General features: G+C 45.7%; 1 protein-coding gene and 1 pseudogene across 1 annotated transcript; one reads left to right on the plus strand and one right to left on the minus strand.

Annotated features, from left to right (window-relative positions):
- Positions 1-8,687: 8,687 nt before the first annotated feature.
- Positions 8,688-51,745, minus strand: GYPC (glycophorin C (Gerbich blood group)). Its single transcript, XM_021695842.1, has 3 exons — positions 51,442-51,745; positions 10,252-10,308; positions 8,688-9,392 (listed from the first exon to the last, which is right to left on the minus strand). Exons 1-3 carry the CDS (start codon positions 51,476-51,478, stop codon positions 9,196-9,198), a joined length of 291 nt encoding a protein of 96 aa, XP_021551517.1. The 5' UTR covers positions 51,479-51,745; the 3' UTR covers positions 8,688-9,195.
- On the plus strand, positions 34,809-35,079 carry LOC110585683 (annotated as a pseudogene).
- Positions 51,746-71,885: the final 20,140 nt, after the last annotated feature.

The following is a 71,885-nucleotide window of genomic DNA, read 5'->3' on the forward strand; positions in this document are numbered from 1 at the left end:
GAGTCTCAGAAAAGCTTCCTTGATTCCTGTGGAAACTTCTCTCAATGGTCTTAGCACCCTGAGTGGTTACTGTTAACATGCAGGTGGGCTTTCCAATCTTTTTTGTGCCTTTTTAGCCTGCCTGAGTTTGCACTTGGAATATTGTGTATTTTAATGTTTTTCACTTAACATCATATCACAAGCATTTCCTGAACTTATTAACAATTCTCTGTAACATCATTTTATTGCTTCAGAATATCTAATTGCAAGTCCACATCATAATTTTCTTAACATTCCCCTAATGATAAACACTTCAGCAGTTTTATATTTTTCTTACTGTGAATAGAGCTATTAAGGGACTTTTTAACTGAAATCCTGGTCTGCATTTCAGGGTATTTTCTCAGGATAGACTTCTAGAGATAGAATTTCAGGGTCAAAGAATGTGAACATTTATGACATTCTTGGCACACTGCCAAAGGGACTGCTAAGTCTGCCCCCACCAGCATGTGCCCATTGCACCCTTAGTGGCTTTGGGTAAGCTTCTTTTAGATAAGCTCTGCCTTAATTAATAAAATAAAATGCATATACATATTTCTTTGATTAGTAATTCAGCAGCACATTTTTTCCTCTTAGAATCATTTTCCAATGGCAGGTGATTAATAATAAGTGGGATAAACAAGTTAGAGGACTTCCTTCTACTTCCCTGGGGGGGGAGCTGCTGTTAGCTGCCAAGAATTCCAATTCAGCCTGCTGTTGAAACTCTCTAGCTTTTTTATTTTGAAAATTGAACATGTCTTTGTGTGTGGGAGAACCCTCCATATAAGCAACCCAAAACATTTGGCATGGTACCTTTCAACAGGGTATTGAAAACCAGAGAGAGATTTGTGGAGGCTTTCCAACCATCACACATTAGCACCTCTGTCTCAGCACCAGCTAATTCTGACAGCTCCATGAAGAAGGGAAGCTAGGACTTTTCTCTCCTTTTTACTAATGAGGAAATGAAGGCTCAAAGAGGTGAGCCTCCTGACTCTGTTCCATGTCAATTCCCTAGTCTTCTTCAGCTAGTGAAAAGCAACTGCAAGATGCCAACAATTCACTTCAATTGTCAGACCACATCTGGGTCTGGCTCAAGCTGCCGGAGTGAGGTGTGGGGGCGATGGTAAAGCCCAGGCTGGCTCCAGTGGGAGAGAAATGTAATCAATTAACAATACCTGCCAGGGACATAGGGAGTGGGAGGACTTCACAAGTGCCCACTACTGCCCAGGTGCCTAGAATTGCCCAGGTATCAGTATTGTCAGGTGCCTAGTATTGCCCAGGTATCAGTATTACGCAGATGCTGGGATTGCATATTTGCTAGTATGGCATGGGCACTGGTATTTATAAAATATGTGGAGCCCACCCCCTTTGGAGTCTCCAAGATCCCATTTTTCCTCTCTCAGGGAAATTAGAAGGTTTAACATAAGTACACAGATTGGTTTCTGTGACCTTGTCTGGCACATGTCTACTTATTTTGCCTCTTTTCTGTATCATAGTCCTATGTGGGCCAGAATGGGGTTCTGACCTGAGACAGTTTTCAGAGCTCAGCTTTTGTAAAGTAATGAAGTCAGGAATGTCTTCGTTCTTTGCCCTCCTGTCTCTGTCCCACCCTGCACCACACAAACATGCCTCAGCACTCCATTCTGCTCTCCCACCTCCAGGCTCTCATGCCCTGCATCTCTGGTCAGAGATGGGATGCACAGAGGTTTATGATTCCCTCTGTTTTCCCCATGCCTAGAAGGATGTGTGTGGCAGAGGGCTTTGCAATGCTTCATCCTAAAGAATAAAATTTGAATGGTGAAATTTCTGACTTACTTGGGGTTAAAAGTTTGGGTAGAATGCCTTCCCAGGGGCATCTTAAATGCCATATGGGCAGGATTTAAGAGGTAACCCTTCTGAATCCTTTGTTTTCCCCTCTGAGGTTGTAGTCAGGTATTTTTTGTCCCAGAGGAGCTGCAGATGTGACTATAGGATGCTGAAGGCTTTGGTTCATTCTGTGCAGATTTTAGTGACAAAGGCTGATGAACAGTCTACATCCACAAACCCAACAAATCTAGTATGAACTTCCCCTCCAGGGGCTGTAATGTTCTATATGCATGGCATCCCATAACCAGTGCAGAGTCAGGTGAATTCACAATTGTGTCAAAAGAGGATTTTGCTTCCATCCCAAGGGATCGGTTACAAGGTGCTTTCCCCTATTCAGGCCTCAACAATTTCTAGGCCATCTTTCTCCCCAGAGTACACCTCTAATTCATCTTCAACACTGGATACCAATGTGATTTGCAAAATGGACATCTGTGCCCCATTCCCTCCTGTAAGTCCCTCCAAGGGCTCTCCACCACCTACAAGGCAACATCCAGGCTCCACAGCATGACAACCCGGCCACTCATTACTTGGTTCTTTGCAGTCTGTGGGTCTAGCCTCATCCTTCATAACTTCTGCAAAGACTACATGTCCCAGGAATCATTTAGAAACACTGGGTTTCTGGACTTACCTTTATTTCTCTGCATTTCTCACCCCTGCACCTGGCTGACTCTTTCAGAACCAGGCTCAGAGTTCCTTCTCCAAGAATGCTTCCCTGGCCTCCCTTAGGCTCTTCAGTATTCTTCTACTGTGGACCCTGTGCAACTTGAGCTGTTTTTTTTTTTAAGATTTTTTATTTATTTATTTGAGAGACAGAGAGCATGAGAGGGAGGAGGATCAGAGGGAGAAGCAGACTCCCCGCTGAGCAGGGAGCCCGATGCGGGACTCGATCCCGGAACTCCAGGATCATGACCCGAGCCGAAGGCAGTCGCCTAACCAACTGAGCCACCCAGGCGCCCCGCAACTTGAGCTGTTTTAATACATTTCCTATTGTGATGAGTGTCCTCCAGAGCAGTGGCAGGACCTTGCTCACTCTATCTCTGGCATTGTGCCTACCACTTGGGATAAACTCAGAGAATATTTGTGGATTGAAAGAAGGTCTGTCACTGCCTAGATGCTGAGGTCTAGATGCTCACTATCACTTTGTCCTAATGTCTCTACTTGTCACCCTTAGAAGACAATGTCTGAGGAACAACAGCTATGAACTAAATGGTCTTCCCCTGGAGGAAGGGGTGGTCTGCCCCTGGGGCATCTAAGGGGGCCCACAGTGTGCTTTATCTTCAGAGAGCTGAATGTGGAACTCTTTCTTATTTTTTGACTTGGAGAGAAAAAGAAGAAGAATTTCAGCTATTTGAAAAATAAAAGGTGGCCAAAGTGTTTGGTTTAAAGTTAAAGCCTGGATAGGGGGTCTGCCTATCTTAAGCATCCTTGGAGATCTATAATGTTGGCAAGAGAGACCTCTTGATCACTGGATGACCTTAGAAATAGAAGCTGGAGAATTTCATCTAGCCTCATTGTCAGGGCTCTAGATTTATGAGTTCACCCATGAACTGAGACATTCCCATAGTGTATACCTCTATTTGTTCCTGTGACAGTAAACCAATAAAACCCAGAAAACCTGTAGCCATATCTCTCAGGGATTAGCAAAGGATGGAGAAAAGTTTTCTCCTTTAAATCCTTCATGTGCCCTAGGAAGCAGAATATGCTTTTACTTGGCTGGTGACAAGGTAAAGATACTTTAATGAGCTCCGAGCCCAGCTACTTAGCACATTGCTAAGGTTTAATGTATGTACACACTTAATCAACAAGTATTGAGCACTCACAGGCACCAGGCACTGTTAGGCAGTGCCTACCTTGTTGGGGGACAATGCTCCATGGGTGTCTCAAATTTCTCACATCTTGTGAGGAGTGAACTGGTTGTTCTGGGCTATCTTTGCAAGGATGTTTGTATAGCAAACAGCTTTGGACAGTAGAGATCATGCCTTTCTCCAGAGCAGAGGGGCAAGCATGTTTACCACCCATCAAAGAGGACTCTGGTTCTCTTAGCTCAGGGCTCTTCTTCTGGAACTCAATGTACCTTGTGGGCAAGCGTCCATCGGGGACCATCCACATTGCCTATGTGGGGCTAGGGGACAAAAAGTGCTGACATAAGTATGCTGATGTGAGCCCTAGCATGCCCTAGCTGTGAGCAATAAAGCCCTCTGTCCTGTGTCTTCTGTCAGCATCCATGGAACTGTACAGGCTTGGCTTTCACAAGCAGGTAAAATCTTAGCACCCTCATAGTTCTGGACCAACTTATATCCTCATTGAATTTCATATTCAAAATACCCTAAAATTAAAATACTTTTATCTTCGTTTTGTGGATTAGAACTGAAGCAGAGAAGTTAGCTCTTCCTAGGTCACAGAGCTAGCGAGTGCTAGAGGGGAGATTTCTGTTCAACTCTGTCCAGTTCCAGAACCACATCTTTCCATAACATGTTGGCTTGACTGCAGATATGAAAGTGCCTGTAGTTCTATGTGTGGCCAACCCTTTGGCCCCTAAATCACCTCTGCTGCTATAATGATAAAAAAGCTCAAGCAAGGAGTGGAAAACAATTGAGCAGCATCTCCTCCAAAGGAACATAAACAAGATATCATCAGGAGTGGCTTCCACTGAAGAAATTCTTCTCTGATATTTACATAACAGTTGTCTCTAAGCTCGACCTACTACCCTTTCTTCTGGTGAGCAGATGAGATCCATTTCCCCACAGGCAGGATGGGCTGAGTCATGTGAATTTCAGACAAATCAATGTGTAGCTGGAGTAATGGGCATGCTCCAGGATGACAGATGTCTCCAGCCCCTTGGCAGGGTCCAAAACTTGATAAGCCTCTAGAAGCCCTCTTATACATTCCACAGTGCATTTTCATCTTTGCCCAGTTTAATCTGATCATTTCCTTATTCTTATGATAGTGACCTGTTTCTCCAGTGGCTCCATATGGTCTGTGGCACAAAGCCCCATTTCTTAGCCTGGGGCCCAAGATCCTCTACGGTCCAGCCCTAATCTACAGTGTGGCCAAACCAAGCTTCCCTTCCTGTCTGAAGCCATCCTAATCCATTCCTTAGCTTCGGTGGAACTGGCCTCTCCTTCCATGGTGTCTACAGTTATCAGTATTCCTTCCCTCACAGCATCTGTAACACTTCAGGGCTATATACATTGACATGTTCATCTCCACCAAGCCAGGAGCCCTCAAGGCCAGGCCTGCTATATCTAGCTATGCCACCCATGTTTGTGGATTGTACCTGTGCACACACACACACACACACACACACTCTCTCTCTCTCTCTCTTAGTTTGAAATTTCATCATTAAATACTCTTATTTGGGGGTTAAACACTTTTTAAAAGCACACATCAACCCAGGAGTAGTACAGATGTTTCACAGATGTTTTGACAGGATGTAACTTACCTGATCATTTTCCTCTTTGCTAAGAATGACCTGGGTGGCAAGATTCGTGGGTGCTAGCACATGAATGAGGTGTGCTCAACCTGAAAGCGCTTGCTATCTTTATCTTGCTAATCATTCTGAAGAGGGCCAACAGTTCGGGATTCCACTTGGTCACTGACTCCCACCACTGAGAGCTGCCTCTATCCCAGGCCAGCCCTCACCAGGGATGGGGCTGTTGGTGTAAGAGTCCAGGTCATTGCTGGCAGAGGCCTGGCCTGGGTGCTCTGACCCCGGCACTGGGTCATTTCAGGGTCCCTGAGTCCTGGTGCCACCTGTTCCCATGAAGAGCTCTCGCTGATTCACCTCAGCCTGCAGAAGGAAGGAGCTTCCTCTCTCCAGCCTGCTGGTCAGACCGGCCTGGGTTCAAATGCTCCCATGGCCATTAGAAGCTGTGTGACCTCCAGCCATCACTTCAAGCTTTCTGAGCCTCAGTTGCCACAGGGCTGATGGGTGGATGAGGCCACTGGCCTGCAGACTGTGGTGAGGATAAGAGGAGCACATGCAAAGCAGCTGGCATTGCAAACAGTGTGCTAGCTTCCCTTCCCTCTTCTTCCAGCCCCCCTCTCCACCGCCTGCCTTTCCTCTCCACCTCCCTCCTTCCTCCTTAACAGCTTTTGGAGATGTGGTGTGTGCATATTTGTGCACATTTGCCCCCATCCACATTTGTGGCAGACATGCTATGTGGTGACTCTATGCATTGTTCGTTGGGGGAGGGATCAAATATAAAGAAAGTGTGCTCTCTTACCAGATGGAGCACCATTTATTTGTATACCAGTGTGTACGAGGTGCCTGTGGGAATGTGTGCATGTGTGTGCTCACTGATGTGGTGCTCTTGCCTCTGCAGTTAGCCTGTGACAGCTCCCTCCTTCTGGGGGCATCTGGATAGTCCACCTTGAATGAGCCAGCCTGGCAGCATCCACGTCACCCCTGTGTCTCATTCCGGCTAGGCCTGAGGGCTGGGAGTAGGCCGTGCTTCAGTACAGTTTTCCAGGACATTGGGTGGGGGGCACGGAGGGCAAGGACCAGGGGAAGGAGGGGCCAGTTCTCAGAGAACAGCCAATATAGGTGGCTCTGGGGCTTCTGCGGAGGGAGTGGGGAGGAGCCATCAGAATCTTCTTCCAGTACAGACACCTGTGGCGGCATCAGGGGGCCAAGGTACCCTGGGTTCATCCTTCCCTGAAGACTTTTTAAAGTAAGACATGCCTATGTGTGGGTTCTGGGTGCCTCCTCTATGCCCACTGGGCAGTGATCTGTGCTCACAATCCTTGAAGATGAGGCCACATGCCCACATTTTCTCAAAACCCCAAAGTGATGTCACAACAGGAAGGGATGTTGGTAGTTGTTTAGTTCAGTGTTTCCCAAATGTGTTCCGGGGACTCTTGGCCTACAAGTTTGTAAAAGGTGTTCTGGGAAGAAATGGGGTCTCTGGAAAAATACATTTGAGGAATGCTGCATTCATCCTCCTACCCCCAATACTCCAAGAGTCACTGCACACATTGGAACACTAAGGATGGCTGGAAGCCTCGCACAGCTTTAACTTTGCTTAACACGTCATTTACACATTTATTTGCACAAGGAACACCTTTTTTGTTTGGGCTGTGTATCACCATTTTGCTGGGCTGGTATTTTATAGATCACAGTTTGGGACATACGGATGTAACTAAACCCTTGATTTTATAGATGAGAAGTGGTGGGCCAGCAAACTCGGGTTACTCAGGGGAAGGTCTCACCTTTTGACTATCATCAGCTTCTTTTCTTCTATTTCTTCCCCCACACCCATAACAACCCTATAACTTCCAGCTATTTTGCTTGGTGGCCATTCCTGGCAGAACTTGGCTCCTGCTATTCCCCTAGGGAGAATGATGGGGAACCTTTTTGCTGACTCCCAGGTGTAGATGGTGCAGCCTCAAGAAACCTGAGTCACAAGGAGTTCCTTGCAGCCTGGGCTGCAGTCTTAAACCTGGAAATGCTGGTCTCTGAGTGACTGTGGAGCTGATGGGAATCTTACAAAGACCCTTACAAAAGAGGATGGTTACTAAGTTTATCTTCTCTCCCTGTTATTAATTTTAAATGACAGTTATTTCTCTTCAGGAAATCTTAAGAAGTGGTGCAATGAGGAACTTTCATTAACCAAGACATATGTACTGCATATCTAGCACCAATTATTGACACTGGAAGACTGCCCTGAGCACCTGACACATTTGTTCCTGCCATCAACCCTAAGACTTGGTACCGTATGGGTTCAGAATGAGTCCCTCAGGATGGGCCACTTTGGCATGCAGATTATTTTGAGCTGGAAACAATCAAGGCCCAAAAGGCTCAGGAAGAAACTCTGACCTTCCCCTTAACCGCCTAAAAGAATTGAGACAGAGGACCTACTCTAGGAAGGGAACTATCACCATAGGTAACTACATTGTAATATAACCAGAGGAGGTGGACAGGGAGGAGGTTAGCAAAGTTGGTGTTACAATTTCTCTCTGTGTTCCATTGTTCCTGAGGGGCCCAGCAAACATTTGTTTACCAAGCATTTACTCTTTTTCACATTCCTGTGAATGGACCTTCCTTCCCTTCAAAGTCCCAGACCTCTATCCTCTTCTCCTTAGTCAGGATGATATATATACCTCACTTTGCCTGACTGGTTTTTGGAATCCCGTGTTTATGTGGATTCCCAGGACTTATGAAATTAAGTTTGATTTTTCCAATCTGTTTCATGTCAACTTGATTCTTAGACCAGCTGCAAGGATCTTGAAGAGTAGAATAAAATGTTTCCTCCTCAACACTACCATGGAATCATGTCTACTTGAGGGATGGGAACACTGAAGCCAGAAAGGTCAAGCAAGTTGCCCAAGGTCCCAGGACCAGGGAAGGGGGACCTAGGGCCCAAACCCAGAGGGATGGCACTCTGCAGTCTGTGCTCTAGCCACTGTTATTATGGGAAGGATCAGTTCACTCATAGTTATTTAACAGGTATAATTTTTTTAATATCGTGCATTAAAAAAAATCAATGCTTCAGCCAGTGCCTAGGCAGCTGGGACAGCCTATTATTTCTAGAGGAACATTCCACTCTTACATTTGTTTGATGAAGCTGGTGGCTGCACAGGGAAAAAAAGAAATCTGGTCACTGGTCCCTCCTTCCCTCAGGGTTCCAGGAGTCTGCACTGTCTATGCTGAGGACAGGCCAGTGGGGCTGGAAGTGGATGGTCCCAGCCCCACGCATGCAGACTGTAGCGGAGAACACAAAGTCATACCAGTGAAACGCAAGGCCTGGGTGGTGGTTATCTTTCCCCAGACAATTACAGTAATGCTGTTTGACTCTGAATGCTTGGTTACATTTCAAATTTATTTCCAATCATTTAGAGCTGGATCAATGGGAGACAAAAGTGCCTTTTAGCTCTGGCACCTGCTGTTCCCCCCAAATGTCAAGGACTGACATTTGATGCCATTATCCCCAGTCAGCTTACAGATGACTCACTTCCTTGCTTCCCCAGCCCTCAGGCCCACCCACCCAGCAAGGACTTTCACACCATGCTGATGACAAACTGCACTGTCCAGGAGAACCCAGACTTTCTTCCTCTGGCAGAGCAAAGGCAGGCCTCCTGGGTGGCCACTGCATCCCCTGGTGCCTGGGACAGGCCTCTCACGTCTCAGTCCCTCCTTCTTCCCTCTCTCTCCCCAGGCTGGCACCTAGTGTTCCCAGGCCAAGTGCGTATCTTGGGATGAGGTGGGTGCTCTCATGGTCTGCCTGGTGGTGCAGATAGCAGGTTGGGGTTGTGGGATGTATCTTCTCTTATGGAGTTGAAGGAGGCATTGGGGGAGGTGAGGCCTGGTGCCCCTCAGATAAAGTACTCCTTTCTGCTGTTGTCACCTGTGTCCTGGAGGGAGGGGTCATCCTGCAGGGCTGCGTCCGCGCTTTCAGCAAACTCTGTACCCTTGGCCTCATTGGTGTGGTATGTGCCCTTGTGCCGGTACATGTAGCGTAGCATGACGATGAGGAGGCAGATCAGGACGATGGCTATAGCGGCGATCACGCCTGCAGGAGGGAAGCAATGCATGGCTCAGTCTGGGGCAGGCATCTGGGCCTGAGGGAGGGGGTCAGGATGCACAGGGCTTGTGTCCGGACAGACACTCCGCTATAACAAACACCAACCCCAGACAGGCTTACTCATCCTGCCTAGTGTGTGCTCACCCTTATCTGTACCCCTCTGAGTTACCTCTCTCTCCCCTCCTGTTCCCTATCCCTCCACTCAGAATGGTGCCGACTGAGGCTGGAATAGGATCCCAGAACTGACCCTCACTCAGGGGCGCTCAATCTACTGAGGGAGACAGACCTCTGTGCATGACTTGCAGAATGAACTACATGGGTTTACCTAAAACTGAGGGGTTCATGGGCCTCAGGACTTTCAGTTTTAAAACCAGAACAATCCCAACTGAGAAGTTTCCTGGAGCACAAGTCTTGGTGGTAAAACCAGGAAAGTGCCCAGAAGGCTGGGCCCTGGTGGCTGCCCCCTGTGCACTACTGGGGGAACAAGACAGGGCCATGGGAAGCCCTTGAGACAGGTTGGGTGGAGTGTGGTTCACTGCTCATCACCCGACCTTAGCGCCAGCATGCTCTCCAGAGGTGAGGGCTGCATGAGTCTGGCAGGGGAGCAGGGATCAGCCAAGCAAATGACTGAAGAGGAAGAGGATTCTGGAGGATGCCGTGCAAAGGCACGGGGTGTGGTCAGAAGTCAGTCCTTCATTTCTGTCTGGACTCATGAGTAGTTGGGAGAAGAGGCTTGAAGTCTGAGCAATAGAACCCAAGTCTCTCAGACCCTGGGAGTGATGGCAGGTTCTCTCTCCCCTGGGCATTTCCTCTGACCCTCCTGGCTTGGAGGCCCAGGACAGCTCACCTGCAATGATGGCGATGTTCGCCCCCAACGAGGGGAAAAATGGGCCGGGGTCCAGTTCTGTGAACAGAAGAGAAGAGCCTTAGTGGGGAGAGAAAGTCTTCCCATACTTAGCAGCACCCTGGCCGTGCCTGTACCCCCAGCTCACAGGCGCACAGCTCTTGAATGGGCCGAGTGGACAGGAGGCAGGGTGTGCCTGGACAGGCTTCTGGCTCTGCCTGGCCACTGGCAGGTCTGCGGAGAACGTGTGAACCAGAGTTGAGGCAGCCCCAGTTCTGACATCTCTGCAACCATGCGAGTGGGATGAGGGATGGGCTCCTGCACTGGGCAGACACTGGGTGGACAGGCTCGGTGGTGGCCATGAAAGTGGGCAGTGATATGCCTGGTGCCAGCACCACCTGCCTTTGGACCTCAGCTTTTCTCACCATAATGGTAAAAACAGACCATCTGTGAAGTGTCCCCACATGTGGAGGGTCTGTACATGCCAGGTGTTGGTTTAGTTGCCTTTGACCCATCACATCATGTGGTCTTTGATACCCCGTTCCATGAGGTGTGTGGTATCACTAGCTCATTTCACAGGTGCGACACTGAGTGTCAGAGAGTGACATGCCCAGGGTCACATAGCTCGCTCAATGGTGGCCCGGAATTAGCCCAGACTCTCACCTCTGGGGTGCACTTTCTCTTTTCTCTCTTGAAGATGCCCCTCCCAGAGGGCTCCTGTCTGGAGGCTCCTCCCCGAGTCCCTCTGGGGTCTCTGATCAGCTCTTCTGTGGGAAGGGCCGCCCTCGGGCGCTACGGATTTACTGAGTGCATTTCTCCGAAGTGCTATGGTTTGGCCACAGGGCTAGCATCACAAGGACAGCAGGAACCTGCACATCACCTCCAGCGGCTGCACAGAGTGCCTCCTCTCTCCTCTGGGAGACGAGTGAGAGGAAGGATTTATTAGACCACAGAAATATCAGTGTTAACATGGAAATCCCATGTTCCCATTACAACGGCTATGCACATTAAAACAGAGAAGGCTACTTCATTATAGGCCTTTCTGCTCAGATAATCACTTTAATTATGGTGAGATGAGGTCATTCTCCCCAGTGACAGCTTCCAGATGCCTTTTTCTGATAAGAAACCAGTGGTGGTGCCAGGAAGGAAAGTGTGGGGAGCCAAGCAAAGGCTCCAGGCTGGAGACAGAGGAGGAGAAGAACCAGCCTGGAGCCTGGAGGTGGGGAAGAGGTTAAAAGAAGTCCTCAGGCCTGCAAAGAGACTGAGTGGGCACACAGCAGGAGTCAGGGTAGGGGCGGGAGGGAAGGCAGTAGGAGCAGTGGGGTCAGCTTCTAAGTGCTTCACCGCAGTGAGAACAGAGGCTGGCGGGGCAGGAAGTTCAAGTGGCATCGGACTCCAGGGTGGACAAGAGCTACCTAGAATTTAGCACCTTCTCCACAGTAGGTACTCGATAAACATTTACTGAATAATACTGCATAAATAAATGCATGTATGTGTGTATATACACCTACATGAGTGGATTCAGACACTGGCATTGTAGACCTTCCTCAATCACGAAGCACCAAGTGCTTCAGTAAGAATGAAGAGTGGCCCCTTCCTTAAGTCCATGTGGATGGTCACAGAAGTTCAAATATCCCGGATTGCCACCTGGAATATTCCAGGTGAAGACCAGCATTTCTTATGCCAGTTAGTCCAACCCAGTCAGGGTTAGAAGGGACTGCTGTTACCTTTTCTTTTAAAAACGATTCACAATTGTGTACCATGTGCCTGGTACTGTCCTCAGCATTTACCAGGTTTTAACTCATGTAGCCCCCAGGGCGGTCCCATTCGGAAGCAGTGATTATTATTCCCATCGTACAGATTTGGAAGCTGAGTCCCAGAAAAGTGTTACTGTTTTCCCTGGATCATATAGCTAAAAGAGAGTCAGGAGTCCACCAGCTCAGGCCGAGGCCACCCAGAGTCAGTGTGCTTAACTCTTCGGTCACCGCCCAGTGGGAAGTCTGGGTTGGCTGCTTAAGAACTAGATGAGGTATTTGGCTTGAACCCCTTGGGGTGAATTTCTTAGCTTGTGTTTGGGACCCTGTACCCAAACCTATATACTGGAACACTGGAAGCCCTCCTGGCAGGCCAGCGGACTACAGAGCAGGAGGGACCTCTGGCCTCTGAGGGGTCACCAGTTGAGCCCCTAGCAACGCTCCCTCTGAACTCATGCACACTCAGGAGAATGGTGGGCAGGGATGCTTGATCTCCATGCCCCACCCCTCCAGGTGTGTGGAGCTGAATTGGCACACTGTGAGTGCCTCCAGGGTGGTGACACTTCAGCATGATGGGAACGGCCACAGAGGTCAGAATTGGCACAGAGGAGGAAGCTCAGGCCTGTCTGGGAAGATGGGGATGGCATAAGAAGTGGTTCTCAAAGTATGGTCCTGGGACCAGCAGCCTTTCCTAGGAGTCTGCTAGAAAGGCAAATTCTTGGGCCCCATCTCAGACCTGCTGAATCAGAAACATGGGCTGGGGGCCTGCAATCTGTGGTAACAGGCCTCTAGGTGGTTCTGATGATTGTTCTGTGTTGAGAACTGCTGGTGTATGAGAAAGTTCCCAGAGGGAAGTCATTAGGATTGGCCCTTGAAGGATGAATGAGAGTTTGCTGCACAGACAGGAGTGTAAGCATTCCAAGCAGAGAGCTCAGCACCCACAACAATGCTCACCTCTCCCTAGCTCTTACTTTCTCCCTGAATATCTGCTCACCATTCATGGCACTGAGGCTCCTGAAGCCTGTGTTTTGACCTCTCACCTCTGGAGATGGTGGGGTGAGGACCCTCATCGGTTATACTCCCTTGTCCTGCTTCCCTTTAGCCAGCAGCAATGATAGGGGATATTTGGAAAGGCTAGCTGGAGTGAGCTCCATCCCTCCCAGGAAGTTGACGGGTTAGTGTGCAAGCAGATTGGGACCCTGGAATGAAAACCCACCCCTACCTAGCCGGGGTTGAAGAGTGAGTATGATTGGAGTTAGCATCATTCTGAGCTCAAGAACTGGGGTAGAGGGATTGATGGGCAGCCTTAGGGGGTGCATTTATGGCAGAGCAAGGTATTATTTATGGCTAGGTGTGGGTCTGAGATCAGAAATAAGCCACTGTGTAGCCCTCAGGTTGGACAGGCATGGGAGGCCTCAACCCTTTTGTAGAGATCCAAGGTACCCTGTGATTTTTCTTCTTGGCTCTCCTCAAGATTGCAACACCCCCACCACAGAGAAAGCTCTACAAGCTCCAGAACCATGTTAGCCCTGGTCACAGCTCTATGCCCAACATTCGACTATGCGCCTGGCACCCAAGGACCGTTGTTGAATGGTATTTGAATGCCTGGTCCCTTTGGGGGAACTGAGAATCAAACTGTACTTTGCACTGTCCACCTCGTGAAGACAGCTTTTGGTTCAAGTCTTGGCATGAAATTGCACAGCAGTTATTCAGCAAAATATTTAATATTGACTGGCTTTACTTTCTTTGTATGTAAAACAAGTTTAACAGTATCCTCCCTGTGGTAGGGATTAGAAATGACATACCCACACATGATAAATATTTTATATACGTTATGTAGACAGTACCTACATGGCACATAGCTCAGAATAGGTGTTTACTGAGTTGTCACCACTATTTTTTTTTTTTTTTTAAGAAAGGCAGACTGCCACATATGGCACCTCATTTGGATGTAGCTGGAGTCTTGGAAGCTTGACCACCCCACGTTCTCCTAAAAATGGTCCTAAGTACTAGCAGGGGAATGCAGCTACTTGTATACCCTTGACCAAAGAATGGTCCTCCTCTATCAGGGAAGGCCGTTCTCTTCTACCGAGGGTGTGGCTTTGGGAGGGACGCACATGGAGCCATGAGGGAAGAAGGGGACACCCGCCTCGATAGCCAGATCCGCCGAATCAACCCTGGCGATCAGTGGGGTGACAGATGTCACAGCCAGATCGCCCTCACATCCTGTCACCACTAGTTTGATCTCATTCTTATTATTACTCTGGTTTGCACATAATTCAGTGCCAGCCACCTAAACGACCCGCTAACAGATGTTGTGAGTCCAGGCAGAGGATGGATGCTGGTCATGGATTCCCAGCACAGTCTTGGCTGACAGTAAATCAACATCTGGGTGCTGAGTGTCTCTGAGTTCCCAGCATTACCGTAGGGAAAGAGGAAGTTCCAGGAAACAGAGAATGAGTCTCTAACCTCAGGGGGCTTATGGTTTCCCTGGGAGATGTGACTGTGACACGTAACTTATTTAGGGCAGTGTTTGTCAAACAGTAAATCCCAACCCACTGGTGGGTCCTAACTAGAGGGGAGGGAGAAGGAAAGAAGAAGAGGGAGAGAGAGAGGGAGAGAGAGAGGGAGTGGGAGAGAGAGAGAGAGAGGTGTTCAGAAACCATCAGGCCCTAACAAAGGCAGCCAGGGTAAATAATATTTGGTGGGGCTTTGATTTCATTTGTGCACACACACCAAAAGCATTTACCATACTGTTTGGAGGCCATGGCTTAAGCCACAACACTATAAGGGGGAATAAAACAAATCCCTAGTCCTGCAGTGTTGAGTTCAAGGGAGCCCAACTACGAGCAGGCAGATGGCAAAGAAAGCACGGCTTCACTCTGACAAAAGCTGGTATGGGTCATGGTGGTAAGGTGGCCATGTTGTGTGACAGCTCTGAGCTTCGGAACCCTCACCACAAGGCTAGGGCCTGGGCCATGGGCCAGGTGCAGGGATAACAGATGCTTCCTGTGAGCTGAGCTGATGACTCTCCAGAGGGAGAGGAAAGGGAAGGGCTGTTACTGCCCCAAACTCCTGTTCAGGGAAGCTCCCTTCCCACAGGGGCAGGGGTGAGATGGTGGGTGGGAGGAATGCTCCCTGATTCTGGAGATGAGGCCACATAGCCTGGGGGTTCAGCCTTGTGAGCCTCTGGAGGAGAAGAAGCACTCTGCAGGTTCTCTGTGCATTTACTAGGCACAGGCACTGGGCAAAGTTTCTGTGGAAGCTCCCTCATTAATCCTGCAGCAAGCCTGCAAAAGGGAAGTTTCTTCCTTCCTTTAAGTTACAGATAATGCAATGCATGCCCAAAGAGGTCAAATAACGTGTCAAAATCTCACCACCAAAAAAGGGCAGAACTTGTGTTCAAACCAAGGATAACTTAGCACCAGAGTGTGTGCCTTCCAAAGTGCTGGGAATGGCTTTTCTCCTGTGCAGTCTGCAACCTGGCTGTGGCCACACACCTGCTGATTCTACATACAGTCCACCGGGTGGCCGGCCGTCTGTCCTCCAGTCACAGGCAGCAGGGCACACAAGTGCTGCCCCTCGTTGAAGGTGACATTCCCAGTTCCACTGGCAGCTTGGGCACAGCCAACAGGACCCAGGACTTTAGCAGCAGCTGGACCCTGGGGGTTCTCAGATTTTGACAGAGAGCAGTGGTCAGGCGCTGGCCCCAGAGACACAGGTCGACCCTCTGTGGCCACCAAGAACCTCCCTTCTTCTGTGTTTTCTGATGAAGCTGTCCAGCAGTTCTCTTCTTCCCTGCAAGGTTTTGTTGTCTTTACACCTCTTGCCCACCTCTACTGGTTTTTCCTTGTGCCTCGGGAGTTATGGAGGAAGAGCCTGTTCCCTGCTTCCCATTTCCACTTGGGCCAGCAAAGGGGCAAGAATTCTGGCCAGGGCAGAGGCCTCTGGGGGATTGAGTTCCTTTGAGTCAAGAGGGAGGATGCCTTTGAATCAGGAGGCCTAAGTATGGTGGGAAGAGGAGGATTATTTCAGCTTTAAAACCATGAAGGAGAATAGGGGTTTGTCATGGAGTCCTTGGAGAGTTCTCGCCATGACAACCATGTCGATGACAGCAATGCAGAGGTGTCCACACCATTGCCTGACAATTTGCCAAGCTCTGGCCACTCACCCAGAGCATTCTATTTCAAAGAAACTACAGATCTGGTTAGAAAAGTCACTCTCCCACGGCCATGACTTTGGGTGAGTCTGATTTGGGTTCAGGAGGAGGACAGCTATTGGGGGAGGGACAGGAAACTTCGTGGCCATAGAAAGTGCTCTTTAGCTCCCACTAGAGTTTCTTCTTCCCGTGCTAGATTCTTGCCTCCAAGTTCTTATGCAGGTCAAGCAGAAAGCAGTTGACAACTGAAGTTTATTAACTGACTTTTCTTTTTTTGGTAGGAAGAAGGTCAACCACGTTTCCGTTTCTTTGATGGTTTGTTGTTATCACACCCTGAAAGGATATAGCATTTAAGCTACAGCTAGGGAAGAATTGGTCTCAGGATAGTAGTGCTACACAATAATAAATGGATAGCTTATTATTCACTGTCTATCCATCTCTCTTGCAAGCCAGCGATATTGGCTGAGCAGGTAGCATTACCCAGTCCCAGGGATGTGGAGAGGATGGGGTGTGCCCCTAGGGAGCTTATGACTTGGTGGAGGAGATTTAACATATTTATGGGAAAAGAGACTGCCAACACTGTCTGTGTGGTAAAGTGTCAAAATGAGCAATAAAGATATGCCCAGGGGTGTTGCAGAGGGGACTCACCCATCAGACTCAGCCCCAGGACTCCCAGGTTCTCTGACAATGCGGATGCTCATGATTTTGTTTGTTCTTTCTGTCCTCAGCAACATTTCTCTAGCACCTACTATTTTGCAGCGATGTGCTCTCTGCTTAAGCCAGGGCCCTTACCTTTAAAGGAGCTTACTGTGTAACAGAGACAAATGCACGTGGGTAGTTCTCTGATGTTCTTAGAAAGGGGTTCCTGGAGGAAGAGGGGGGCCCCCAAGACTGACCTACTGAGATGGTGGGGTGGGGAATGCCAGCATGGAGAACTGGGTGCAGTGGTGAGAGGACATGGGGGGCAAGTCCGTAGCAGAGTGGTCATGACTTCTGGGTGGGGCAGGAGGACCTCTTCATGAGCCTGACTGCTGTGGTGCCTGGTCATCATTTGTCAGATACAAGGCCCTATGAGATAGGACTACACCTGTGCTGGAGGGCAGAACCCTCAGGCAAGTTAGCTCACCTCTTGGAGCTTCCTTTTACTTCCTTTTACTCTAAAGTAGAGAGCAAAACCTCCTCCTGAGGGGTTAGCGGGGGCTGATGGCTAGGGCATGGGTTCTCAATCTGAGTGTTCATCAGGATTTCCCGGGGGATTTGTGACACCACAGATCACTGCACCCACCTCAGATTCTGACTCAGCACACCAAGAGTGGGCCTGAGAATTTGCATTGCTAATTACGTTCCCAGGTGCTGCTGATGCTGCTGGTCCAGGAGCCTGTCTTTGAGAACCACTGAGCTCATGACAGTGAGTGGCTTATAGATCACATGCTCAGTTCCAAAGCTATCACACACCTCCTCTTTGCAAGGAGGTGATATAAGGCTTCAGTAAATGGAAGTTGTGGGGGGATGGTCCTTTCTTAGCAACGAAAATAAGAAGTCACACTCCCAGCTGCCCTGGCCACAACTCTGAGCTCAGCGTCCTTTCTTTCAGGAGCCAGCTGATGTAGTTTCAGACCTGGCATAGTGGTTACTGTGAGAATTTGTCACCTGCGCTGGCTCCCTTGGCTGCCCCCATGACTGGAGCTGGGTGAGAGGACAGAGGGCCCTGTGCCAGCATCTGGTAGGTGCACTTGGCCTCTGATCAACGCCTGATCAGGAGACTGTAGTCTTCTTTGCCTTGTTCTTTGGAAACTTTGAAAGTCTCAGCTGCCCCTTGGGTGTCCATTTGCATGCTGAGTGCCTGCAGTGAGACCTCGGGAAGGACAAACAACCTCTGTTGATTTATTTCAGTATCCCTGGGCTCTGATGATGCAGCAGGGAAGTGGTTCTCCAAAGAAAGGTGTCTGGGGAACCAAAGTGGCAAAGGGAATGGATGCTTAGGGATATTTTGAGAAGCCAAGAGGGGACAGTGTATCCCAATCAGCGTTTGCTTGGCGTCCTAGCTCTGAGCTCCAGCAGAAGTGATTGAAGCACAGAAGGCCTTGGATACACTTATTCCAGCCTCAGCTCCATCCAGACTGGGGGACAGTGAGGGCGCAGGAAGCCTCTGCCTGCCAGGCTCACAGCTGGGTGCCTGCTTACCGGCTTACCTGTGCATATTGGCTGTGTCAGCCAGCTCAGGAGTGAACAGGTGAAGGAGTGAGGTCCAGAGCAAGGGGCAGTCCCGCAGCACGTCTGAGCTCCTGCCTAGACCACACCTGGACCATCCTGGGGGGTGCTGTGGCCTTTCTAACCTCAGCTTCCTCACACGTGAAATGTGATGGCACAGCTATGTAGGCTCCTTGTGAGGTGGTGTGTGATGAGCCCCTGGGGCAGTGGCCAGCACAGGTTGGCTGTTGGATTATCACCATTGTCACCATTATCACTGTTGCCAACAACTTCAAAATAGCCTCCAAGTGAGATTTTAAAAACGGCCACCTTTAATTCTCTCGTACACTGTTTGGCAAATGTGTCACCCTGAGAATTAAAAATTCCATTTCTAGTAATTGATCCTAGTGAAATAATCTGAAAAAGAAACAAAAATTCATGCTCAGGAAAGCATACTGCAATTTGGTTTAAAATGGAAAATAAAAGAGAGAGAACAATCTAAATGTTCCACATTAGGGAATTGGTTATGTAAATTCTGATATGCTTATATGATAGAATATTATGCAGTTATTGAAGTGATGCATGGAAATCCTTAGTGACAGGAGGAAATGCTTACAGTATGATTTAAGGGGGGAAAAAAAACAGGATCCTGTAAATATAAATTACATTAAATATTTAAAAAAAACTATGAAAAAGGAATCAAAGGAAATAGCATGTTGGGGTAGTGGCTTTTGGCTGGTGGGTGGGGATTAGGGGTGGAATTATTTTCTCCTAACATACAGTTTTCTGCACTTTCCAAATCATCTACGATAAACATGTTACTTTTAAGGTCAAGAAATGGGAGTGAATCTTCAGAACTGGCTATCATCACAGAATCTTCAAAGCCTCAGACTATAAGGTCCACAAAGTTCCCTCCTAACTCCCCGCACCTGCCTGCCCCGCCCCACACCCCATGGGGTGTCTGCATGCCTCTGCAGTGTTCCCCACAAAAGCCACCATGCGTCGTCACTGGACAGTGGGACTATGGCTGTACTTTCTCAAAGATCTGAGTCCTGTGTTCACATACCCTTTGCCCGACTTGGTAGACATTTTCCCTTCCAATAAAGAGGTGCACACTGGGGAAAACTGCAAGTGCATTCAATGACCCCAGCTCATCTTGCCTTTTCCCTGGGCTGCAGATGTGGATGGGGGAGTTCCAGATGTGGCTTGAGCCCCAAAGTCCTCACAGACACCCTTGTTTCTGCAGGTGGAAGCAAAGGCAAGCTCCAGCCCTCTCAGGGAATGAGTCAGAGCCTGGATATGAGAAATCCTGCAGCTGCTAGACCACAGGTTTTGCTTGTGTCTGAAGGAGTGAGATCCAGAGCAAGGGGCAGTCCCGCAGTGTGCCCGAGCTCCTGCCTAGACCAACCTGGACTGTCCTGGGGAGTTCTGTGGCCTTTCTAACCTCAGCTTCCTCACATGTGATATGTGATGGCACAGCTACATAGATCCTGCAAAGCTTCTTCATAGAAGCTGCATAGCTTCTCTCGAGTCATTGTGGGTGTTCTACTCAGCTGGCCTTGAAAGGCTCCCTGGATTTGAGTACTTTCCTAAAGACACTGGAAGCGTCCCTCTCACTTCCTAGACTGGTTGAGAGTCCTCTGGGCAGGATTCTTTTAAGGGAGGCTTCGGTTGTCCCTCTAATTTCAGTCTCAGGGGAAGGGACCTTATAATGGAAATGCATAGACTCAGTTTCCCCTCTTGGCCTCCTCTTTCCTCCATCTCTTCTTTTTTTCCTTATCCCGTGACCATCTTCCATCACTTCATGTTCATCCATATCTCTTGCTTCTCTTTTTCAAGTACAGCGAATCTTCCATCAATGATATAACCCCTACATTTTTGGAGTCTGTATCTATTCTTGTATTTATAAAGAAGTAGTGGGGTTTAGCGTCTAGAAGCAATGACTTCTAGTTTGCCTTGCAGAGAGGTACACTTAACTGTGTGGGTGTCAGAAAGCTCAATCGGGGAAGATCCTTGTAGTCCCTGACAGCCAACCATTGTAACCTCAGGAGAGTTGGGATTGCATCTCAAGGTCACAGAATGTCTCGTCTTTCAAAATGTCTGTGGGGAGGGTGTTGGGGAGTTAATATCATCTATTGTGGACATTGTAGTGAGCATGTACTTATCAGTTGATGGGTTCCCAGCAGCTTTGGGTTGGGAATGACCTTGAATGCTCATCCTGGTCACCACCGTCTGGTTCTTCCTTTGCTCGATAGCCTCCCTGACCACAGCGCCTACACTGCATCCACAGCTTCCCAGGGTTACCAACCCAGCCTGGAATTCCTCCCCTTTCCATGCAAGCTGGTGGTGCCCTGGCCCCAGGACACAGCCTTCCATCTGGCCTTGTCTTGTTACCTGATCTGTCCAGGAGGGCTCTGTGAGCTGGCGTGGGGCTGCCACCATGACTTCACATTATTTTGCAGGGGAAATGAGATACATATGGACTATGGCAATGCTTTGTTAGCAAGTTTACACATTCTCTCACCCAGTTAAGCACATGGATATTCAAAGCAACTGCTCAGTCACAATGTAATTTTCATTCTGGTCTCCTATAGGTAATGTCTGCTGTGGGGAGGCCCTGAGTTGAGGTGTAGGAGAGGCAGGCGGGGGAAACGATGGGGCCCTACAATGGGGACACAGCTTCTGTCCTCCCTCTGCGCTGCCAGAACATGCTCTGTGTAGCTGCTCTTCGCCAGGGACTGCCTCGTGGGCCGATTCTATAACTTTTCAGTCCCTTCTGGGGAAGTCCAGTCTACAACAAAAGCTTTGGTCTCATACCCATTTTAAAGCTCCTAAGTGAAATAAGTTAGTCCTAGAAGCATAGATGCTGCATAATTCCACTTATATGAGCGATCTAAAATAGTCAAATTCACAGAATCCAAGCGTGGAATGGCAGTTGCTGGGGGCTGGGGGTAAATGGGGACTTGATAATCAATGAACATAGTTTCAGAAAAGGAAGGTGGAAAACTCCAGAGCTGTGCCATACAGCATTGTGCCCACAGTCAACTGTATGGTACCCTGGAACATCTGTTAAGCGGGTAGATCCCATGGTAAGTGTTCATACCACAATGAGATAAAATGGTTTTTAAAAAGCTCCCACTTGTGCTCAGCCTGCCCAGCAGGGGAAAGGGGGCCTGGTTTGTTCTCCTTAATTCCCATCAGTTCTGAGTTCAGCCCCTCCAGAGCTGAGGTGGGGAGAAGATGCCAGGCCAGAGGGAACCATCTTTCTACCTAATGGGCAACACCTGTTGTTTGGTCTTGGTGGGGGAGCCCTGGACTGGGCAGGCTCTTTCTGAGGGCAGAGTGATGGCCTCTGGGAAGAGCTGAGGCAGGTGTGTCCACGCTGCACTGCCCCTGATCCCGGTGGGCCTTGAGCTGACTGACCCCTCGGCAGGCCCCTGTCCAGACTGGATGATGCTCTTGTGAGTGGGCTGCTTTGAAGACGGTTCATACCCAGCTCCCCTGGGCCTGGTCCTGCAGAGCAGGGGAGGTTTAGGATGTGCTGCTGCTGCCCCTGCTGCACAGATGGACGCAGAGCCAGCTCCTCTGTGGCACCAGCCCTGCATGCTCTGGGGGCTCTCTCGGGTCCTCCTCACTTGGCCAGAGGTAGAGAGATGCTGAAAGCCGCTTAGAGAGACAAGGACGATGCAGTGCTGTATTCTCCCACAACTGCCCTCAGGGATGCTCCGGGAGGCTATCTAGCCTCTCTGAGACCACAGCTGGGTGACCGTGCTTGCCCGAGTGTGGACTCCACTTAGGATGTGTCTGGTGTCTGTTTAGAATGTAAGCGTGCTTGCTGTTCCCTTTCCTCAGCTTTGAGTCTTCATGGAAATTCCTGTATTATACCACACACACACACATGAGTGCACAGGCATACACACACGCACACATACACCCAGCCTCCCGGGACCTGCAGCCCTGTAGGGCTCCTCCTTGGCCTGATGCAGTGGCGTTTCTAAGTCACGGGCCCTAACCACTGATGGGTGGCTTGTGAGCTTCCCAGCTATGTGACTGTTCTAGCCCAAGGTCAAGCACATGGATGGCAAGCAGGATCCACGACAGGGAAGATAATTCTGTAAGGAGCAGCTGTGCTTCTCAATGAGGTGTGAGGCTCAGAATGACAGTGCTCACCCAGGAAGTAGGCCAGTGATACTCTCTCCAATCCTGATTTCAGGCATGGGGACGTAGGGAAGACCTGATCTCTTCAGCTTAGGAAAGAACAGAGGCTGGTGTTATAAAGCCTCTGGCTGCAGTGACCCTGGGCATCTGGCTGCCTCTGAAGCTTTTCTCAAGACATCCCCAAACCCCCATGGGTCCATGTGGCCTTCATATGCTCTCCCTTTCACACCCTGAGGCCTGGGCCAGCCACCCCTCTGGCCTCCACATTGTCCGCTTCCCCAGGGATCCTGATTGCCTGAGGCTCTCTTTTCCTACTTGAAACCCTTTTTTCCTGATGTGGATGATGATGTCATTGTCACCATTTTGGGGGCTCATTTTACAATTGCATGTGTTGTTCCCGTTTCTCACAGGAATCATTGAGGTGATGTTATAATGTCTATCACTTTACAGTCGAGGAAACTGAGGCTCAGAGAGGTTGGGTAACTTGCCTGAGTTCACACAGTGGATGGATAAGCTGTGGGATTGAAATCTAGGTCCGTCTAATTCCAAAGCTCATTCCAGAATCATTCATCCAGCAAAAGTCTCTGAATGGCTACTGTGTTCCTGTTTTAGAGCCTGCGGATCTCACAGTGCACAGCACAAAGCCCTGTCTTCAGGGTCTTCCATTCTAGAGGAGGGAGCAGCCAAAAGCTCATGAAAAATGTGGATCCAGGTGGCGATAGATGCTATGAGACAGAAAGAAAGGAGAAGAGAGAGAGTGATCAGGGAGGCCTTTCGGAGGAAGTGCTTTTGGGCGGTGCTAGAGACTGAATGTTTGTGTTCTCCCAAAATTCATATGTTGAAAGCCCTCCCTGGGATGGTATTAGGAGGTGGGGCCTTTGGGAGGTGGAGCCCTCACGAATGGGGTTAATGCCTTTATAAAAAGACCCCGGGAGCTCCTTCACCCCTCCCACCACGTGAGGATCTAGAGAGAAGATGGGCATCTATGAACGGGGAAGCAGGCTCCCACCAGATATAGGATCTGTCAGTGCCTTCCAGCCTCCAGAACACTATGTAAACATCTGCTATTGAAGTCTTCCAGGCCACAGCACAGTACTCTGTGGGAGCAGCCCGAGCCGATTCATACAGGGTGAAGCAGGGAGAGAATGGACCTTGCTCATTCTGAAATTGAAAGAGGAGTGTTCCAGCTGGACATTGGCCAGTGTGAAGGCCGGGGCAGGCAGGCTTGGGGAGCTCTGGGCTGAGCCAGAGACCGGGGGGCTAGAAGGTGCGGTACTCGACCATAGCAAGAAGTATGGCCTCCGTCTGAGAGGGTGGGAAGAAGCCAGGGAGGGTCTCCCACGGGGCTGTTTGGGTTGTTTTATATGAGCAGCGCCGCCACGGCTGCCGTGCTGAGGACAGATGTGGGGGTGAGGCTGGGAGGAGCCACTACGGCCGTGGCCCAGGCAGGTGCTTAGGCCTGCACAGTGGTGGCGCTGCTGAGGAAGAACGGAGGTATTTTAGACATGTCTGGAATTGGGGTCCATGGGAGTTGCTGTTGGATTAGATGTAGGGTGAGCAAATTAAAAAAAATAAAATAAAAAAGAAAACAGAGAGGAGGAAGAGTCAAGGTTTTGGCCCGAGCGGGAAGGCTGGGTCTTCGTTCACTAGGGCGGGGGGATCAGTGTGATTGGGGGGGGATGCTATGCCCAGAGAGCCTTCAAGTCACCGTACACAGGGCCTGGGGCTTGGGGGACAAATAAGGGCTGGAGACCCAGCTAGGGCCTCCAGGGTCTCAGTGGCATTGACAGCCTAGGGCAGGAAAAAGAGTAAAAGCTGAGTCAGTGGTCTTCCATAGAGCATCCTGGAAGGGAGAAGGCAGAGGACCAGGAGGAAAGCAGGGAACACTGTGTCAGGAAGATCTCAGCTTTCCCTTTGCTGCTGTCCATGGACTGCGTGTGTGCTAGACCCATCTCTTACTAACCTCTGCTGAGATCCTCTCCTCTCCCCTGCATCACTGAATCGGCTCCCTCCACCAGATCACCTCTGGCAACATGACCATCCCCAAGCTTAAGAAAAGGAAAGCCTCCCCTGATATCCTGTCTCCCTCTTGCTCCTGGCCCCTTTCTCGTGCCCTTCACAGCAAAGCTCCGCTAAAACATTTCTATAAGTGCTTTTGGTGCTTGAAGTGCTTCTTTTTCTTTTTTTCCAGTGAGATAAACTGAAACGGAGCCTTCTACAGAATGTGGGAGGCTTGGAGAGAGTGGAGGCAGGGAAAGGTGGTGGTTTGCTGGACAGCACACTCAGGCTGTGGTCATGGCGCTGAGGTGGGTCTGGTCAGTGTGAGCGTGTGTGAGTGTGAGTGTGCAAGCGTGTGTTTGTGTGTGAGTGAGTGGGGTGTGCTTGCAGCCATGGCCATGTTTGAGTGCAGGCATGTAGCATGGAGAAGTTGGATGTATCTAGACTGAGCCAACAGGATAGAATGAGAAAAGACAAAGAGAGCATTCAACCCAAACCAGCTTGGGTGATACCAGTAGACGAATAGCTCAGAGGTCTTGTCCTCCTGGAGTTCACGTTCTAGGGAGGAAATACAGATGATGCAAAGGAGAAATAAATAAGCTCTGTAGTGTGCTAGATGGTGCTAAGAGAAAAAATGAAGCAGAAAAGAGGATGGGTCTCAGGGTGGGGGCTGCAAGTTTAAACAGTGCAGCCTGGAGGGCATCAGGAAGAAGGTGGCATGTGGCTGGGGCCTGAACCAGGCAATGCGGGGAGGATGAGGGTATCTGGGGAACAGTGTTGCACACAGAGGGAGCAGCAAGTGCAAAGGCACCAAGGTGGGAGCAGCTCTGCATATTTCAGGACCAGTCAGAAGGCTGGTGTGGCCGTAATGAAATGAATTGTAGAAGACAGGGTTGGAGCATGAACTGGGGTTAGACCACGTAGGGCTTTGAGAGCCCTGTATGGGCATCAGCTCTTACCCTGAGGTAGATGGGAGCCATGGGAGGATTCTGAGCAAAGGAGTGGCAGGAACTGAGATGTTGACAGGATTACACTATACAGGGGAAGGGGATCATGGTGGGGATGGTGGCTTGGACTCTAGTGGGAGAGGTGAGAAGTGGTGGGCTTGAACATACTTTCTAGTGATTACTGGTAGGAGTTGAGGACATACAACAAAGGACCACAGTGATGGGCTGCAGAATCTGAGCTGCAGAAGGGAGGAGGTGAAAAAGGAAGGGAAGCGGCCAGGCTGCAGAGGCAAGGGCGCCCCTGGGCTGAGGAACTGCCTGAGTGGACATGGGCACGAGCTAGGAGTGCCGGGGACCCTTGGAAGGCAGGCTGACTGAAATGGAGACTGGGGTCACTCGTAGTGTCCCCTGCCAGTGAGTGACCATAGGAGCTGGTGGCTGATGTGAATTGCAGTTGAGGCAAGTCCCCTGTGTGTGTGCACAGCATTAAGAATGACTGTGGCCGTGTGTGAGAGAGGCAGCAGAGGCAATGGCCTCAGCCCAGAGAACAGGATGTGGGCTTTTTAGCAGGAAGGGGCTCTGAGGGTGAAACGGGTAGCAGTGCCTTGCAAGTAGCTTCTGTCTCCACACTCTACCCTGTGGCACAAGAACGTGGGGGAGAAAATCAGCATCCTCAGGGAGCCGGGCTGATCCTCCCCCATGGGAGAAGAGGCTGAGGGGAGGGGACTTGGTGAGGCGGTCAGGGGCTTAGGGACAGAGATGCCAGGCAGCGCTGAGGGCCTGGTCAGCGGGGGAAGCACTGAGCCACAGGGGAGAGGTCTGGGGCACGTGTGTCCTTGGTGTCTGTGTGTGGGAGGCCCGGGGCACTCTCAAAGTTGTCTGTGTGTGTCTCTCTCTTCCATCCAGCCGCTCTTCTCTCCCCGGTCATTCAGTCCCCAGAGGGACCTTCTGATGATTCAAAGGCTAAAGTCAGTGGCATCTAGGCCACGAGGGGCCTGAGAAGCTGAGACGTCTGTCCCTTCCCTCTGATCGATGTTGGGTGCAGGCCTCTGTGTCTGGCCAGATGCTTGTTGGTTCTTCTGCTGATCTAGTCCAAGTTCTACTGCCTGACATTTCAGAACTTCTGGATGCCTACAGCCCTTATTTCAGGTACAAATCCTCTCAATTTGCCTTTTATCCTTGCTTTTCATGTTTCAGCCTCCTGGCTGGAAGGAAGCTCCTGGGAGGCCTGAGCATGCACCATGCCATCTCAACTCTGGGCCTTTGCAAACTCCTGTTCTGCCAACAAGTTTAGATCATGTCACCTCCTCTGGGAGGCCTTCCCTGACTTCTGCAAAGGGCCTATGTGCTCCTTCCTCTATTCCTGCAGGAGGCAGCCAGTTTTCTCATAAATATTTTAGGCTTTACATAGACCACATGTGGTCTCTGTTCATATTCTTCTTTGTTTTATTTGTTGGTTTATTTGTTTTTTTTTAACAATATTTTAAAAATGTAAAAACCATGACTCTATCAAAACAGGCCAGAGGCTGGGTTTAGCCTGAAGGCTGCAGTTTGCTGAACAACTTGTTCAAATCACCATTAACATGCTTTGCAGTTGTCTGTCTCCGCGCTGATTTTTTTTTTTAAAGATTTTATTTATTTATTTGAGAGAGAGAATGAGATAGAGAGAGAGCATGAGAGGGGGGAGGGTCAGAGGGAGAAGTAGACTCCCTGCTGAGCAGGGAGCCCGATGCGGGACTCGATCCCGGGACTCCAGGATCATGACCTGAGCCGAAGGCAGTCGCTTAACCAACTGAGCCACCCAGGCGCCCTCCGCACTGATTTTTAACTACTAGAGGGCAAGGACTGTATTTTATATACCTCAACATCTGACACAATGCTACGTAAACAAATAAGTGATGTTGCATAAAATATCCTCTGACATGTCCCAGCTGACTCTTTTATCATTTCTCTGTACACCTGCCTCTCACATGTTAAATAAATAACCTCCTTAAGAGTCTCCAAGTCAGCCATTAAACAGTCCTTCCACAGATGCACCCTAAGCTTTCAATGATATTAATGGATGTCATTTATTAAGCTCCTGGTATGCAGCAGGCAAGTGTGGAGTCCTGGGGACACAGAAGTGAAGCCAACCGACTCTGGGGGTGTGTGTGTGTGTGTGTGTGCATGTGCTCACACAAGTAACTCAAGTACCGATCACTCGGTCTCTGCACAGCCCAGGGTCACACTGACGTGCCCTCTATGATCCCAGCTGGATCACATGCAGTAATCCTTACCACTTCTCTGGAGGACTTAATTCACTTAAAAAATCATATAATTGCATTTTCAGCATAATTAGGTACCTAATTACATGACTAAATGTCCTCGATCAGGCTGCATGTGTAAATAATGATGATTTAGTTAGCCATGCTTTGTTATCGGCTTTCCAGAAGGCTCATCAGTTGGCGAACAGGATGTGGAAAAGTGTTTTTCTCCTTCCTTCACTGGGTTTGAGAGACAGGAGCGGCAGAGCCCTTTCCTGTTGGGAGAGGAGCAGGGTGGGGAGAACAGGAGGTGGAGGGGACTCCTACTGCCTGGGGATCTTGGTTCAAAGCCTCAGGTAGTGCCTGTCAGATAAGGGCATGAGTGCCCACATTCTAAAGACAGACAAGACCACTTTCCCCCAAGATGTGCTAAGGGAGGCCAAAGTGGCCCTGAGATAGCTGGACCTCCAGATTATAGACCAGAAGGGTAGGACTGTGGTGGGGATTCTGGAAGGAAGGAAAGCCACAGGAGTAGGAGGCATGCATGGCTCCTCTTCTATTCCCTGGAATATTTCTCCTCCTCCCAAGCCAGTGAGGGCACCCACACCAAGGGATAAGGCTTTCTCCCCTCCCTGGGCTGAGGTGTGCTGAGGTTCACTGTTCTTACACATGCAGTGGATCATGAAAGAACCTACCTCAGAGGGCAGCTGTGAGGATGACATGAGATGATGCATATAGATGGTGCAGTATGATTTTATATACAATACTTGTTAGCTAGCATTGTGAATGATACTTCTGGGGTTTGTTTTTTAAGCTGGACTAATGTTTGAAAGGGAGGGTATATTTTGACCTCTATATTGGGAGTGTATTGCTTGGGGCAGTGATGAAGAGAAGGGCAAACGCACATCAACACACTGCTCTACAGAAATCATCTTAAAGTGATTGAAGGGGGCATTGTGATGCACAGCACAGGGAGTGTGGATTGTGGTGCCAGAGAGGTATGGCTATAGGTCCTGGCTCCTGAGTCCCACCTGCATGTGACCTTCTCTAATGTTCAGCTAACTCACCAATACAGAAGGATGCACCTGCATGGCTCCAAGAGAGGCAATGCCCAACACATGCAAACTCTTCTTATCATTCCCACTTATTTGAGCATAGCTCCTGCACGTTTGTGTGTACGTACATATGGCTCCTAGATGCAGGGCCCCTATGGGGGTAGCAGAGGGGAACAGTGCTTGTGACTTGAGGGGTAGGGAATGCTTGTTTATCTCCTGGGATAGTTGTTTTCCAGATGCTTCCCACTCTGCTATTAGCCTTCCTTTGTCCTCTGGGTATCAGGGCAGAAAAGGGGCTTTAGGAAGTCACCAATTCACCTCATTTTGCATCCAGCACCAGAGCCAGGAAGCTGGCTGCCTCCAGTCAAGCCCCTGTGCTGTCTTTGTGCTTGGGGAGGAAAAGCTATTTCTCTTCACTGCACCCACCCCACCACCCCTCCACCACATCCTCCCACTGTATTTTTGGCTGATGAAGATGCTCTATAATACATCTCAATCCATCACCCTGGCACACTCCTGTTCTGTCTTCCCAGCCCCCCGTTCAGATCTTGTGATTTATATTTCCCTAACATTAATCTTTTAAAAGCAAAGAAGCTATAAACACATACATAACTCTTCCTCTTGTCAGTTGAAATCCCATGACACAAATCAATTGCCATCTAAATTAAATGTTTCTTTCATAGAAAGTGATAAATGCCCTGGAGACCAATCAAGAAAGCCAACAAACTTAGACTTTGTTTCACTTTGGAATTTTGCAGGTGGGTTAAAGTCCAATAACTGGTTATATTTCATGACCAACAGGAGTGGTGAATTGGATGTTTTAATACAGCTGATATGGACAGGAGACTTTATGCATCTTTCCTCATCAGGGATTTTAGCATATCAAATGCAGGGTTGAAATCTAACACATAATCTTAGGGGAAAAGGGTAAGTGCAGACACAATGTACTATTCTGTCAGACTGATCTATTACTTTCTTAAGCAAACCATGTAACAGAGTGAAAACAGAGTTACCAAAAGACACATCAGCCTGTTATAGAGTTGGATCTGTTTGACTAGTTAGGATTAGGACTCCCAGATATGCCAGATGGTCTAAGAGCAGATTTCAAATAATTTTATTCTGTTTAGCAGGGATGGTTTCATATTTTTAAAAATGCAATTTTTAATTCTATATCTTTCAAATATCTATTTTTGGGGGAAATATAGAAGCTATGTTTTTAGGAGAAGGAAGGAGATATATGAATGGCTAAATCCAGTACATATCTTGGGTTTACTTTCCTCTCTTCCTTTTCCATGTCTTATTGCTTCTTCCACCAACACTACCGCATTCAATATCATTAATAAATTTCATTATTCACCTCATTATGGGAAGAAGAGAGTCCTTTTTTTTTTTTTTTTTTTTTGAGAGAGAGAGAAAGCAGAGAGCATGAGAGGTGGTGGAGGGGCAGAGAGAGAGAGAGAGAGAGACAATGATGGAGCCTGATGCTGGGCTCAATCTCAGGACCCTGAGATCATAACCTGAGCTGCAATCAAGGGTTGGATGCTTAACTGCCTGAACCACTCAGGTGTCCCAGGAAGTAGAGAATCTTAAAGGTCAGGTAAAGAAACTACATCTTGTATTGTAGGACATGAACAGGTGAGAGATTATGGAAAAGGAGATTCTCTAGAAATTCTGAAGTAGTACAGGGATGGAGAGGAGAGCCTTTTCTCTTCCAAGTTTAGAAGAGCACTTGGAAGCCACTGAGAAAGGATCAGCATGACACAATGAGAGACTAACAAGACTGAGAGTAGTGGACATGAGCAGAGAGATATAGGTGTGAGGTGGGGGGTCCAGCAAGTCACACTTGACAAGGCTAGGAGTCTTGAGGGTTAGAGAGTTTGAAGTTCTGACAGGAGTGTGATTAGAAGTTAAGTGAAGGAGATGGTGTGATAGAAGAGGTAGGAGGTCTATGAACAATTATTTATTATTTTGTATTAAAATATATACAGTTAATGAATAACTTCCATAATTATACCATAATTATATTGTAATTATGTAAAATAAATTATTACAAAATAAATACATCACTTAAAGTATTAAATACTAGGATGTGTTTCAGATTTTCAAATTTACGTAAAAAATAGGTTTTTAACGATTGTGAGAGGCATCCATGTATGGATGGGATGAATGAGTAAGAAGGGGATCTTTTTTTTTTTTTATTTGACGGAGAAAGAGAGAGAGAGAGGGAACACAAGCAGGGGGAGTGGGAGAGGGAGAAGCAGGCTTCCCGCCGAGCAGGGAGCCTGATGCGGGGCTCGATCCCAGGACCCTGGGATCATGACCTGAGCCGAAGGCAGATGCTTAACGACTGAGCCACCCAGGAGCCCCGAGTAAGAAGGGGATCTTGACAATGCTTGAAATAAGGATGCTTTTTAAGACTAGGAGTGCTCATTTATCCAGAGGGCTTTGCACCCAGGCACTTTGCCTGGGAGTTGAGGCACTGAGTATGGGGTTCCTGCCTCAAAGCAGGAGCCTCTTGTTTGTGGTTCTCAACTCTGGCTGCACATCAGAATCACATGGGACCCTTTAAAAAACACCCATGCCCAGGTCCCATCCTCCTAGGGTTGCCAAATGAAATTGCAGACCACCAGTTAAATTTGAATTTTAGATAAACAACAACAAATTTCTTGGTATGAGTATGTCCCAAATATTGCAAGACAGCTCCATAGACTGTTCGGTTCTTTGTCAGCTCACCAGATAGATTGGGAGTTTTCTAAGGGGGATACACCTCAGGGAGAACCCTAGGATCTCCTGGGCACCAGCGCAGAGCCACAGGCACAAGCTAGCCTGAATTCTCACATTATCTCACATGTTCACAACCTTCCTGCTTGTCCTAAATGAGCCCATTGTACGTCACAAGGATTCTAATTCTATTTCACACCTCTAGGCTTTGGCTCATGCTGTTCCCTCTGCCTGAAATGTCCACTCCACCTGGCCTACCTGGGGAACGAATGTCTACACATCAAGGAAGATGTCTGTCCTGACCTCCCAGTGGAAGTGACCTCCTGTTACTATGGACAGACTCACCAAGTATGTCAAAACAACTCTGGGGGTGCAGGGAGGGCCATGGCATCTTCATCTCGGTATCCTGGCATTTTACAAGGTGGCTTGCACATAGTAAGTCAGTGGTTATCCAAAGCTTACTGAGAGAAAGGTCTTCTCAGTGGCTCAGATTGAAATGCAGCACTCACTGCCATGTCCACTTCCCCCAAAACTCTCTAGCATCCCCTTCTCCATCAACCCTCCTTGCCAAACCTTTACCTCAATTGCTCCTCATGGGGTCCTGCTGCCTGTGGCCACCAGAAGTCTATTTGGTGCTTAGGAATGGAAAGACACTTCCTGGGTCTCACTGCCCCTGTTTCTGAGGGGATGGGCCCTGGGGACAGGTCTGAGAAAGCAGCTGGTGAGCGGCTGGGCCCAGACCCACTTTATCAGCCCTAGGCCCACCAGGTCAGGCACCGGATCTCCCTGCAGCTGCCTGATAAGAGGCTCAGCTCTGCTTTCTTACCGCCTAGAGCCTTATCAGAGGCAGGCCTGGGTGAAGGTTCCATTGCCCTCAGTGTGAATGAAAGGGAGGGAAAAAGGCCCTCGGAAGAAATATGATGTCCTTGCACTCAGACACAGTCAAGCTGGCTGCCTGCCTGTGAGTCCGAGCCCTACTGGTACAGATGGAGAGGGGCTCGGGCCAAGGCACCACAGGCTTCCCTATGCAAGAGTGAGTGGGGACCCTCATGCACACTGGGTCTGAAGCTTACAGAGACCTGAGCTCAGTGAGGGTGGGTACTGCCTTTCAGATCTCCGGACTTGGGTGTCTGTGTGTGTGTGTGTGTGTGTGCGCACGTGTGTTGGGGGGAGCAGGCAATGCTTAAGCTTGAAGCATTTGTTTCCTTAGAACTGTGGCACGTAAAGCGCTTGGTGTCCTAGAGAGGAGCATACTGCCTGCCTGCCCATGAGCCTGGAGAGTTGCAAAGGTTATGGGATCAAGTTACACCTGAATCCTAGTGCTGGCTTGACCAGGTGCTATCAGTGTGCCCTTGAGACAGACTTTACATCTTTTCCAGGAACATTCAGGTTACTGTGTTGTGTGAGGACCCCAGGCTCCTCTTCTAAGCAGGTGTGTAACAGCACTGTCCTTCCTGATGCGCACATGAACAGCTCGCCCTGGCACCCTGGTACAGAGAGCATTGGATAAATGCTAATGCCCTCTCCACCCCTCCACCCTCCGCTGTACCAGGCTGGGCGAGGACAGAGTGAGATCGGAAGTGTGAGCGGCTTTGCTATGTGCCGGTGATTCCAAGCACCAACAGTTGCCCAGGGGGCCTGATTTCCAACAGGGTCCTCAGGTGAAGATGAAAAGTCGAGTCGATCACTTCCGTAGAAGCCGGATTCTCGTGCTGGGATCATATTATCTGAGGGGAGGAGGCACACAGGACAAACTCCTGTGTCTATATTTAAGCGGCTTTGGTCACTTAACTGAACTGCTGTCTGGACTGCTTATCAGACTAAACAGAAAAGTGTGCAGATATAAAGCAGGTGCAAATAACCTCTCAACATCTTTCCCACTCTTATGAACCTGACTGCTAGTGTGACTTGCCTGGGCAGGGGAAGTTGTATTAATTTCTATCTTGCACATGGGTGGTGGGGATGGTGGGGGGAGAGCCTGAGGTGGTGGAATCTTGGGCTCTAATCTGAGCTGTCTGAGCCTGAGCTGGTCTCTTCAGTTCTCTGATTTCCAGGAGAAGGAGTTTGCATTCCTGGGCTCTACTTTCATTCTGCCAGGGAAGACCGGGTGAGGCTGAACATAGTACGGGGACCTTCTTCTCCAGCAAGGTGGCAGGTTGGACCCCAGAAGCAGCAGGATGGACCACCCTTGTGCACACCCTGGGATCTGTAGCTGCGGGGCCAGCCAGCTCACTTCCCAAGTTCAGAAAACAGTGCTTCTCATCCACAGCCCAGGCAAGGAAGAGGGATAACTCTCCACATGGCAGGGGTTGGGCCAGGTGCATTGTCCCAGACCTTATTGAAACCTCTCACCCCCTCGGGAGGTTATCACCTCTCTTTTCAGATTTGGAGCTGGATATTCAGGAGTGTTTTCGCATGTTCTCTCTTCACCCTCTTCTAGGCCAGACCATCCACCTCAGGGGAGAAGGTTGCTGCTCTGTGCTCTATGCTGGGTTGGTACCCCCAGGGTTTCCATGGACCCAGAGCTGCCTGTGAGGGGCTGATCCACATCCTTTTGCTCCAGGCTGCTCCATCAGGGGCCTGAGTGCCCTGTGAACTGCAGGTGCATGGGGCCCCGGACCCTACACTCATACTCAGTCCCTGCAGAAAACCTTCAGACCCAGAAGGTGCAACCAGCAATTTCAGAGAGGCTTCTGGAAGCTGGCCTCTGTGTGCGCTCAACTAAGGCATCTCTCAGGACAGCTGAGGACAAATGGGGGTCTTGGTACTACAGTACCCCCCTGTCTCCCATCTTCCTGTGTTTCAGGCACTCCTCAGGAGGTCCCTACCTTCTTCTCCCCTCCCACGCACTCTCACCACATGCCATGGCTCATTCAGGGCCTCGCTCTTAGTCTTTTGCTGGAGCATTAGCTGAGATGCTCAAGGGCTCCTCTATCAGGGTCAGAAGCATTCTAGTAGGAGGTTTGGAGACCCCAAAATTTGGGAGGATAGTGGAATTCCAGCTGCTACAACAGGTGCTGGGAGATAGTCCCATTGTCTCTCTGCCACCTCCCCTGTCGGTCTTAATCTCCTTCTTACCACTTCCCACCCTCCTCCCCCAGTCACACTGCCTCCTGGCTGTTCCTTGATCAGGCCAGGCCTCCTTCTACCTCAGGGCCTTTGCACTTGCTATGCTCTCTACCTATTATGTCCTCTCTCAGATATTCCTGTTTGACTCCCTGGCTTCCTTTAGGTCTTTCTCAAACATCATCTCTCCCAGTGAAGACTTCTCTGGCCATGCTCTTTAAAATGGTACCTCCCTTGCCTCTCTGGGCTCAGACCTAGTTTGTGGTGACATGGCTAAATGCACCAAGAAGGTCTGAATCGTGGGTAAATATGGGAGCCGTTATGGTGCTTCCTCAGGAAAATGGTGGAGAAGACTGAACTAAGCCAGCACGCCAAGTACACTTGCTCCTTCTATGGAAAAACCAAGATGAAAAGACGAGCTGTGGGGATCTGGCATTGTGGCTCCTACATGAAAACTGTAGCCACTGGCACCTAGACCTACAACACCACTTCTGCCGTCACAGAAGTGACAGAATACTGAAGGAGCTGAAAGACCAGTAGAAGCTCTACCATTTGAAACATTGCTATCCTATAATAAATGAATTCATTTATGTAACAAAACAAAACAAAAAAATTAAATAAAATGATACGTCCCTCATCCCTGGCCTTCCTTATCTCCCTTCTTGATTTGATTGTCTTCTCTAGCACTTGGCACTGTCTGATGTACTGAGCATTATGCCCATGTGTCTAGTGTCTATCTGTCCAAGCCCCATAGAATATAAGCTCCCTTTTGTGATTACTGCTAGTTTGTTCACTGTCATATCCCTAGAACCTCACACAGTTGGTCCTCAATACATGGCCATGGAATGTGATTCCTGGCCTACCAGCTAACTGGTGTCGGTGGCGTAGGCAAAGAACATGGGTGTAGACTCAGGGACACCATTTTATAACAGGTCAAATGCGAAAACACTCCTGAGTATCCAGCTCCAAATCTGAAAAGAGAGGTGATAACCTCCCGAGGGGGTGAGAGGTTTCAATAAGGTCTGGGACAATGCACCTGGCCAACCCCTGCCATGTGGAGAGTTATCCCTCTTCCTTGCCTGGGCTGTGGATGAGAAGCACTGTTTTCTGAACTTGGGAAGTGAGCTGGCTGGCCCCGCAGCTACAGATCCCAGACGGAGCCTGTCTTATGTGTTGCCTTTCCTCCCACCCCTGTCAGGGTGAGGTGAGAATTTTCTGCAGGGCAGCAGCAGAGCCCCGAGTGCCTGTACTGACAGAGGGGTGACTGGAGGACAAGAGACAGTGAAGACTGCAAGAGTGGCCCTCCCCTTGGTGGCTTGGGCACTGGCAGATCAAGTTATGAGAACCAAGGCACTTTGTGTGTTCTCAGCTTGGCCCACGTGGGCCTCCCTGTCTGATGTCTGGTCCTTGACCTTGACTGCAGGTCTTTCTTCCATGGCTTCTTATTCATCAGTGGGGTGGTGGTTTCCCTGGAGAGAGGCAATGGGGCCCAGATGGGCTCTAGTCCTGGAAATTGAGCCATTAGAAATTCCCCTGTTGGTTTAAGTCAGGAGTTGACACACGTTTTTGATAAAGGGCCATGTGGTAAATAGTGTAGGCTTTGAGTGCCATATGGTCTCTTACAAAAAAGCAGTCATAGACAAATGAATGGGAGTAGCTGTGTTCCAATAAAACTTTATTTATAAAAACAGGTGGCAGACTGGATTGGAGCTGTGGGCCTTAGTTTGCAGACCCCTGGTTTAAGTCTCTGTATCACTGAGTCTCTCTCTTCCCACTCAGGCTAATACTATTTGTCCCATGCTAAGCCTGGGCCTTTAAGGTGTCCACAGGGAGGAAGCCATTGAGTGGCCAAGCTGCACCGTGAACCCAGGTCTATCACACTGAAGGCCTGAATTTTCACCTGCGCAATGCACAGCTGTTCGAATGTAGGCTCGCTGTCCACTGCCGTGGCCACCTTCTACAGATTAAAGAGTCTGGTGACACATGGGGCTCACTGCATCCTGGACATCCCGTGGGGTGGCGGGTACACAAACATCGGGACATAGAGACCAAAGGGGGTGAGATCACTATCCTGAGGTTGTCCTCATGGCTTAGTGGTGGAGCCAACAGTAGCTGGCGATGTGGCAAGGAGGGGTGGGGTCCTGCTTCTGAGTTAAACCTTGCACAGGGTCAAAGCCATCTGTGCTGGTGAGGGCAGTGGCCTGGGCCTTTCTGACTTGGCTCTATGTATCTTCTCTGGCCAATTGCACTAATTGTCCAGGCCCTGTCACAGAGGGACTTTTCAGGGAATCCTGAGCCCTTGGGGCATTGGGTCCCAGAATAGGATAAATGGCCAGAGCTGGCTGCATCGTAAGGGCTTGGTGCAGGGAGGCCAGAGGAGGTCTGGGAAGTGTCCTGCTGCAGTCCGAGCGTCCCTGAGTGGGGCGTTGTTGGCTCAGAAGGAGATATCATGAACTGAGACAGAGGAGAATGCCACCCTGTGCTCATTCCCTCTTGCAGAGGGCCCTCTCACGGGAGCTCAAAGGAGAACCATGGGGGACCCTGGAGGCAGGAGGCAGGGCAGTGAGAGGTCAGCCTTTTATCTGCCCAGACAGTCAGACTTCTGTTCCCACAGCCCCTGGACAAGGAGGGCAAGATAAGGCCAGGAACTCAGATAATTGTGCCTCCAAGGCGGTACAACTTCAGAGTTGGGTTATCCCAAAAGCACCACCCTGGAAACAGAGGGAAGAAAGAACAGTGAAAATAGGCAGGCGGAGACCAAAGCCTCAGGAAATAAATGGCCCAGAAGTGCTCTTGAATGGGAAACACAGCCTCAGGGTTTCTGAACTTTGAAGGAAAACTGTGGATTCTGTCCCCCTTTGACTGTCCTCCAAGATGGATTTTGACTTTTTCCAGCATTGTTTGTTTTCTCAGTGAGTTACAAATATCATTTCACTAAGATCAAGTGTAGTATCTGTTCTTATCAGTTTTAAAATAGCATGTTCCAAAAGGTCTTTCGGAAGCTCCATGATTCTTAGATAGGAAATGTCCTAGGGGGAATTACCAGAGCCTGATACAAGGAAATGTAGTTAAAAAGCCCATTTGAACCAACTTTCTTTCCTCCTCCTGTGAAAGAAAACTTTGTTCTCCTTGGAAACTCACTATATTCTGCACATATGAATGGTGGTGGTGTGCAGAGGTTAAAAGACAGCCTAGGGGTTGGATGCCCCTGCCACTCACAGCAATGTCCTGTGTCCTGAAGATGGGGGTGCCACCCACAGCACCCCCCTCACAGTTAGGGACAGTGGCTACTGGTGAGTATGACCAGCAAACATTTGCTCAGCTCTTCAGACAGGCCAGATCACCCTGCATAGCGTGGGTACCCCGTATATTTACATGATATTCTTCCTTTTTACATCTTGTAATTTGTCTTTACTGAAGTCATTCCCTGAAGTTAGAACATTCTCAACAATCAACATTGATCTTTGACAACTTGTTTCCAAGATAAAATTGTATCTAGCTCAGTAGAAATTTACCATAATTTAATAATTACCTACCAATATTAGCTAATATTAGGTCATAATTTACATTTGGGGAGCTATATTACTTTAAGTTGTTCTTTAGATAGCTAGATATCTATTTAGCTATTTCAGTGAATAATCACAAGACATAGGCAATTTGATCTGCAACCTGAATTCGCGTGATAAGAAATGTCTCCCTAGGAGGATTGGTTGCTTTTTTTTCCTGTTACGATGTGTGTCTTGCTGCTCCAAGAAGCCCAACAATGCTTTGAGGGCAGGAATCTTGTCTTATACTTTATTTGCCTCTTCCTTAATCCCTAGGACAGTTGAGAAGGATGGATGTTTCTACTGATGAACCAGGAATGTATAGTGTTTAGTAAAAATTTGTGCATAAATTGCTTTCATAATCAACTCTTCTGTCCAGTTTCCTTTCCTACTTCTCAGATTTTCTTCATGGACTCTGAGCATTGGGGTTCTGAAGTTTGATAAGAACTGTCCTCATGGAATTAATTGGTAGAGTGATGGACACCTGGGCATACATTACAGTCTGGTTGTAGGCAAACATTTAACCACAGTGAAAACATTTTATGGCTTCATGGAATGGAAATGTCTACAACGGAAAGATACTGAGATCCAAGCTCCCAAGTATCATCACTGACAACCAACAGTGACTGGATGTCAATGAACCACTCTGGCTTAGGCACCAGGCACTAGGCAGGAAGGAGTTTGCAGACTGGGTTACACGAAGCCCTTGGTGTCCAGCAATAACTAGAGAGTGAACCATCACAAGGGGCCCCTGGAGTGTGGTCACCCACCTCTCATCCTTAACTCAACTACATCAGATAGGCTCTTATCTCTTTTATATTTCCAGACTTCATCTAAGAATTTATTTTGTGGAAATACTATTTCTGCTGAAAATAATTGCAGTGGAGACTTGTAGCTGTGACACTACTTTGTGTGTGTGTGTGTGTGTGTGTGTTTGGGGTGGAGACCCTAGATGAGAAGCTACTTGTTTTGGAGTTTCAGGATACATGACCTTTATTCCAGAGGGGACCTGCACAGCTGCATGCACCTGAACCAGGTGTGGCCAGTGGCTTGAAGGGTATTTTGAATTCCTTTGCCCTCTGATGTTCTTGGGTCTTGCTCCCCAACTAGGCTGAAGACATTTTGAAGAGAGGGTCTGTGTCCCCTGTATCTCCTGTGTGGTCCCTTGCACACAGGTGGTGTTCACTGGATCAAAATCAAAGTGCATCAGACTGAATTACGGTAATCTGAAAGTGGTGCTCTGGACTGGATACACCAGAAGTGGCTAGAAAGCTGAAGGTCTCATGGCTTGTGTCACCTGCTTCCCAAGGGGTACCTGAAGACTTGGAACTTATAAAGGGACCCCAGATGATGTGATTGGCTGGGAGTGAAGAGGGGTGTGTACAGGGGTCAAATCTGGAAACCGGCCCTGAATTTAACCACTGGTACATGTAGGTGTTGCATCGATAACCTGCCAGAGAGAAGGCTGCCTTTATTAATGGGCTTACTAATCGATTTTTGTCTTTGTTAATAGATTCTAGATGGACTCAAAGGGGGAAGGCATGAAAGAGGCAATGCTGAGCCCAAACCCCAAATCATCAAAACAACCTTGCTGACTTCTTTAGACCTGTGTGTCCCTGTCTGCCACATGAGGAGGGTGGTTAAGGGGATCCGGCCTGAACATTGCACTGACCTCAGATGAGAGCACAGACAGAAGAGGCTTTGAGAAGCAGAACACACTGCCAATAGTCAGGTGTACTGCAGAAATACCAGACTGAGGCAAAGAGATGGGAGCAGTGTCTGAAAACTGGTGGCATAGGAAAAAGTTTCGAAAGCATGCCCGAGGCCAAAGATGCTGTAGGCAGCACGTCTCACATTTGTTTCCAGCTATCTCTGTGAGGTCAGTAGGGCCCATAGACTAAATGTCTGTTCACCCTGCCCCAGGCCAAACTAGAACCCAAGAGAGCTCCTCCTTGCCTTGAACCTGGCGGTGACACCAGTCTGTTGCTGAGGACTGCAAGGAAGGTAAAGGGCATATGTGTGTGCATGTGTGTGTGTGTGTGTGTGTATCTGTATGCACGTGCGTTTACAGGAAGGTACAAGAGAATGTAGGGCCAGTGGCAAAGTTTCTTCCTTTTGGTGACCCTACAGTCCCAGCATCAGCTCCTCAGCATCACCCCCATCCTGTCCCCCACTTAAGGATCCGAGGAATGAGATTCTGTGGTACAAACAGTGCACTCACAAAGGAATCAGACACCTATGTCCCAGTCTTGCTCCACCTACTACCGCTGGCTGTGTGAATTCTTATAAGTCACTTAGCTTCTCTGAGCTTTACTTTATTTACTTTATTTCCTCTGAGCCTACTTTATTTCCAAAGAGGGAGAGTAGTCTCTCTTGAATGAAGATGGGGAACAGATTTGAAAGGACCTAGTAAACTATAACACACAATGCAGTAATGGTCCTGTGGCTTGAAATATTTTAACAAAAGACAAAGCTGCCAGTCCAGGGGTGGTTCTGTGGTGGAGGCATTCCAGGAATTGGCTAGAAATTGGTGGGGTCTTTATTCTCTCCCAGTGCCCTTGCAGTGAACCCAGGAGGCAGCTGCCCACTGCTTCCCCAGGGGAAAGTGAGACCTGTGTGTGGGTTGGCCTTGGCAGGCAGGACTCTCAAGGGCACAACCCGGCCCTTGTGTGCCACTATGGACATTTCATTAGTAGCTGCTGGGCCGGCAGGTGTGGGCTGGCAGAGGAGGGTAGAGCTGAGCACAAGCAGCCTGGGATAGGTGGATAAAGAAAGGCCTTTTCTTCCGAGGCAGGAGAGCAACCTCGGGCTGCAAAGAGCCGAGTAGAAGAGCATGGGGTCACGGGCAACCTTCTCCCGGCACGGGGGGTGCCGCATCCCACAGGTGGAGGGAGATACACCGAGCTCAAAGCTGGACAGTGCCAGTGGTGCACAGTGAGGGCCTGGGGACACAATCTCTTGAACCTCAGTTTCCATATTTCTAAACGGGAATTAATAATATCTAAATCCGTGCAACGTCTTCAGGATGAAACAAGGTACCATGTATATCCTCACTGGGTATGGAGTAGGACAGAGCAGGCACTCAGCAACACCCACCCCTTTGTGCCTGTGTGAAGATCCACACCATCCGGAGTGATCCGTGCAGCCCCAGGAGGTTCGTCATGCCTCCCTCCCCCAGCCCCTGCCTGCCCCCCCCCACCATCTTTATCTTTGCCCAGATCTCTCTCCCAACTGCCTTCCAGCTGTCATCTGGGTATCTCAAAGTCACCGCCACTCTAGAGAGAATCCTCTTACCCCTTTCCTCTTGCTCATATATATATATAAACATATATCTACAGTGAACATGAATTATTTCTGTAATAATGAAACAGGATAAAGAAAACCTATTTTTTTCTTTTAATTTTAAGTGAAGATCAACTTAATTACATGGCTTAAAAAGCCAAGAGAGTAAGAGAAAGATAGAGAGAGAGAGGGAGGGAGAGAGAGAGTGAGTCCTGGCTCCCCTCAAGCATTTACTTTTTTTTTTTTTTATTCTTATGTTAATCCCCATACATTACATCATTAGTTTTAGATGAAGTGTTCCATGATTCATTGTTTGTGCATAACACCCAGTGCTCCATGCAGAACGTGCCCTCCTCAATACCCACCACCAGGCTAACCCATCCTCCCATCCCCCTCCCCTCTAGAACCCTGTTTGTTTTTCAGAGTCCATCGTCTCTCATGGTTTGACATCCAAATGGCCAACAGACACATGAAAAAGTGCTCAATATCGCTCAGCATCAGGGAAATACAAATCAAAACCTCAATGAGATACCACCTCACACCAGTCAGAATGGCTAAAATTAACAAGTCAGGAAACGACAGATGTTGGCGGGGATGCGGAGAAAGGGGAACCCTCCTACACTGTTGGTGGGAATGCAAGCTGGTGCAGCCACTCTGGAAAACAGTATGGAGGTTCCTCAAAAAGTTGAAAATAGAGCTACCCTATGATCCAGCAATTGCACTACTGGGTATTTACCCCAAAGATACAAAAGTAGGGATCCAAAGGGGTACGTGCACCCCGATGTTTATAGCAGCAATGTCCACAATAGCCAAACAGTGGAAAGAGCCAAGATGTCCATCGACAGATGAATGGATAAAGAAGAGGTGGTATATATATACAATGGAATATTATGCAGCCATCAAAAGGAATGAGATCTTGCCATTTGCAACGACGTGGATGGAACTGGAGGGTAATATGTTGAGTGAAATAAGTCAAACAGAGAAAGACATGTATCATATGATCTCACTGATATGAGGAATTCTTAATCGCAGGAAACAAACTGAGTGTTGTTGGAGTGGGGGGTGGGGTGGGAGGGATGGGGTGACTGGGTGATAGACACTGGGGAGGGTATGTGCTCTGGTGAACGCTGTGAATTGTGCAAGACTGTTGAATCTCAGATCTGTACCTCTGAAACAAATAATGCAATATATGTTAAGAAAAAAAAAAGGTAAGCATTTACTTTTGACTGCATCTCCTGAGGGTGGAGGTAAAGGGCAGGCACAAAAACAGCCACGGCAGCCGGCCAGCCCGGGGGGGCTCTGCAGGGTTAGGCAGGACTGCCAGCGGAGGAGTGTGAGGATTCCAGGTAGGGCAGCCATGCAAAGGTGGTCAGAGTGCCGGGAGCAGGACAGAGTCCCATAGGGACAGCGGCAGTGCAGGGACCAGTGGGTACCCAGCCCCTTGGGCTCGAGTGCACTGAGCCAGGCAGGGATGCAGGGTGACCCTCTTGGGCCTGGGTGCTTTACCTTCATGGATCCCTTCCCCCCGAAAGATTAAAAGTTGTATTTTATAGTGGCATTGGTCTAAAGACAAATGTAATATTTAGTATTAAAAGTTCATTTTTTTTCCTTTTGATTTTAAGAGAAACACACATTTTTGTGTATCTCTAAGAGCATCATGGGTCCTAACCACTTGCCTACTAAGCAGGTTAGCCCTGGCCGAGCCCTTCCTAGAAAAACCCCGCTATCCAAGAGTGTGCGTGTGAGGGGTCGGCTGTGGCTCTCTGCAAGTCACGTTGGTTGCCTCTTGGGTTTCAGTATCATCATATGCAAAACAGAGATAAAAATACCTCCCGTAGGGTGGCTAGAGGGTGAAATGAGATAACTTATGGGAAGTGAAGCCTACTTTCTATCCTTTGAGTCAGGGAGATAGCCACCATAAGAGGAGAGTGGGTCAGGATAATTTATAGAATTTGTACTAAAAGGAAAAGAAAAAAGATTATGAAATTAAAAAAAAAAAAAGAAGGTTACTCAGGACTTTCAGCCATAGCTGAAATTAATTCACTAAAATGAGAATTTTTATAGAAGCTTAAGGAGAGCAATGCAAATGACAAGTCAGTCTCAGCATATGATCAGAGGAAGCAAGACCCAGGTTCCCTGCAGATCAGGCGTCGGTTGTAGGCTGGAAAAGGGGGGTGGAGGGAGTCCTCCCAGGAGAGAGGGGAGCCCAAGCTTTAAGAAGCACCCGGCAGAGTTCTCGCTGTGAACCTGGATGAACGGCAACATGAGAAAAAGAAAGAAATGAACCATGAGAGAAGGCATTGAATGGTCCTTGGTGAACCAGGCAGGGGGCTCCATGTGCACACAGGTCAGAGTGAACAAGGAGTGCAGGGCAGGATGGGAACAGGCCAGTGGGCTGAGCCAAGAGGGGCTCTGAGTCCACTGGGAGGGGTGGGGGAAAGGAAGGGCATGTGAATATGGGGACCCACAGTACTCTGTGGAGACAGGCTTGGCTTGCATTGGTTGGACCTTCACATTCACTCATTCATTCATTCATTCACTTACTCATTCGGTGTTTTTAAAGAGCCTGCTCTTCCCCATGGAGAACAAGACAGCTGAGCTCCTAGTGTTCAGGTGAGGCTGGTGCTCAGATGAGGCTAAGGGAACAAGGATAGTCCCCCCAAGTACCATGTAAGGAAGCTGACTTGTAGAGGTAAGAAGTTTGCTGGAGCCACAGCTGGTGTGAGAGGTCACAGTGGCCTGCGTGTGTTCTCTGGGCTGCTTTCCCCTGCCAACTGCACCCCCTCTGATAGAAGCATCAGGGAGCCCACGTATTAGGGGGGCACTCACAGCTCAGAAGGGAGCAGCTTGCCAGAGCTATTGCAGGGGGCCTTGCCCTGGCTCTACAGACCTGGGCAGACTATGCCATCCCATCGTTGGGTGCTATGTTCGGCAAACAGGGACAGAGACTGGGCAGGGGGGAGTGAACCAGCATTCACTTAGGACACATGCAAGTACTCAGTAAGTGGCAGAGATGAACGTGTACCAGGTACTATACTAGGAATTTTATCTAGGATAATACATTTTATCCTCAGAACAAACCCCTGAGGTAGAAATGATTATTATCCCCATTGAATGGATCAAGACTAGCTGTAGAATTTATGGGGCCTAGTGCAAAATGAAAACAGGGGCTCCTTTACAAAAATTAAGAATTTCAAGATGGTGACTGCAGAGCATTAACAGAGTGCATGTGGGGCCCTCCAAGGGTGGGGGTCCTGTGTGACTGCCTAGGACAAAGCTAGCCCTGTCCTGGAGGATGAACTGAGACGCAGGAGGCCCAGTAACATGTTCAAGGCCATAGGCAGGTCAGAACGGGTTCAGACTCACACCCAAATCTTTGAATTGTAAAGCTGGTGCTCTGACTTCTTCATCACTAGCAAACTGGTGCAAAGTGAATTTGAGCTAAATGGTTTTAAAAAGTATGGAAGGGGAACCTGAACGTGAAGCCTGTGCTTGCTGAAGGTGGTGTGCATGGTTCTAGCGTTTGGTAAGTCTCTCAAGAGAAAGTACCATTTCATAGCCAGTAGACTTTGCTGCCTGGTGAATACAGAAATCACAGACTGGGGCCCAAAACAAAAGGCAGGCAGGCATGACTGCTTTATCTGGTTTTGATTTAGCAAACCATAATGTCCTTCACTTTAAGACTCTGGTGAGATTATATGTGCCCACAGCTAAGATGTGAAGTTTCTCCATTCCAGGAGAAAATTTTTCCAAGGGGGAGAAATGGCAGTGCTGGGGCCTGGAGTTGGTTGACAGCTGCATACTTAAACCCCTCTTAAAAATGTGCATTGTACGCAGGAGAAGGGGGAGCAAGGGGCTCTGGCTGTCTGTGTTCTCTACAAGTGATGTGCTAGTCAGTGCTTCACATTTGAAGTGGAGGTAAAAGGCCTCCATCAGGGTAAGAAGGGTGCAGTAAGATGACCTGGTAGCCTTGCCCAGGGTCTGCCCCCACGAATACCCTGAAGGGCCGGCTTCCCCCTTAGGGACCTGGAAGGGGTTTGGGGTATGTCCATTGAGCCCCAAATAGTATGTTACCACAATGTTTTGGCAGTAAGAGAAAGAAGGTGTGGTTTTACCTACAGAAGGACTTTGCTAGAGAAGCAGAAACAGGAGAGAATATAATAAAGTGTTGTAAAGAGCTATTAATCGTAATTGTTTTAAACTTCCAGTCTGGTAATTCCCTGCCATGGCTGGTTCTGATGCTTGCTCTGTCTCTTCAAATTGTATTTTTTGCCTTGTAGTGTGCCTTGTAATTTTGTTGACAGACAAGATGTAGTGGGTAAAAGGAACTGCAGTGATGTGGTGATGGGGTGGCGGGGAGGGGAGGCATCCCGTAGCCCTGTGAGCAGGTCTCCGTCTTTCGGTGAGCCTGCGCCTCTGGACTGTGAACTTCATGAGTGTTTCTATTCCTTTTTTCACCCCTTAGGTGGGACAGGATGGGTAGGATGGGCTCGAGTTGGGTAAATCCCTTCCTCCAGGTGAGAAAGGTTCTGATAATACCCCAACAGATTAGGCTCAGGTTAACAGCAATTGACCTTGAACAATGGAGGGGGTTAGAGATGCTAACCACCCCCACTCCCACAAACAGCTGAAAATCCACGTATAACTTGTGACTCTTCCCAAAACTTAACTAATAGCCTACTGTGGACCAGAAGCCTTACCAAAGACATAGTCCATTAACATATTTTGTATGTTATATGTATTACATACTGTTTCCTTACAATGAAGTATGCTAGAGCAAAGAAAACGTTATTAAGAAAATCAAAAGAGAAAATACATTTACAGCACTGTACTGTATTTACTGAAAAAAATCCACGTATAAGTGGACCCATATTGTTCACACCCCTGTTGTCCAAGGGTCAATTGTAGCTTCCACTGAGGCAGGCCTTATTCAGAACAGGTGCTCTGGTCTATTTCAAGATACATCCTTTTTCCTTCTCCTGCTGGAAGCTTGAGGGGATTTTCCTCTGATAAATACTGTGGGAACCAGGTTGAGCTCTAGGAAGTAAATCTCACAGTACTGTGGGGGTTCCCTATGACCCGCTCCCCCTGGAGTTTCTAACTCTCAGAGTCATCCACACTGAGTCTTCAGCAATTCAGTCAGCCTCAGAGTCACTAATGAGAGGGGGTGAAGATGTGGGGTCAGGAGAAAGGGCAGGTCACAGTGCCAGGAAGGTGGGCCATGAGTCCTGCTCTGCTGCTGTCACCCGGGCAACAGGAGCTGTGGGTTGGTGACAACCCCGCACGTTCTCTGGGGGAGTCATGCAAGGGCCCTGCTGAGCCCACCCAGCCTGTGATAGAATGCAGTGTCTTGGGCTCGGCTCCTGCTGTCCCGAGAGGAAACCCACACTTGTCCGCATCTGCCATGGCTAAGATTTTGCACACTATTTGTACTGGAAGAATGTATAGAAATGAAAATGCCTAATAACGAAGGGCAGGAGCCAGCACTCCCTCAGAAGTTCGGATTACATGGAGATCCCAAGAAAACCCTAGGCAAAGATGTTGGGGTGTTGGGGGAGAATATGAAATAAGAATCAGTGCGGGAGTGGGAAAGAGCGAGGTGGGGCGTTCTGGGGCCAGCAGCCCTGGTCTTAGAGTTTGTTTTGTTTTGACTTTCTGTGCATTTTAACTCACTATTCACTGACCTCTATGTATATGCCAAATTCTGGACTAGGAGCTACTGAGTGTGTGATTTTTAAAAGGTGTTTCCAGCGTATGGAATGGACACAGGCCTGGGAGCATTCACTTCTCTGTGCCAGACCCCAAGGAGGGGGCAGGCGGGGTTATGGAGTCCCTTGGGAGGTCAGGATTTCCAGGAAAGGGACAAATCCAGGAATTTGTTGGGGCCACCGTGTCCTCAGGGCCACGGTGGCTGGCTTTCTAGTGTTTGGGGAGGGCCTAGGGAGCTTCAGGGGAATGACCCAGGCCTTAGGGATTAGCAGGGGTGAGGCAGGCAGGCAGTGTGTGTATGTGAGTGTGAACGTGAGTGTGTACGTGTGCATGCATATGTGTGTGCAGGAGTACCCAGACAGCACTGGAGGTGCAGCTGGAGACACAGAGCAGTCCTGGGCATCAGGAAAGGCCATAAGAGAAGGTTCTAGGGGACAGCCCTAGCAGGCTGTGGAAGGCATGATGAAGGGCAGCTGCTGGCCTGGTGTGGGTCAGGCCCAAACACAAAACAGTAGGCAGTGGTACACTGAGGTCGGAACTGAGGCCTGGCTGAGGAACCGTGGGGTGGCTGGTAGGTTCTGAAGATCTGTGCCACACACAGGTTCTCTCTGTACAAAGCTACAGTGTAATTTCCCAGGCACAGCCTGCATGGTGCTGGGTGGCAGAATGCCCTGTCCACATGCACCCTAAGCACCCCTCAGCTGGCCTCTGCTGGCTCTGGAGTCTGACAGCCTATGTCCACAGCCCTGTGCCCTCAGTGCCTGGGAGCCCTGGGGTAAGCCATCCCCTGAGCCTCCAGTGTTTCCTCTGCAAAACAGTTAAGAAAATGCCCATGGGCTCAGGCTGTGGAGAGGTGACCCATGCAAGGCCCTACTAAAGGGCTCGGCATATAGGTATGGATATTCTTGTTATAGTATCAAAAGCAAAAACAGCAGCTGTCTGTAAGGGAGACTCGAGAGATTAGGAGCACCCACAGGCCAGGTTTGCTTTGATAAATTCTGTTAACAACAACAGCCACAGATACCACTATTCCTGGGCATGATGCCAAGCCCTTATTCTCTTGCTCATCACATGACTCCTGGGAAGTAGCTGTTATTATTCCCACTTTCAGATGAGAAAAGTGAGGCTCTGACATACTGTGTACCTCCTCAAAGCCTGCAAGTGTTGGAGGTGGGACCAAACCCAGGTCTGGCTCCACAGCTCCGACTGCGGGGCTCAAGCCCTGCTCTGCCTCCATGTCACTATAAGAGAGAGGACACTTCATAAACTCCTTCCCTGGGCGTGGGGGACCTCATAGGAAATGGGCAAAGGCCATGAACAGGTACTTCTCAGAAAAAGGAATACAATATGTTGTGGAGGTATGAAAACACGCACAACCTCCTCTTTCTCTCAAATAAATAGATAAATAAAATCTTTAGAAAACAAACAAACAAAACCATGCACAACCTCACTTATAATTACAGAGGCACATTCAGAAGTGACAACATGTTTTACTTATCGGATTTGCTAAGATGTAAACTGCCCAGTATGAATGAGGGTGTGAGGAAAGAACGACTTTCATTAGCTACTGGTGGGTGTTAGATATTCATGTGACCTTTCAGAGGGCAATTTTTTAGTACCTACCAACATTTTAAATGTTCACACTCTTTGTGCCAGAAATTAAATGTGTGTGTGTGTATTTATCCTAATCATATGCAAACTCATATAGTTACACATATATGTGTAATCACATAAACCCTACTTAATGGGTTGTAATGGCAGCACCATGTCTGGTTTTAAAAAAATCAAATAAAGACTGTCCACAATCTAAATGTCCATTGGTGAAGGAACTGGTTAAATAAAATAACCAATTCATTTATATATTCATACAATTCATACTATGCATATAGCCCTGAGAAGAATGGGTTAGTCTATATATGATGATTAATTATAATCTTCAGCATATATTCTTATGAAAAAAAGCAAGATGAAATAGAATATATAAAATAAGTTTCATTTTGTAAAACAAAAATAATTGTATATACATATGATATTTGTAGTAGGCTTCTCATAAATCAATAAATTGCTCTCGAGGTGGGATGGTATCTTTCTCTTTCCTATTATTAACTCTTGATTCATTGTTCAAATTTGTGTTTACCTTGTGCTTGTTGGGCCCGTTTTGTTCACACAGTCTCTGGAAGGCGTTTTGGTTGGGGCTGCAGAAGGCCATTTGATATATGTATGTATATCTGTCATCCAAAGAGGGAAACTGATTTGGCTTGCCAACCTCCCCCAGCTGCCTCTTCCTTCTCATTGTAGATGGGCTGATGTGCTTCCACTGCAAACACAGAATGCCTCATCCCATACCCCTCTGTTTCCCAGGGTGCGCTGCGAGTCCCCAGAAATAGTTGTCCAACCATGGGCACCCTTGGAAAGGTCCAGCTGCTGACGGTGCCAATGCCATGTGACTCCTACTGCTTTGGATATCTGGGGGGGGTTGAGCAATGGTTGAGATGGAATTTCATTTGGCACTTAATGCAATCCTTTCGGCTTCTGCCAGAGGCAGTGAAATCTATATAAAGTTGACAAACCTGACCGTCTCCTCACTGAGCATTGACCCCTTCCATCCAAGGGCAAGGCAGTGGATTTCTGCACATGACTCATTTGCAGTACCTGTGGCATTTGGGCTTATGGGAGTTGGTTGAGGCCAGAGGGGTGGGGCAGGCCTGGTGGGGCAGGAGCAGAGGGTCCTCTCCATTCCAACCTCTGCTTCTGAGAAGCAGTGATGTAAACTGAGACAGGATATAGACACATCCTGCCTGAGTTCACAGCAAGAAAGAGGGCCCCAGGGTTCTCTTAAAGCAAAGAGCCTGCAATAAATCAAGTCCTAAGGGTAATCTAGAATGGTATGCAAGTGAGGGCTGTATCCCTGTGAGCTCTGGAAGGGAAGTGTCTGCAGCCATTGGTCAAGGTCTGAAACTTGAATCTTAGAGAACTGCCTGAGAGTGGGGGCAGGGGCAGGGCTCCTGGTGAGCAAGCCTGTCCTTTCCAGCCAGGGGAATGGCAGCAGGCCTGCACTTCCCCAGCGCCTGTAATGGAATGATTACCGTGGCTTTCCCTTCAACCCTGGCCCGGACACACACATCTAAGTTCACTAGTGTCTGACTCACACACTCACAGAAGCTCACATGCAAGCACTAATGCACATGAGCTTCCGGACCCAGTCTAGTGTAAAATGAAAACAAAGATGCCTGACATTTATCGAGCCCTTAGTATGTGTTAATCTCTGTGCTGAGCCATTTACAAGCTCTTAATTCTCACAGCCCAAAGAGAAATACCCTATCACTCCCATTTTGCAGCGGATGAAGCTGGAGCTAAGAGAGAGGCTAGCTTGCCGCAGGCCCCCGGCTAATAGGTGGCACTGCTGATCCCACAGCAGGCAGCAGGGCCCTCACTCCAGGACTCTTGTCCTCCTGCACGCAGACTAGCTGAGCACCCTCCTGGGCACACGCGTGACTAGGCACACACAGGCACCTAGCCACAGTCCACTATGCTCAAGTTCCTCTGGTGAGGCCACACAACCACCTGGATTTTAAAGACCTGTAAACGAGTGGATGTCTCCAGTACCCATATTATTATCATATTAATTACTTAACACGATTACACTATAGACTCAGAATGTCTCCCGTCTGACGGTTTCCAATGACCAGATCTAGCCAGGGTGGGGATAGAAGGGATAAACATTCACTTTTTATGGAAAGTTTTAAAAAGGAAATTTTAGTGTTTTTTTTTTTTTTTTTTTATTGCAAAAGCCCACTGGCAGAGGAGGGGCCGGGGGAGGCCCGGCAAAGTTTCCCAACATCCTCACAAAGAAGCTCAGGGTATACGATTTCCCGTCAGCAGGAAAGCATGTGCCGTCTTAGAAAGAAAGAGGAATTACAACGCCCCAAAGGGTCAAGGCGAGCCTATGCCTCCGCCATGTGTGTCCCTCCCCGCGGCCGGGACAGCGAGTCAGGGCAACGGCGGAGTTTACTGAAGTTTACTCCGAACCCGTCCCCGAGCCCTGGGCGGCCGAGCAAACAGCGCGCGACGTCCTCTCCCTCCTAGTAAGTCCCTCACTTACTAGTCTAGGGGCCAGTTTCTGCGGCAGATACTCGGCGGCCACCGCACAAAGACATAGAGAACGGGCGGCGCGCGGGGCGGCGGTGGCCGGGCGGCCCCTCCAGGCCCCGGGGTGCAGAGCCGGGCCGGGCTTGGGGGCTCCGGGCGCAACCCGGCGACGCCGCGGGGCTCGGGCTGAGGTCCCGCCGCTGAGCCCGAGCTCCTGGCTCCCGTGGGTCCCGGGAACCCCGCGGACGGTGGACTGCTGCGGGCGGCGGGTACTCACCGAGGCGGGGCCGCGACGTGCCATTGACGCTGTTCATCGCCGATGGGTGCGGGGCGCCGGCCGGACCGGGGGCCGAGGGGGCAGCGGAGCGGTGGCGAGGGTCGCGCCGGCCTGCTGCTGACCCTCAGCAGCAGGGAGGAAGCGGCACCTGTGTCACGGTCCTCCGGCGCGGGCCGAGGGGAGGGGCTCCGGCCCGAGATAGGCAGACTTCATTTATTTTTTTTTCTGCAGACTTGGCTGGTGGGGTTCCCACCCTTCTCTTTTTTCTTTCTTTCTTTCTTTCTTTTTTTTTTAAACACACACACCCGCCCACATCTGAACTCTTCTCTGGTCCAACTTTCCTGCGCAAGAATCACATTTTTCTAACTACGTTTCTGTTTCCATCTGCAGTTACCAGACTCAGAGGTTGTGGTGAATTCCCCTGCGTGTGGACTGAAAAACTACCAGATGGAACATGATGGCCTGGCCCAGCACTGTCAGGGCCGGGGACCAAACAGGGACAGACCTGCGTTTGAATCTTGGCTGGCTGCTCTGCCACTCCATAGCAGGGTGGCCTTTCAGAGCTGAGGGGCATTGGTGGCCTGGGAAGTCCCTGCATGACTGGCCCCTCAAGGCCTCTGTCGTGGGCTAATGTTCGGAAGAGATTCTTAGAAACAGGGATTGCTTGGACAAAGGCCATGTGATTTATTTGGATCACTTCTGCCTGAGGCTTCCAGACATTGTAGAGTTTGTAAAAGCTTCACTTAGGCAATTAAAAACTTGAAGCGGATTTTGACGCTCTGGTTAGTTAAATAGAGTCTACCTACATCACCCAGAAAGAATGCTATGTTATAGGTTGCATTTTCTCTCTCCCCTCTCCCCACCAGAGAGAAGGGCAGGGAACTTGAGACCATGTCACCCTTGTTTTAAATCTCAGACCCAAGAGACACCCTGCACTTCTCATGTCTGATGGCTGGCCCTTCCAGTGGGGCTTTTCATTGTTGTCTACTTGACAGTCCTAGGGCGAACTGCTGTGACACCCTCCCGGCTTCTCCCATTAAGGTTTCTCTGCTGCAGTCCCGGGGCCCCATTCCAGATGTCTGCACAATGTGTGTGCCCTTGGGAATTCCATCCAGGTTGAACACAATGTAAGGCTGCCCCCTGGAGGTGTGCAGTGCAGACACCTTTCCCAATTCAGTGTGGGCTGGACCAACTCCAGGCATTATTATTATTAGGACTGCCTGTTTGACACAGTGGGCAAGTGTTCATAATTCTCTTTAGTTAATGAAGAAATTCACACTGCTTATCAATCTTTAGTGAAACTCCCATGCTGGACATATACATGTCGATGTGAAGGGAACTATTCACAGAACGCTTTTGGCCACGTGTGGAAACTTTTGAGTCTCCATTTCTTCGCTTAGAAAATGCGGACAAGAACACTTGCATTCCAGAGTTTTACAGAAGCAATGTCTGTAAAATAACAGTGGGACAGAACAGGCATTTACTAGAAACTAGCAACAGTTCGGCATTTTGTTTTGTAGTACATATAGGTCCATGTTGGCTAATAGTATCCCCCGTATTCAGAGTTCATAAATTAAACAACTTCAGTTATCTGAAATGCAGCTGGGGAGCTGCAAGGAAGCTAAAAGAGACTATAGGTAACCAAAGAACAAGTCCCCAGATCATTGCACCTCACTTACGGGAAGACTTCTGAAGGATCATTGACAGCCAACTGGCCTTTAGACATAATCATAAGACGTTTGCTTATGTCATTTGCCAAGGTAGGATGGGTTAAAAACACCAGAATGTAACAAGAATTCCTTACAAGGAGGAAGCCAAACAACTAACTAAAGAAAGGTAGAAAGCTCCACAAACTGTAAGGTCAGATACAAAAACAAAGTAGCATTTATTTTACAACTAAAGCTTCTTGGATCCAGCCGTGGGTGGAGGATGTGACTGCACCATGGGCTGGCAAGGAACCAGGGCTTTGGGACTCCAACTGGGTTTGAATCTTCACTGCCTTCCATGGGGCTGACCATCGGCATTTTATTTAACCTCTCTGAGCCTCAATTTTCTCATCTGTGAAACTGGAACAATCTTCAAAGTTAGGTTGCCGTGACTAATATCTTAGAAATAATGTGACAATACAATGTCTTTCTCAGCAAATAAGTTGAGGATATTAAGTTTAAGTTATTGAAGAGATTGGTCCCCTTCCCCCGATGGACACACTTAGAGTAAGGACCCCAGGCCATTCTGAAAAGAAGATAAATAGTGTTTAATGGTGAGTTGTTGTTTAGCTAGCAGGGACATGTTTGATATATTTTAAAAGATTTAACCATGGAAGTGTCTAATTTTAAAGAAATGAGGAATATTTTAAGAAGGCAGGATAATTATATGAAAAATTAGATTATATGGTAAGGGTCTGATGTTAAGTCACAGAAATGCAGTGTGTCTTTCTGTGCTGGATATTTATTAATGGAGTAGCAAGAACTCAGCTATATCTTATAACAATAAAACTGTTATCTCATTTAATTCTCATAAATACCATCAAAGAGGATATTGCCAAGGGCCCATTTTAAAAGTGAGAAAATGGAGGTTGGGAGCAGTGATAAGAATTTGTCTGAGGTAGTGCAACCAGGACTGGGACTCAGTTCTGGCAGCCTCAGTAATATATGCAGGATGTGGCTGGGATAAGCTGCTGAGCTCCTCCTGAGTGAGAGGGTGTGATGGAGTCCCAGAGGGGAATTTTTGCTTACTTCCCAGAACTATATAGAGCAAGATTTGCCCATGGGAGGGGAATCCCCGCCCACTTTATCCCCACCCAAACGAACACCCATTCATTGCTGGTTCCTTCTTGGAGGGGCCCTACTGCAGTCTCTGTCTGTGAGCTCTTACAGATAGAGGCAGGCAGATTTTATTTGGGTCCTTTAAAATTTCTAATTAAAAGTTTCGCCCTGTGTCAAAGTGATAGATGTTCTTTGTGTTAAAAAAAAAAAAAAGTAACGGAGAGGTTAAAAAAAAAAAAGCTCAAACTCTTAACAACTGCTCATAATATCTAGCACATTCGGGTATATTTATTTCTAGTCTCCTACACATTTGTGGACATTTGCTTTATACTACTGAGATGTTACTGATTATGTGATTTTAAGTGCTGAGTTTTCACTACCAAACATTATACCATGACCATCTTCCCATATAAAAGTACAAAGCTCTTTAATTTGTTTTAATTACTAAGTTGCTTCCTTTTATTTGCTGTGATGAACCATATGAACTTAAATATCTGCCTTTCATATTTTTTCCCCCAAAGGTTTTGTTTATTTTTTTGAGAGAGAGACAGAGGTAGCGAGAGAGAGCAGGAGCAAAGGAGAGGGAGAAGCAGACTCCCTGACTGACACAGGGCTTCATCCCAACACCCTGGGATCATGACCTGAGCGGAAGGCAGACGCTTAACCTACTGAGCCACCCAGCCACCCCGCCCCTGCCTTTCATATTTTTTCCTTAGCTTGTATCCCAGTAATGGAACAACTGGGTCAAAGGTTACAAGACTATGTTTCAAGCTTTTGATACATTCATGAGTTGTGGCTGAGTGTTCATCTCAGAGCCTCTTGCCAGAATCAAGCATTAGATTTTAAATATTGATATTTCTGTAGATGAGAAATATGTAATTATTTGACTTTGCATTTTCTTGATTACTAGTGGGATTGAAAATACTGTCACATGCTTATTTAGAAATTGCATGTTCTTTTGGGTGAATATTTTGTTCATGTTGTTTCTCATTCAGAAGGGTGGTTAATGTTTTTCTTATTGATTTATTTCAGCTCTTTATACACAAAAGACAACAACACCTTTTCATATGCATTGCAAATATTTTCTCCTTGGCCCCCTTACTGGTTCTTTTTCATTAGCACAGAAACTTGGCTTAACTTAACTGATTGGCAAGTTGGAAGCTTTTAAGAAAACCAAACTGTGGCTCTGCATATTTTAAGAGGAGAGGAGAGTGGAAGCAGGGGTTTGGTTGGTTAAGGCTGCCACAAGCTGTGAGTAATGAGGAGCATGGGGTGGGAATGGCGAGGGTGGGGTCCAGAGAAGCACAGAGAGATCAGTGACAGCAGACTCCAGGAGCCTCTCCCCTTTCCCAGCGGCACAGAGATCTTTCTGAGAAGAAACCATAAATGAGGAGGTTTGAAGGCTTTTATTCTCTTTGGCCAAGAGAAGGGAGGGATTTGGGGTATGTAGCTGTGACTAAGAAGGGGGAACCAGAATGGCAATTACATTTACCAAACTTATGCTATGAGCTCCACACATTTTATCTCATTTAATCCCCAGAACAATCTCATGAGCAAAGAAAGAACAGGATTTGGAATGAGGCAGACATGGCTTCTCATTCCTGACTCAGCACTTGCAACTTTGCTAAGTGACTTTGCCTCCAAATTTTCTCGTATCAAAATGGGGTTAATGACACCTACATCTGATGTGCTCTGAAGAGGTTGATATAGGTTCTTCTTGGAGGTTCACACATTTATCAAGATGGTAAAGACAGAAACTTCATAGCACTAAAGAAAAAAGTCAAAATATCGTGTAATACACAGAGAGACATAGATATAACTCTGCCCACTCACAGATGAGAATAGTCATACTAAGGCCACAGGGACACAGGTGACTGTAAATCTATTTATCTTATTATAAGTTCCTTTAAGTGTATGGCTCAAGACAATAGACAGCATATTTTGTACTCTTTTGATAGCCCATTACAATTACATTAAAGGAATAATAAAAGAAATAAGCTCACAAAGTGAAGAGGTTCTAAGGGGGTCCTTCAGCATGTGTGAGATTTCAAGAATTCCAGCAAGATGATGGGGTGTGGGGTAGGTTGGGGGAGGAAATAGAGAGATGGAGACTCCAGTCCAGAGGAAGCCCAGGGAGGCTGCAGGGAGACCAGGATGTGTGTGTGTGTGTGTGTGTGTGTGTGTGTGTGTGTGTGTGGTGGCAGGGGGAGGGGAGGTAAAGATTGGACGAAGCCTGTCAGAACTACAGGGGCCTGGGCTCAGAGATGGCAGGTTGGAATGTGGGGTTGGAAGTGAGGATGAAGACAAGGAGATTGTTTAAAGTTTATTTGGGGCAGAAGCAACTTCTCCCCACTTCCCCAGCTTTGGGTACAAAATGTCAGGCCTTCTAGGGAAGTGTGCCCCTACAGACAAAAACATGTGAAGGACTTCTAAGGAAATTAAGAAACTGTGTGAGTCAAGGCTACTAGTGTGGGAAGGAGCCTCTTTTGGTGAAACCCTCCTCTTTCTGAGATTTGGTGGCCCTTAGCCTATTGGGAAGCTCCTCTCCACACACCCTAGAGCAGAGAACATTTAGTCCAGAAACATATCTCTCAGCCAGATTTCTTCCTCCCAGAAGAAAGACTAATTAAGAAACAGATAGATTCAAACAATAGAACACAAAATCCTTAACAACTCTTTAGAATGATCAGCTTGTTCTTTGATTTATAAACATTGATAGACATCTGTATATGACCAAGTCACATAAAAGACCTAGAATATGGAAGAAAAAGGCCAAGCTGAACAAAGGGAAAAACTAGCTTCAGTAAAAGAAACAGAGATAAATAATAAGAGGATTTAAATAAAACAAAGGGATAAGACAGAACTTTAATATGCTCAGAAATTTGAGAAAATAATAAAAACATAAAATTAAGAGTGCCGTGCCATGTAAAAGGAAAAGCAAACAATGAAATAATTTTTGACAATGACAATAAAAACATAGAGATTACACAGACAATTAACAATATATAGATCTTCCTCAACTTAAACCCATTGTAAGATGAAAATATAAGTTGTCAATGCATTTAATCCACCTAACCTCCCGAACATCATAACTCAGCCTACTTTACCTTAAATTTGCTCAGAACATTTACATTAGCTTACCATTGGGCAAAATCATCTAACACAAAGCCCATTTTTAGCATAAAGTATTGAATATCTCATATAATTTGTTGAATACTGTACAGAAAGTGAGAAACAGAATGGTTGTATGAGGATAGAATGGTTGCAAGTGTGTGGGTTGTTTGCCCTCATGATCACGTGACAGACCAGGAGCTGCTACTGCCCAGAATCATGAGAAAGGATCAGTCCCACATATTGCTAGCCTGGAAAAAGATCAAAATTCAAAATTCCAAGTACAGTTTCTACTGAATGTGTATGCTTTCATACCATTGTGAAGTCTAAAAATCCTAAGTTGAACCATTCTAAATTGGGGACCATCTGTAATGGCTAAAATGAAAATCCAATTGAAGAGGGGAAACTTAGAGCTGAAGGAAATACCAATAATTTATTTTTGCTTTTGTTTCTCTTGCCTCAAGAGACATATCTAGAAAGATGTTGCTATGGCCGATGTCAGAGAAATTACTGCCTGTGTTCTCTTCTGTGAGTTTTATGGTTTCAATTCTCACAATTAGGTCTTTAATCCATTTTGAGTTTTTTTTTTGTGTGTATGGTTTAAGAAGTGGGCCAGTTTCATTCTTTTGCATGTAGCCGTCCAGTTTCCCAACACCATTTGTTGAAGAGACTGTCTTCTTTCCATTGGATATTCTTGTCTCCTTTTGTAGGTTAATTGACCATATAAGTGTAATTTTATTTCTGGGCTCTTTATTCTGTTCCCTTCACCTATATGTCAACTTTTGTGCAGATACCATACTGTTTTAATTACTACAGATTTGTAGTATAGTTTGGAATCTGAAATGGTGATACCTCCAGCTCTGTTTTTCAGAACAAAAGAAAAAGAAGCTGTTCTTCTGCATAAGAACTAAACTTGTTGAGTCTTTATATATCCAAAGATGTCTTTATTCTTCTCTCATGACAATTGGATGGAACTAGAGGGCATTATGCTGAGTGAAATAAGTCAATCAGAGAAAGACAATCATCATATGGTTTCACTCATATGTGGAACATAAGAAACGGCAGAGGATCATAGGGGAAGAGAGGGAAAACAGAATGGGAAGTCATCAGAGAGGGAGAAAAACCATGAGAGACTCTTAACTATAGGAAACAAACAAGGTTGCTGGAGGGGAGGTAGGTGGAGGGATGGGGTAACTGGGTGACCAGCATTAAGGAGGGCATGTGATGTAATGAGCACTGGGTGTTATGTGCAACTGATGAAATACTGAACTCAACATCTGAAACTAATGATATTCTATATATTGGCTAAATGAATTTAAATTAAAAAAAAAAAAAAGAACAAGGGAGAATGCCTAGGCAGGGAAGCCCCGGGATGTAGGCAACAGTGGGTGTGGCTGAAGGACAGGACAGGGAGGTTCCAGGGCTTTCTATGAGTTCTGGAGGATGGTGAACTTCAGGAAGGATAATGCTGTAGGAGACAAGATGAGTGAGCAGCGGGATATAACTGAAACTGTGGTAAGAATACATATATTGCTTCTCCACAGGGGAAAAAATGTTGACTAAAAACCCAGAAAAACAAAAAGCTGTAAAAATAAGCCACATATGAAGCTCACTAAAATATGGCATTATTTTGGACCATTGATGGAGTATGAGGAAAGATCACTCATTTTCACCTTAAGTCCCTTCCCTGGGTAGAAGTAGGGGGGGAAATGGGTCTGGGAGTCAGGTAAATGGAGGGTAACTGGAACAAGAAGTCAGGGCACATTGCCTGCAGTTGGCAAGTCAAAAACAAGATAATAAGCATTATCTAGAAAAATGATGTAACCAACTGGAGACCTACTATTCACAATGGTAAAAAGAGCATTTGGAGAACAGGCCTATGGCAGGGCGGGGGGGGGGGGGGGGGGGGGGGGTTGTTTTTAAAAAAAAAGCCCTCTGTGCTATTTGAATCATTTTTTTTTTTTTTTAATTTTTGAAGAACACTTGTAAGTCACAGGGGAAACCTAAAATATCAAACAAACAACAAAAAACCAAACCCAAAAAAACAAAAAAAACCAGCTGGCTGAGAAAATGGGCTTGACCTGGCAAGATGAAATTTAGGAGCAAATTAATTTAATTAACTAAGCTCAGTCCCCAGCCTCAACTCTGCTTGCAGCATGATTTAGGGTGTGTGTGCCAAGGAAGATGTCTTAATCTCTGTGATCTCCTTAAAAGACTGGCCCTGAACCCCCATCCCCATCCTCCAATCAATTCCAGCTGAGTCTCTAAGCAGAAACAATAATCCACCTTCTCCGAGTATACCATCCAGATCATTGTGCATTCCTGTTTTTCCTCAAGTCATTACCTGAAGTTCAAGCTTCCCAGGCTCTTCATCCCACTTAGCTCTTAAATCCTTAGTGCAAGCCCATCACCAATTCCTCTGACTCTCCAAACTCTTCTGCAGGTACTCCAACACTCACATTCCTACCAGCAAATGTCCTTGTATTCTGCAGCTTTTTGTTAAATGTTACTTTTCTGTTCTTGCTTTTTTAGGAGCTTGGCTTTCTTTAAGGACATTTCTTCCTCTTAAGTGGAGATTTTTTTCTTTAATTATTGTTTGCTTGTATATCTACATCTATATCAATACCTGTGTCTATACATATATCTACATCTCCATCTATATGTCTATATATCACATACTGTATTTAGGAGGCATGGACTCACTGGGTAATGATATAGTATGCATTCGAATCTAATAGATAATGTCAAACTGTGCCCCAAAGTGCCAATTTCCATCGCCACCAGCAGTGTAGGGAGCTGTTAATATTCTACTTCTTCCAAACACTTGATATTTTGAGTCTTTTAAATTTACTCAGTTTGGCATGTAGGGGTATTTCATTGTGGTCTTAATTGTCACAAATAAATGCATCAGATAAGATGATCAGTGAAGCTGAGTGCCCCAAGAAATTGCCCATGTGCAGTGAGTGGGCTTCTAGAATGGTCTTGATAGATATCTATCTCTGGCATGCACTAGTAACACTGGATGAGATACTTTCTCTCTTTGATCTGTAGCTTTCTTGTATGTGATATGCATAACGTATGTGTAACAACTCTTTGTAGATCTGTGGTAAGAATTACAAATGATACATATAAAGTGACTGAAGCACAGTGGGTACTCCATAAATAGTTACTCTTTTTCTTATTATCTTTACTTACTGGGTGTTAAAAGCCACCAAAGCATAAAAAGCAGACAGAGTTCCAGGAAATTGGGAGGAAGAAGCAGGGGCCTTGAGAGTTAACTTTTTTTTTTTAAGATTTTATTTATTTATTTGAGAGAGAGCATGAGAGGGGGAGGAACAGAGGGAGTGGGACAAGCAGACTCCAGGCTGAGTGTGGAGCCCAACGTGGGGCTTGATCCCACGACCCTGAGATCTTGACCTGAGCTGAAACCAAGAGTCTGATGCTCAGCCAAATGAGCCACCCAGGTGTCCCGAGCGTTAACTTTTAAATGACTCCCTGTGATAGTTTATATTATCATCCAGTAAATATTTACTCTTTCCTTTCCCAGCAAAAGCCCAGTATAATGCCCTGCCCTATGGATATTGGGCTTGGTCATAAGACCACTTTGGCCATGGAATATGAGTGGACATGACCTAAGTCACATCCCAGTGAAGACTTGGAATGTGTTTGCATGGTTTGGCCTGACTTCTTGTCCTCCAGTCCTCCACCATGGGAAGAGTGTGCCCCTGGTAGCTGCTGCTTCTTCAGCCTGAGTCAAGCTTTGGAAGCCCCACTGGCTCTTACTGTGCCATTTTGATGCCTATGAGTGCCTGTGTTGAGAATTGCTGGCAATGATGACAGTCTGAACATATCAGAATTTCATTGTATATGGCAACAATAAAAAATAATAAACATGAAATAGATTTTCTTTGCAGAGAGGAATTAATATGACAGTGGACAGATACTCTAATAGTTGTCCCTGAAGCTGTTAGTGCTTGTTTTTTCAGAAACATGAAACAATAAATACAAGGATCTTTCTGCTTTGAAAAGAGAAAAAAAAAACAACTATAGGAAACAGCGCCAATTTAATTATAGTTTTCTCTGTGCTGATGAAACTTACAGGGTGGAAATAAATTCCACAAAATTGGAATCTTGAAACATGGAAAAAAGTTAGACCGGAATATAGGACTGTTTTCAGAACAGTAGACATTAGACATTATCTGGTGTGACCTCTTATCTATTTGTCATGAGGAAAGGGTCGATACTTGGTATGAGGTATTCACTTACCCTCCCATCCACCCATCCACTCAACTATTCACCTACCCATCCATGGATCCAATCATTCTAGGTGTAGAGGATACAGAGAGGAGTAAGACATAGAGTTGCCATCAAAAAGAGCAGAGACAAGCATTGGAGAGAGACACTTGACAAAAAATCCCCAGAGTGCTGTAGAAGCTGCTAGATATCTGGGTGGGGCTCCTTCTCTGGGAGGCTGGAGCAGAATGCACAGTGTTCCCACATCATGTCCAGACTCTTAGAGATAGACTAAGTCTTGTCATTCTTTTACAAATCCCACAGCAGTTGGCGCTATGGAGCACACAGAGATGGCAAGTGATTGAAGTTACATGGTATGGAGGTAGTGAAATCTTTTCCCACGGTTAACAAATTTTAGGGATCTGGCTAGTCCAGCCCTGTGGCTTTATCCACCTCGTTCCATGTCATTGTACTGTACCCACCTGGACAACCCTCTGATGTGTGCCTGATATCCTCCACTCAGCCATTCCTTTTAAAATGTTTGCCTCTTCTACTTAGTGTTTGAGGCAAAAACAAGCACTATATTCCCTTTTTAGCTTTAGTGTCCTACTTCAACTACCATTCAGGCTGGGAAATATCTATTGTCTCTATGTCGTCTTGACAATTATATGAGTTAATACACATAAAGCACTAAGAACAGTATCTAGCAAATAGTGAGCTCTAAAAAATGTATTGATATTAGTATTAGCTAATATATCTTTGTGTGCCTCTATGAAAATTTCTGAATGACAGAGACTTAACAATTGAATTGCTGAATCAAAGAGTAAATAAATTTGAAACACAGAGAGATACCTGACAGCTAAGAAATGTCATTTCTACTTCCCTAAGATATGAAAGTCCCAGCTTTACCACCGTAGATCAATGACGTATTAATTTGTAACTTTTAATGCAATATATGAAAAATAGCATCTTATTGCTATTTTAATTTTAATTTTTTGATTAAAAGTGAGCCTGCACATTTATCAGATTTATTCTTGTATAGCCTATTTGTGCTCTCTTTGTGAATTGCCTGTTTAGAACTTTTGTCCAGTTTTTCCTTGTGGTGATTCTCTCTAATCTTATTGATTTGTTAGAACTCTTTATATATTGTTAATAACTATTGTATCTCAATCTGATGGGGGTTACTGAAAATATACATATGTTAGCACCATTAGAATGTACACTTAAGATTAGTACACTTTACTGTATGTTAGTGAAACATTTTTAAAAATAGGAAATCAGACAATATAAACAGACCCATAGAAAATTCAGGTATTGCATTTATTAGACATGAACTCAGTAATAACATGTTCAAGGAGTTAGCTGACAAAATTTTGTCAGGAAACTGACATGAAAAATTTTATAAGGAAACTATAAAAAAGTTTATATGAACATTCTAGAAATAAAAATACAATAATAACCTATATTAATTAAGAACTCAATAGATGAGTTTCACAACAGATTGGACAGACTTACAACAGAATTAGTAAGCTGGAAATCTGGTCAGTAGAAAATAAATAGACTGAAGCATGGAGAGAAGAAAACACGCAAAATACAGAAAAAGAATATGAGACAGATGGAGCATGGTGAAAATATATGACAAAGAGTTACTGGAGTGCCAGCGGGGGGGAGGGGTGGAGGGTGGGGAAGAGAATGAAATGGGGTAGAAGCTACACTTGAAAACAATCATGGCCAATAATTTTCCCCAAATGACAAAAGACATCAAGTTACAGTTTCAACAAGTGCTTCAAACTATGAGCAAAATACGTGCTACAAATAAACCTATGTTTAAACACATTACAGGAAAACTGGTGAGAAACAAGACAGAGAGAATCCTAAAGGCAGCTAGAGAAACAGGGCATGTTACCTTCAAAGGAGCAATGCTTAGACTGAAAACTGATTTCTTTTTTTCTATTGGCAGTGGGATTAAACTGGATTTTCTTTTTGTCTGTATAATTTGAAATGATAAGCAGAAAAATAATATGAAGGTATTTGTATTTAGGGGAAATTCCAGATGTTGAGGTTACAATTATATGCCAGTGATGTGACCCTTCTTTGAAATGATTTTCCATCTCATCTCAACTTTGCAAATTGTCTGTAGATTTAATCAGTCTTCTTTTTCTTTAAAAACAAACAAAAAAATATCTAATCAGCTATGCTATTTGTTAGTTTTGGTTCAGAAAACCTGTTGGCTGCTCTTTCAAGTCAAAACCTCCTAGAAAGGAGACTTGTCAATACAGGAGGCGTAAAAGGGCACCCTGTAAGTCTGACAGCAGCTCATGTGAACACTAGAATAAGTGCCAAGCTTCAAAGGCAATTATTTTGAAGGGAAAAAATGTTTACTAGACAAAAATATTATAGAGTGTGAGATGAAAAAGTGACTTTAAAAATTAATAGACTTTATTTTTTAGAGCAGTTATAGATTAACAGAAAAATTGAGCAGATAGTACAGTGAGTTCTATATACATCTCTCCTTAAACAGTTTCCCCTAATTATCAAGATCTTGCATGAGTATGGTACATTTGTTATAATCGATGAACCAATACTGATACATTATTATTAAATAAAGTCCATAGTTTACATAAAGTTTCACTCTTTGTGTTGTACATTTCAATGGGTTTTGACAAATGAATAATGTTATGTATTACCATATGTATTACCATAACATTATCATACAGTATAGCTTCACTGCCTTAAAAAAATCCTTGTGGTCCATCTATTCATCATCCCCAAATACCTGACAACCATTGATCATTTTCGTCTCTGTAGTTTTGCCTTTTCCAGAATGTCATATAGTTGGAATCATACAGTATATGTAGCCTTTTCAGATTGGTTTTTTTCATTTAGCAATATGCACTTATGATTCTATCATGTCATTTCATGGCTTGATAGCTCATTTCTTTTTATTGTTGAATAATATTCCATTGTATGGATGTACCAGAGTATCCACATATTGAAGAATACCTAAGTTACTTCCAGTTTTTCGTAATTATGAATAAAGTTGCCATAAACATTTGTGTGCAGTTTGTGCAGGCATGGGTTTTCAACTCAAATGGTAAATATGTAGTAGAGCTGGATTACTTGGTAAGGGTATGTTTAGTTTTGTAAGAAACTGGTTAACTGTCTTTCAAATTGGTTGTATAATTTTGCATTCTCAACAGCAGTGAATGAGAATCCCTTTACTTCACATTTTTGCCAGTATTGTGTACTGTCAATTTTTTTTTTTTTTTGGATTTTGGTAATCTTAATAGGTGCACAGCAGTATTTCATTTTTCAATGTTGAGCATTGTTTCATATACATATCTGTATACTTTCTTTAGTGAGACATCTGTTTAGATTGTTTGCCCATTTTTAATTGGGTTGTTTGTTTTGTTGTTGTTGAGTTTTTAGAGCTCTTTGTATTTTGTATAAAGTCCTTTATCAGATATGTTTTTCAAGATTTTCTCCCAGTCTGTGGCTTAACAGAAGTTTTTATTTTTAATAGAGTCCAATTTAACATTTTTTTTCTTTTATGAATCATGACTTTGGTATTATATCTAAAAACTCATCTCTAAACCAAGGGAACTTTGAATTTTTCCTATGGTATCTTCTAGAAACTTTATAGTTTGGATTTTAAATTAGGTCTATGATCCATTTTGAGTTATTTTTTTCTTTTTTTTTAATGTTCAGTTAGCCAACATATAGTACATCATTAGTTTTTGATGTAGTGTTCAACAATTCATTAGTTGCATAAAAAACCCATTGTTCATCACAAGACATGTCCTCCTTAATAACCATCACCCCATCTCCCCACCCTCCTCCTTTCTGTAACCCTCAGTTTGGTTCCCAGAGTCCAGAGTCTCTAATGGTTTGTCTCCCTCTCTGATTTCTTCCCATTCAGTTTTCCCTCCCTTCCCCTGTGGTCCTCTCTGCTATTTCTTATGTTCCACATATGACTGAAACCATATGATAATTGTCTTTTTCTGCTTGACTTATTTCACTTAACATAATCCCCTCCAGTTCCATCCATGCTGATGCAATTGGTAGGTATTCATCCTTTCTGATGGCTGAGTAATACTCCATTGTATATATGAACCACATCTTTATCCATTCATCCATTGAAGGGCATCTCGGCTCCTTCCACAGTTTGGCTATTGTGCACATTGCTGCTATGAACATTGGGGTGCATGTGACCCTTCTTTTCACTACATCTGTATCTTTGGGATAAATGCCCAGTAGTGCAATTGCTGGGTCATAGGGTAGTTCTATTTTTAACATCTTGAGGAACCTCCATACTTTTCCAGAGTGGTTTTACCAGCTTGCATTCCCACCAACAGTATAAGAGGGTTTCCCTTTCTCCACATCCTCACTGACATTTGTTGTTTCCTGTCTTGTTAATTTTTGCCATTCTAACTGGTGTAAGGTGGTATCTCATTGTGGTTTTGATTTGTATTTCCCTGATGCCTAGTGATGTTGAACATTTTTTCATGTGTCTGTTAGTCATTTGTATGTCTTCTTTGGAGAAGTGTCTGTTCATGTCTTCTGCCCATTTCTTGACTGGATTATTTGTTTTTTGGGTGTTGACTTCAATAAGTTCTTTATACATCTTGGATACCAGCCCTTTAGCTGTAATGTCATTTGCAAATATTTTCTCCCATTCCACGGATTGCCTCTTAGTTTTGTTGACTGTTTCCTTTGCTGTGCACAAGCTTTTTATCTTGATAAACTCCTAAAAGTTCATTTTTGCTTTTGTTTCCCTTGCCTTTAGAGTCTTGTCTTCAAGGAAGTTGCTGTGGCCGATGTAGTAGAGGTTACTGCCTCTGTTCTCCTCTAGGCTTTGATGATTCCTGTCTCACATTGAGGTCTTTCATCCATTTTGAGTTTATCTTTGTGTATGGTGTAAGAAACTACAGAACACTTATGAAAGAAATGGAGGAAGACACAAAAAGATAGAAAAACATTCCATGCTCATGGATTGGAAGAATAAACATTGTTAAAATGTTTATGCTTCCCAGAGCAATCTACACTTCCAATGCAATCCCTATCAAAATACCATCGACATTTTTCACAGAGCTGGAACAAACAATCCTAAAATTTGTATGGAACCAGAAAAGATCCCAAATTGCCAGGGAAATGTTGAAAAAGAAAACCAAAGCTAGCGGCATCACAATGCCTGACTTCAAGCTATATTACAAAGCTGCGATCGTCAAGACAGCATGGTATTGGCACAAAACAGACACATAGATCAATGGAACAGAATAGAGACCCTAGAAATGGACCCTCAACTCTGTGGTCAACTAATCTTTGACAAAGCAGGAAGAATGTCCAATGGAAAAAAGACAGTCTCTTCAACAAATGGTGTTGGGAAAATTGGACAGCCATATGGAGAAGAATGAAACTGGACCATTCTCTTACACCATACACAAAGATAAACTCAGAATTGTTGAGTTATTATTATTCTTTGTGAAAGATATCAGGTCTGGAACTAAGCTTATTTATTTATTTAGCACATGGATGTTCAGTTGTTCCAGCACTGTTTGTTGAATAGACTGTCCTTTCTCCAATGAGTTGTCTTTGCTCTGTCAAAGATCAGTTGACTATATTTCTGTGGCTCTATTTCTGGACTCGCTATTCTGTCCCATTGATCTATTTGTCTATTTTTTCACCAGTACACATGGTCTTATTTACTGGAGCTTTATAGTAAGTCTTAATGTGGGTAGTGTCCATTTTCCAACTTTGTTCTTCTCCTTCAGTATTGTGTTGGCTATTCTGAATCTTTTGTCTCCCCATATAAACTTTAGAATCAGTTTGTCAGTATGTACTACATAAGTTGTTGGAACTTTTATTAGGATTGCATTGAATCAGTAGATCAAGTTGGGAAGAATTAGCATCCTAACAATATCAAATCTTCTGTTCCATGAACATGGAATATCTCTCCATTTATAAAGATTTTATTTGATTTATTTCATCAGAGTTTTGTTGTTTTCCACATACAGATTCTTTACATAGTGTTTTTACATTTATACCTAAATATTTCTTTTTTGGGAGGCTAATATAAATGGCATTTTTAAAAAATTTCTAATCCCAAATGTTCAGTGCTGATATATAGGAAAGCAACTGAATTTGTATATTAACTATATGTCCTACAAACTTTCTATATTCACTTAGTTTCAGGAATTTTTGGTTGAGTTTTGGGGATTTTCTACATTGACAATCATGTCAGTTTTATTTCTTTCTTCTTAATCTGTATATCTTTTTCTTTCCTTTTTCTTATCTTATTGCATTAGCTACATACAATATTTAATAGGAGTGGTGAGAGGGGACATTGTCTTGTACTCAGTCTTAGGTGGAAAGCCTATAGTTTCTCAACATTAAGCATGATGTTATAAGTAGGGTTTATTTTATAGGTTTTCTTTATCAGATTGAAGGAGTTCCCTCTAAGTAAGAGGTTGGGTTTTTGTTGTTTGTTTGTTTTTATCACAAAAGGGTGTTATATTTTCAAAAAAGCTTTTCTTGGATATGATCATATGATTTTCTTTAGCCTATTGATATGATGAATTGCATTCATTGGTGTTTTTGAATGTTGAACCATCCTCCCATACATAGAGTAAATCCTACTTGGTTGAGGTGTATAATTTTGTTTATATGTTGTTGAATTTGATTTGTTAGTATTTTGTTGAGCATTTTATTGGATTTATGTTTATGACAACTTTCTTATAAGATACCTATCCAGTTTCAGTATTAGAGTAATGATGACCTCATAGCTTCTATTTTTTTGGAAGATATTATAGAGAATTTGTATTATTTCTTCCTTTAATGTTTGGTAGAATTCATAAGTGAAACCATCTGGGCCTGGCACTTTCTTTTTTGGAAGTTTAGTAATTATTGATTCAATTTCTTTAATATATACAGCCTTATTCACATTATATGTATACATTTTTTTCTTTATTGACTATGGGTAAGTTGTACCTTTCAAGTAATTGGCTCATTTCATTCAAATTTGTGCATACAGTTGTTCATAATATTGCTTTATTATTTTTTTAATATCCATGGAATCAGTAGTAATAGCTTCTCTTTCATTTCTCATATTACTAATTTATGTGTTCTCTTTCCACTACCCCCTTAATAGCCTAGTTAGAGCTTGTCAATTTTTTTTAAAAAACAAACAAAACAAAACAGATTTTGATTTTATTGATTTTTCTCTATTATTTCCTGTTCTCAATTCCTTGATTTCTGCCCTGATTTTATTATTTATTTTCTTCTATATGCTTTAGGTTTATATTGATCCTTTTTTTTTCTCTAGTTTCTTAATGTGGAAAATTAGATTATGGATTTTAGGTATTTTTTTTCCTTTTCTAACATATGCATTTGAAGCTATATATTTCTTTTTAAGAACTGCTTTCAGCAAATTTTGATAAGCTGTATTTTCATTTTCATTTAGTTCAAAATATTTTAAAGCTTCTCTTGAGACATCTTCTTTAACTCATGTGTTTAGAAGTGTGTTGTTTAATCTCCAAGTATTTTGAGATTTTCCAGCTGTCTATGCCATTATTGATTTCTAGTTTAATTCCCTTATGGTCTGAGAGCAGATACTGTATGATTCTAATTCTTTTGAATTTGTTAAGGTGTGTGTTTTATGTCTCAAATGTGATTTATCTTGATCAATGTTCTACTTGAGCTGTAGAAGAATGTATATCCTGTCATTGAATGAAATGTCAATTAGATCCAGTAGATCAATAGTGCTGTTCAGTTCAATTATGTCCTTATTGATTTTCTGTCTTCTGGGTCTGTCAATTAATGATGGAGGGATGTTGAGGTCTTGAACAACAACAGCAGATTTTCTGTTTCTATTTGCAGTTCTATTGGCTTCTGACCCAGAAATTTTGATGTTCTGTTGTCAAGTATATACCTGCTAAGAATTGTTATGTATTCTTGGAGAATTAATCTTTTTATCATTAGGTGATGCTTCTCTTTCTTCATGATAATTTTCTGTCCTGAAGTCTGATTTGTTTGAAATTAATATAGCTACTCTAGCATTCTTTTGATTAGTATTAGCTTGGTATATCTATCTCCACCTCTCTACTTTTAATCTATTTGTGTCTTCATATTTAAATTTTGTTTCTTATAGACAACATATAGCTGAGTGTTCTTTTTTTTTCTGTTAAGATTCTTTTTTTTCCTTCTTTTTTATTGTTATGTTAATCACCATACATTATATCATTAGTTTTAGATGTAGTGTTCCATGATTCATTGTTTGTGCATAACACCGAGTGCTCCATGCAGAACGTGCCCTCTTTAATACCCATCACCAGGCTAACCCATCCTCCCACCCCCTCCCCTCTAGAACCCTCAATTTGCTTTTCAGAGTCCATTGTCTCTCATGGTTCGTCTCCCCCTCCAATTCCCAGCCTTCATTCTTCCCCTCCTGCTATCTTCTTCTTTTTTTTTTCTTAACATATATGCATTGTTTCAGAGGTACAGATCTGAGATTCAACAGTCTTGCACAATTCACAGCGCTTACCAGAGCACATACCCTCCCCAGTGTCTATCACCCAGTCAGCTCATCCCTCACACCCCACCCCCCACTCCAGCAACCCTCAGTTTGTTTCCTGAGATTAAGAATTCCTCATATCAGTGAGGTCATATGATACATGTCTTTCTCTGTTTGACTTATTTCGCTCAGCATAATACCCTCCAGTTCCATCCACGTCATTGCAAATGGCAAGATCTCATTCCTTTTGATGGCTGCATAATATCTCACATCTTCTTTATCCATTCATCTGTCGATGGACATCTTGACTCTTTCCACAGTTTGGCTATTGTGGACATTGCTGTATAGCTGAGTTTTCAAAAAGAATTCTCTTTGGAAGTCTTTTAATTTATACATTATGAATATTCATATTTAAAGTAATTATTGACATAGTTTGGTTAATATCTACCATATTTGTAACTGTTTTTATTTGTTGCATGTTTCTATTTTTGTCTTCTATTCTTTTTCTGCCTTTTCAGTTTTAATTGAGCATTTTTACTGTTCCATTTATTTATTCACTTGTCATATCAATTATACTTCTTAAATTTTGTTTTAGTGGTGTCCTTGTTTTTTTTTTTTTTTTTTTTTAATTAGATTTAAAACTAATCCAAGTCAACTTTCAAATAACACTGAACTGCTTCCTGGACAGTACAGGTAACTTATAACAGAGTATCCCCAATGTTTCTCTCCCTTCTCTTATGACACTGCTGTCAGTCATTTCACTTACCCATAAGCTATAATCACCCAATACATTATTGCTATTGTTACTTGTAATAAACCATTATCTATTAGATCAGTTAAGAATAATAAAAATAATGGATTTTACTTTTACCTATCTTCTTTTATTCCTTCTCTAAAATTCTTTACTTCGATATATAAAATCCATATTTATGATTTTCCTTCTTTTGAAGAACTTCTTTTAACATTTCTTGCAAGGCAAGACTACTGGTGACATATTGTCTAGCTTTTGAAGGTATGCTTATTTCTTCTTCACATTTGAAGGATAATTTCCCTGGGTTTTGAGTTTTAGGTTGGTGAATTTTTTCTTTCAATAACTTTAAGTATTTCACTCTATTCTTTTCTTGCTTGCATGGGTTTTGGAGTGAGGTCTGGTGTAATTGTTACTGTCGGTCCTCTGAAGGTAATGTGTTTCCCCCCAGTTCCTCTGCTCCTGGCTTCTTTCAAGATCTCTGTGTTTTTGTTTTTTTGTTTTATTTTGTTTTTCAGTTGGAATATGATGGCCTGGGTATGTTATTAACTTATTTCTGGAATTTTTCCTTCTTGGTGTTCTCTGAGCTTCCTGGATTTGTGGTTTGCTGCCTGTCATTAATTTTGGAGAATTTTCTGCCAATATTACTAAAAATGTTTATTTTGCTCCTTTCTTTCTTCTGCTTCTGGTATCCCTATTCAAATGTCACACCTTTTGTGATTGTCTCACAGTTCTTGGATATTTTGATCCTTTTTCCTCTCCACTCTTTATTTCTCTTTGCATATCAGCTTGAGAAGTTCCTCTGACACATTTTCAATCTCACTGGTTCTTTCCTCAACCCTGTGCAGTCTACTGCTCACAGCATTCAATCTGTCCAAATTGAGTTCCTTTTCAGGAAATGCTGTGTTGGGACCATGGGAGAATGGGCAAAGCTGAACTGGTAATATAAAGACTGGAAATGTCTTACTACCACATTTGATTGTGCAAACTGGCCCAAGAAGGAACTTGTATGCAGAAAGGGAGACTGAAGCAGTTATGAAGACTCAAGAGGAAGAGACAGAAGAGAAGTCATGAAACA

Source organism: Neomonachus schauinslandi, chromosome 3, assembly GCF_002201575.2.
Source record: "Neomonachus schauinslandi chromosome 3, ASM220157v2, whole genome shotgun sequence".
NCBI classification, from domain to species: Eukaryota; Metazoa; Chordata; class Mammalia; order Carnivora; family Phocidae; genus Neomonachus; species Neomonachus schauinslandi.

What these genes read in the sequence shown, in the direction of transcription:
- GYPC (XM_021695842.1), bottom strand. Translation starts at nt 51,478, where the DNA reads ATGAACAGCGTCAATGGCACGTCGCGGCCCCGCCTCG. An exon ending in CACGTCGCGGCCCCGCCTCG is followed by an intron (nt 10,309 to 51,441) that starts GTGAGTACCCGC and finishes TTCTGTTCACAG; the next exon opens with AACTGGACCCCGGCCCATTT. An exon ending in GAACATCGCCATCATTGCAG is followed by an intron (nt 9,393 to 10,251) that starts GTGAGCTGTCCT and finishes TCCCTCCTGCAG; the next exon opens with GCGTGATCGCCGCTATAGCC.